Here is a 72,089-nt window from a genome sequence, read left to right on the forward strand (position 1 = left end):
ATGCAAAATCACCCTCCCTCATCAAATAATGCTGGAAAAATAATTTTCCTCCACAAATAATACTACTCTATTTGTAGTGATTTTTTGTACTCTGAGAAATGGTCACACATATAGGCTGATTCCACATGGGCCAAAAACAGCAGTGTGAAAACGATGTGAAAACAGAATAAACCCTTTTACACCGTTTTAAACCCTTTTGCACCATTTTCACACTGTTTTCACACTGCTGTTTTTGGCCCATGCGGAATCAGCCATAGTTCTGTAGCCCTGATTTGTTCAGTACTTCACATTCCTTCATCATCGTGTAATCTTCTTGAATGGTTGTCTAGTATTATTGTGGAGTCTACAAGTTGGCTCCGTGATCCCTGATTGGCTGAACATCTCCTGTGACTAGTCCAGGAAATAGTGTGCCCTCATTTTCAATGACAGCATAATATAGATATATTTGACTGAGGTATGTTGATGTTGAACCATTCACTCTGTGCTCACTGACTGGTTAAGATCACCCTTATGAATGATCCAGGAAGCACAAGGAAGAAGCAGCCAAACAGGGGGAAATGTTAATGGAGGAGCAAAAACTTGAAGAAACAGTAACATAGAATAAATTCAATAACATGGTGCCTATTTGATCCATTACAGAACTTTGGAGAAACATTTCTGTCCTACTGAAATGCTATTAACAGTCTTAAAACCAAAAATGGAAGCCATCGGCTGCAACCCTAAAGGAAACATGGGCCCCTTCCACATACGCAAAATAATGCATTTTCAAACCATTTTCACAACTGTTTGCAAGTGGATTTTGCTATTTCACACAGCTTCAAAGAGCACTGAAAACTGTTTGAAAGTGCATTATTCTGCATCTGCGGAATGAGCCATAGTGAAAATCAGGTGATGCCTGAATTCAGACATCCACGCTTGCTGCATGATCTGTGTGATGCTGAACTTCTCTGGTTGAGGAACTGGATTATTTATTTATTTATTTATTTATTTATTTATTTATTTATTTATTTATTTATTTATTGTTGCATTTTTATACCGCCCTCCCCCGGAGGGCTCAGGGCGGTGTACAACACTAACCAACAAACAATAAAACAAGATAAAAATAAATTAAGATTTAAAATGCAGCATTCCATATCAAACCTTATTTAAATTTTTTTAAAAATAGATGGCATCCGACTATTTAAAACCTCCTCTTAAGAGAGGGACAGTGGGTCTAGGATGTTTCTCAGCATGTTTGTTTCGGGCACCCACATCAGCGGCTGGTTTTCTCAGCATGTTTGTTTCGGGCACCCACATCAGCGGCTGGTCTCCCCAAAGGCCCGGTGGAAAAGCTCAGTCTTACAGGCCCTGCGGAACTCATTGAGGTCCCGCAGGGCCCGGACAGCTGGAGGGAGAGCATTCCACCAGGCAGGGGCCAGGGCCGTAAAAGCCCTGGCCCTGGTGGAGGCCAGCCGCATCATAGAGGGGGCGGGGATCACCAGCAGATTGGCCTCCGCAGAACGCAGAGACCGGCGTGGGACATATTATACTCACATTTGGAATTAATACTACCAATGATCCCCATATTTCATCAGCTTACCTCTAGAGAAACACTACCATTCTGGAAAATATAAATATGGATTTTTGCACCCAGTTTTGAGAAGTTCCTTTACATTCCCCCTCTGCAAAATGCTTTTCATCTGTTTTATACCCTTTATTTTTTCCCTTTTTTTCCTTTTGGGTTGTGATGTTACATAAAGCTGTTCTTACAGCCATCAAAAATTACCATACTTCATTCAATTATGCATTGCCATCCTGTTTTAATTAACATATATCCTTTTAGAACTCGGTGATAAAGTCTGATGAGATGTAATTACAAATGCATCAGTATATTTCATTTTTGCAAGATGTAAATCATTTCAAACCAACTCAGTATCTTACCCATCTAGTCGAAGAATTTGGCTGGAAATGAACGGTGAACTTTTTACTCCCCAGCTCTGCAAATAAATTTGAATATCCTCTTTTTCAGATGATGCAAGAATAGGGCCAAGTGAATATGAACCGGTTCGTGCCTTGGTCAGCCTGTAAATGTTTGGTTTTTTGAAAACGAGTTGAAATCAGTTCGGAAAATATTTCATCCAGTTGAAGTGAAGGTGTAAGATGTTGAAAATACAGGAAACATTGTGCAGATCTTCTTCTGGGTTCTGCTTAAAGGTTCCCAGGTCCCCTCCCCTCTTCTGGGCCACCAGCAGGGGTGGGAAGGACAGTATTGCAGATTCAGGCTGGTCAATTCTTAGACATTTGGGGATGGAGCCTGGGGAGGAATGAGACCTCAGTGGGGTACAATGTCACAGAGTCCACCCCGAAAGCATCCATTTTCTCCAGTAGTCTGGAGATGAACTTTATTTCCAAAGGATCCCCAGGTGCTACCTGGAAGCTGGCATCCCTAGTACTGGGTGCGAGCTTGATATCTTTCCAGTCTTAAAACTGACATTCATTAATTCAGGTTATTTGTATACCCAATTTCTTCCCAAGCATCTCAGGATCCCAGTCTCAAAACTGACACTACTTCATTCAGGTTATTTATATACCCAGTTTCTTCCCAAGCATCTCAAGGTGGCCTACTGACACAGAATTGGATCCTAAGAAGCACAAGCATCGCTACACTTGTAGGAGGAATATTTCCTGCTTCGTACATTCTACTACAATAGTCTCCAGATAGAAAGCCTTAGCAGACCAGGTGCTCGGGAGCAGCAGCAGCAGCAGGCCATTGCTTTCACATCCTGCATGTGAGCTCCCCAAGGCACCTGGTGGGCCACTGCGAGCAGCAGAGTGCTGGACTAGATGGACTCTGGTCTGATCCAGCAGGCTCGTTCTTAAGTTCTTATGTTCTTAACCTCTAGCAGGAAAATTAGATTATCAGAATCCATTCCAGCATAAAACAGACATCATTTCATCCCTTAATGACTAGCGATGTTGACTCTGATTCTCATATAGATTTGCCAAATGGGGCCTGAAGATCTCCAGAAATTACAAGATCGCCAGTGAGTGGTTCTTCTGGGGAAAATGGCTGCTTTGAGGGGTGGTATTTATGGTATTATACTATGCTGGGGTCCTTCCCTTCCTCCTCCTCAAATCTATAGGAACTTCCCAATCCAGAACTGGCAACCATACTCCCAAAACATGGAATACATTGTATTCGGCTTTAAGATGCCACCTGACTCCTATTTTATAGTGTACTGTTTTTCTCATGCCACCCAAAGATTTATTCCTGAGGGCTGGAGGCCTTTGGGAAATTTTGGACAGGGAACAAGGGGTTGCATCTGAAATGGGAAACTTCTGAAAACTGGATACCCTCTTTCACAAGACAAAGCGCTTCCTACTCATGTAAGGATGCCTTCAAGTCTAGCCCATTGATACTAGTGACCTGAATGTAAATTCAGCCATTAATCTTGCCTTTCCACTGTCCATTTTAGGATTTTTTTTAAAGTGGCAGATGTAATTGAATTTGTTTCTCCTTGTGCCTATTATTGTTTTTTTTAAGTACAAAGAAGGTTAAAGGGACCAAGCACTAGCACCGCAACTAGCAAGTCAGCACTGCACACTGTCAGCTTTCACCCCAAATTAATCATTCAGCAGAAGGTCCAGGAGAGAGGGAAAGCATGCATTTGAAATGAATATAATTTGGTGAGGCCACTTCCAAAGCCAGCTGATCACTCCATAAATGTCACCCTAATCAATTCCGTTTTATGAAGCTGTCCTGTCCCCCTGCACACTATTACCATCTCTAGTCTTTGTGTGATTCTCTGGGGAGGAGTGACCCTGAAAAACGTTAGGCCCAGCCCTCCAAGTGTCTCTACGCAGAAAGAACCAATGGGTTTTTTTAAGAGGCGCTGAGTAATTTAATTCATAATGCCTAGAAGAATGCCTAGTCAGTCAATTCAGCTGGAGTTAGAAACAGCAGGCCGCAGCCACATGTAGAATCCCCACCAACCAGCCTTCCCACACAAAACCCCATTTAGGCATCCCTGATTCAGGCTGAGGCTGTGTGGTTCAGTAGCAGAGCATCTGGTTGGCATGCAGAAGGTCCTGGGTTCAATCCCCAGCATCTCCAGTTAAAAAGATTAGGTAACACGTGATATAAAAGACCTCGCCCTGAGACCCTGCCAGTCTAAATAGACAATATTTAGACCCTGCCAGTCTAAATAGACAATACTGACTTTGTTGAACCAAGCTTCATTCCAAGACAGCTTCATGTGTTTGTATAACTGACATACTAATTTGCACCACCACCTTCTTGTTTTTCTGGGGAGATTCTTGTGGATATCTGCTCTCAGGTGCATTTATGCATATGCATATCTCATATGCAAAACCATCAGATTGTCCCATTTAGGATTTCCTTTTCAGTTTTTCCCCATTGATGGGGGTCGCATGCATACTAAATTGATTACTATGGGACCCAGGTGTTAGTGAATGTGAGATCCCATGAGAGACCTCTCTGATATATTTTAGATTCAAATAATATTTTTGTATTGAGGTTTTTAATTGTCTACTGCTGTTTTATCTATTGGTTTTCCTTGTAAACTGCCCTGGATCTTTCAGGGAAGGGTGGTGGAAAAAAATTGAGTAAACAAACAAACAAACCTCTAGTTTGATCAAGGTTCTATAGTTTGATTGGCAGCAGTAGTGGTCAAGTGCCCCATCAAAGTATTGAACTGTGCTGAGTGTCATACATATGGGGATAGTGCTCCTTTGTATTTTTCAACCTACAGACTGAGCGATTGCCTACTTGGGCTGAACAGAATACAGTCAAACATCCCACAAGGCTTTAGGATTTGCTCTGTGCCATCTCTAAACCCCTGTGCTGTGCTGTTCATGCACAAACCAGAAAAGGGGAAAATAACAAACTTTACCCTAAACCAAGGAGCAAAAGGTCAGGGACTCACTAGGGCCACTAGATAAGAAACTGTTGTATAACAAAAATACAAATTCAAAAAAGATCACATAGGAGAAGACTCACAACAGCCTGCTTTCTGTGCATAAAACCCTCAGTGGCAAAACACAATGGAATCCTATATCACACTTTATGAACTAAAATCAGACTCGTTTTGGCCCACTGGCTTTTCTCAATGGTCAAAAGAGATGGTACAATGTATTCACTACCCGACTCTAAATACAAATAAAAGATTTAGATGACTAAGATCAAATATCTCTAAACAAAAACAAACAAGAGAAAGAACAGCAAGATAGCCAGTTACAAATGTAGCATAAATTAATGAATGCAGTTTCAAAGGTAAAGGCTTATTTAAGAACGGTATAAAATTGGTACCCAGGCCTTCAACATAAAGTCATTGTCATTCAAAGAGATATCATGCAGTATTCCAATCAGGCCAAATTCCTCAGAGAAGAAAATATTAATATATTTTAATTTTTACATCAAACCTTAGAATAATTTTATTTTTTTCTTCTCTGAGGAATTCTGCCCAAGTCTGATATAAAACAATTTAATGAGATATTTGATCTTAGATCTTCAGAACATAAGAATATAAGAAAGAGCCTGCTGGATCAGACCAGTGTCCATCTAGTCCAGCACTCTGCTACTCGCAGCGGCCCACCAGGTGCCTTTGGGAGCTCACATGCCGGATGTGAAAGCAAGGGCCTTCTGCTGCTACTGCTACAGTCTTAAGAGTGTGATGTAGGATTCCTTTGTAGGATTCCTTTTGTCATTGTAATTTCAGGAGCATAAAGCAGGCTATTGTGGGCCTTCTACTATGAGGTGATGTTCTTAATTTGTATTTTTGTTATACAACAATTTCTTATCTAGTGGCCCGGGTCTGTTGTGCTCATGTCCACAAATGCCTGTGCTCATGTCCACTGTGCCATGCCACAGGTTGGCTGTCCATTATGTACTATGTATGAGTTCAACATTGCAGTTGTAAGCAACATCTTTCTTTGCCCAGTCAACAGACTTAGGCCCAGTGGTGGGACTCAGCAGGTTCTCACCACTTCGACAGAACCGGTTGTTAAAATGGTGCTTGTAAACAACCAGTTGTTAAATTATTTGAATCCCACCACTGGAACCGGTTGTTAAATTATTCGAATCCTGCTTAGGCCCCTTCCACATGGGCCAATAAACCAGGACTAGGGATGGGAAAAAAACATTGGGAGGGGGACTTCACATGGCTCCGACCCCTAAAGCAAGGCTGCCCCATGTTAACCCCCCTGAAATGGGTTATTTGAGAATCATACTATCTGCAATTCTTTAGTTTTAATATGGGTTGCAGCCGCTCACAAGCAAACAGCTGCCCAGGAAGTGCTTTACTTGGGTGTGCTTCCCTTTTTTAAAAGTCCCATCTCTCATTTGCATAGCCACACAGGGGCACAGGCAGAGGTGGGATCCAACCAGTTCTCACCACTTCTCTAGAAGTGGTCACTAATTTTTTCTGAGTGTCGAGAAGGGGTTACTAAAGCAACCTCCCTGCCCAATAGGGCCTGGAGCTGTGTGTGTGTGGTGCCGCCACTGTTTGAATCCCACCACCATCGGAACCTGTTATTAAAAATTTTTGATCCCACCACTGGGCACAGGGATGTCAACATGGCTTTGGAGGTCCATGCCTGCCTGCCCATGTGGCTGCGCAGGAGAGGGAGGTAAGTAGGAAAAACCAATCGTGCCTCTGTGCAAAGGTGCGACAGCAACCCACGTTGCTTTCATGGGCTCCATTCACTGCCTGCACGGAGGCATGTGAACGGCTAAACAGGAGAGAGGGGTTTCTTTATCCTGAGTGCAACCTGCTCTTCCTGTGTTGTGCGGAAGGAGCCTTAGAAGGGTGTGACTCCACATAGGATCCTGCTGCCATTTTTACTTCTTGTTTGTACAAGTCCAGGCCAAGTCCCCACATTTCTACTTCAGTTTTCTAATTTGTAAAATGGGAGCAACATGGCACATATACCATTAAAAGCTATAAAGCAGTCAGCAAACGTTCAAAAAAGAGTAAATTATTAGTAATCTTGTTGATTGCATGCTAGTTTCTTGAAGATACTTAAACATAAGACTATAGCAAATTCATCCTGCCTCCTGTCGTAGTTTCGCAACCTTGCAATAAACACACTGCTGACCTCAAATGAAAATCATAAAATGTTTTTTTCCAGAAGCCCAAAGGTTACAAAAAAAAATTACACTAACATATATTAATTTTTATTATGTAACAGCAACATAATAAATAAATTTATGGATTCATATGGCCTTTACAAAGAGACAGAAAAGATATTGCACCAAATTCAGGTACCGGCTATTTGGACTGAATATTTGCTAAACAGATGAGGTACCCCCCCCCCCCCAGCCTAAGTCAAAGCACGTCCTAAAGTCCCTTTGACTCCAACAGAAGAATTAAACATGAGTTGAAATCCCTCCTGCTGCCCTCCGTTTGGGCATTAAATGCTTCACTTTGGCTGGACTGTGCCCACAATATCTATCATCATTATATACATTTGTGCAGTTAAGGCAAAACCAGATGACACCTCAAACATAACAGAAGGCTTGAGAAACGGACATAATTAAAAAGAGGGAGCGCTTCCGCCTCCGACTAATGAATTTGCTGTGCCTAAGGGATGGTTCCCTTTGGTTTTTAATAAAGCGGTTATTATCAATCATGTTAATTAAAGGTGAAGAGCAAGTGTAAAATTTCCTACAGAGCAAGACTGTTTTGCGGAGGTTTGCCAAAATGATCCCATTTAACCCGGGTAAGCAATTTATTTTTTTTAAAGCAGGATAATCTCTTCTCGTTACCAGAAAATACTTTCAGTAGAATATAAATCCCCTCCATGTGCAAATAGCATCCAACTGTGACTTATTCACTTTCAGTAGGGTGGTCTTCTTGCAGATTATTTGAAGGAAAACATCTAAGTGAACCATCCAGACCATTATACAAAGAGAAGCAGTGAAGTCAATTGCTTATCAATAACCATTATCTATTCTTTTTCCCAACTGAACGGAATGGATTTATGTTAATTTTTTTTTTAGAGCGCAAGAGGAACAAAGGCATAACTCGTATATCAATGAACAGTTCTTTGGCAGTTATGTATTAATCTTGATTGAAGACTGAACTCAAAGATTCCGAAATCATAGACCTGGTTGCCAGTCTTTTAAAAAATATAATGGGGGTGGGGAGAAAGAACACCATAATTATCCACTTCCCCCACAAATCCAGTAGGACCAGGAAAGGGGCTCGGAATAAATCTTGCGGGCTGCTGTATTCTGTAACATTAAGCATAGATATTTATTGTCTGCTTCCAGTCTTGATCCAAATGCACCGTATTCAAACACGTAAAATTTTCAGTGAAACCTCAGAGCAGTTCCGAGAGGCCAAATGCCGTAAATTGAATCCATATTCACCCATGAGAAAACGAGAAAGAAAACATCAATCCCAAAGATGAGGAGATGATCTTCAAAGAACAGAAGCAATGAGCGATCCACACCTGGATGAATGTCACAGGGAAATTGATCTTACAGGGGGAAGACCAGGAAGCCGGAAAATGTTGAATACTGCCATCCACCAACCAGATTACCTTTCTCCAGTTTCAGGTAAACCTTATCTTCCTTGTCTAGATACAGTAGAACTCCGTTTGTCGCAGCTTCACGCGTGACATCTTTGTCCCCAGCAAATGCAGAAATGACTGGTTTCCCATTTAGCATCAAGTTCACCTGCAAGAATAAAAACACTGAGGAAGCTCAAGTGACCAGTGACCCATCTGACTTTAATTAATTCCATGCAAAGGACCATTAGAAGCCACATATAGCCTGCAGACTGCAAACCGACTTTTCAACATCCCTTCAAAAATAGCACTAATATATAATTAACTAGTTTGCATGTGGGAGGAAGAGACAATGCAAAATATATTAGTGATGATAGGTCTACATTGGGCTTGTACTTGTGATAAGAGGCTGTCTCCCAATTCAGCTGTTTTCATTGTGGATGGATTGGCTCTGCCCTCAATTCGACTTCACTCATCCTCCAATTTAACTTATAGCATTTCTTTTGGAGGACCAGCGTGGTATCCTGGTTAACAGGGTTGGACTCTAATCCAATTCCCCATTCTACCACATGGCTGGCAGACAAGGACCTAGGTAAGGGTGGGGGTTCCTGGGTTTCAACCCCCCCCCCCATTACATATCCAAAGCTCCGCCCGGCCGTTTGTGGGGTTTTTTTGTATTTTTAAGTGTTTCATTCCCTACTCCTCTCATTTGAGAGCATGAAGCAAGAGTGCTTTGGCCCTGTTGCCTGGGCACCTGACACAATTTTCTCTCCTTCCCACAATGCCCATAACACTTTAGAAAGCATTGCCTGAAAGGATGGCAAGGCAACGCTCGTTTGCAGCTGCAAAAATATTCTCAAAGCACCCATTTTGTCCTGCTCCCTTTTGCTCCAACGTTACCAAATTTATCTGCCTGGTGCTTGCTCAAGGCTACAAGCATTCTATTGCATGCACAAAGATCTAAAAGGTAAAGCTAATGCCCTGTGCAAGCAATGAGACTGGGTCATTACTGACCCCTGGGATGACCTCACATCATGATGTTTACTAGGCAGCCTAGGTTGATGGGGTGGTTTGCCATTGGCTTCCTCAGTTGTCTACACTTGGCAAATTCAGGTAAACATCTAAGTCAGTCAAGAAAGAAGAAAACGTCATGGGAAAAAATCCTAAACTTTTTTAGATATAGCAACCAGGGTTTGTTTAGGTCATTTCATTTTCCCCTGAATTCTCTTCCATACTTTGTTTCTTCTTTTTCTCCTCCTGGCACCCCCATATCCTCTGCCTTTCCTCCTCTCTCTTTCCAACTCATGTATCAACCTTTCCTTTATCTGATCCCACAGACTTCACTTTCGTAGGCTCCAGATCTCCAGAACTTTGTTATTGAGAGGGCTAGAGAAAAGGAAAAACAACAAGCAAACAAAAAAAATCATGCATGCTACTGAAAAAAGCTTGTTTCCTACTTGCTCTCATCAAGCCTACAGAGTTGGTGCCCTGGCCTGGATGTTTCCAGGCTAACCTGACCTTGTCTGAACTTAAAAAATAAGCAAGGTCAGTATTTGGATGGCAGACACCCAAAGAAATTCAGGGTTGCTACTCAGAAGCAGACAATGGCAAACCACATCTGTTCATCTCCTGCTTTGCAAACTCTACTATGTTGACTGCAAATTGATGGTATGTTCACCACTGTGTAGTTAATTCCAGCATTTTATCCAAGCACTGCCCTTATTGAGGACTAGAAGACTAAGTAGTTCCAAAACTCTCAGTCATAAAAAGTATAGGGGAAAAGAACCCTAACATAATGCCAACAGTATTTGTAGAGTATGAACCTTTTTATGTCTGAAAATATGATGTAGCCACACTCTTTCACTATTTCCTCTTTTCCCTCCCTGAAAGCCCCCTTAGACTCTGCTCTTTTCCTGCCTCCTTTTCCCCTTTCCTCCCACCACCATCTTAAGGTTTCCATCTTCAGGTTTCCATTCTTCCCTCTACCTAGCAGCCTGTCTCTGGAAAATTCTGGCCAAGCTGTGCAGTGCTAGCTGCTGGTCAGGTCCCAGATATGTGGCTCTGGCAAACAAGGTTTTGCCAGGCTAGCAATACAGCAGGAACACACAATGAAACTTCACTTTCCTTCATATTCCCCATTTTTCTTTCTTCCTGGCATTCCCCATAACTTCATCTTTGCCTGTTTCCTTCTGTCCTTCCTACCCACCAACTAACCTATCTTTTTATCTGTCCCCTTCACCTGTATTATTTATTTTTATTTATTTTATTTTATTTATTTTATTTCAAAGGGGTAGCCCCCATCTCCTGTTAGCTCCCATTGGAAACAATGGGGGATAAGACACCCCCTTAGGGGGTTCATAACTTTGCCCCCCTAAACTAAACTTCACCAAACTTGGATGATATCATCAAGACAGTCTCCGGACAATATCCTGAAATTTTGGTGCCGCTAGCTTTAAAAATGCACCCCCTGCCGGGCAAAATGTGAAAAGACACCCCAAAATACAAAAAAAATCAAACGGACCCGAATTTTTTGGATATACCCGAATATTCCGGTTTATCCGAATATGTTATTTATCTTATTCGGGCATACAGATAATTTTATGCCCAAATAAATCTGAATCCGAATTTTACCGAATTTCTAGGGTATTTAGGGTATTTCACATCAGTGTCCACTCACGCTGCCTCCACTACTGTCCCCCCACCCTACCCCTGTGGATTGAGCTATGAGTAAGGCAAGCATGTGTGCAAAATGCAAACACTGCAACAAAGAATTGCAAAGCCTAGTGGTTCAAATGAAAATTGCAATAATACATTACAGAGGCGCCATAAAATTAATCTCCCACTAAACTAAGGGGATTGAATTAAAGAAAAAGAGGGGGGAAGGGGAAGGGGAAGGGAGAGAAGAAGAGGCAAGAAAAAAGGAAATGGAGGAAGGAGAGAAAGGGAGCCCAGCTGTGATGGAATACTGCCTTTCACCATAGACCTGGCAGAACAGTTCTGTCTGAACCATGATGGGTTCTTCAAGGCCTGGGTCTTACTTAAGAGAATGTCCCACCAAGCTGGGGTGAGGATTGAAAAGGCTCTGTCCCTGATCAAGGACAGCCAGCTTTCCATTGGGCCATATTTCAATCTCGTCTGATGGAATAGTGATTGAAATTGTGATTTCAATCAATTTGATTTCAATCAAATCCACACTGCTCCATTGTGATAAAGAGTTCTGGAGAACTCACAAACCTACAAAAATTGCTATTTTGAATGGTCCTGATAAAAGTTACTGACATGGTTTTAGTTTATGGAGTTTGCTTTGGACTGATGCAACCCCTATTGAAGACTTTGGACTGATGCAACCCCTATTGAAGACTAAAAAGAAGAAACTCCATGCCTAAAACTCACATAATGCTGAAGATGTAGCATTAACACCCCCCAAAAAACCTAGCTGAGATCTTGAGATACAGGGGAAAAATCAAGCAAAGTAGGAAATCCTCTAATAGCTGATGACTTCAGTTGCTTTTTACTTGCCTGGATAAATGAACATTTGGGTCCATGAATAAGCTTAGAAGCATTTTACTCAGTGTTGGACAGCTCCCAACATCTTTCAGAAGAATAAATGTGTATCCTTTCAGGACACTGAGTCATGGAAAGAGTAACAAAGGAGGTGATTCTCATCTTAATCCTATACAGTCCGGAAGATCCTGAACAAGATGCAAGCATTGCTGAGCAGCTTAGAATCAGCAAAGAGAGCCCTACCACCAAGTCTAATGTATTATGTAAATGGAAAGTTGCCCAGAAAGTCCAACAGAGTTATATTTTATTTCTAAAGAGGAGCCCCCTGCTGCCCAGTATGAAAAAAATTAGAAAGAAGTGGAGTTCAAAACTCCTTTTAGGAGCTTGGAAGTTATTTAAAAAGGCAGAATAGTAGCTCAAACAAAACCTATGTCTCGTATTAGAAATGTCACAAAAGGTTCCAAAAAGACACCAGTGTGGTTACTCAGAAAAGAAAGCTGTAACTACTTAGTGAGAAAAGTAGAAGTCTTACCTGGTGATGCAAATGAAAAGCACAAAACTCTGGCAAGCCAAATGTCAAAGCTATAGGGAGCTAAGCCAAGAAGGAATCAGAGAAGCAAATGGCTAAACCAGTGGTTCTCAACCTTCCTAATGCCGCGACTCTTCAATACAGTTCCTCATGTTGTGGTGACCCCCAACCCTAACATTTATCCATTTTACAGATGGAGAACACTGATGCAGAGAGTCTTAGGCAACCCCTGTGAAAGGGTCGTTCGACCCCCAAAGGGGTCCCGACCCCCAGGTTGAGAACCACTGGACTAAACAGAGTGAAACTAACAGTGCAATCCTACGAGCAGTGACTCAAGCCACTGACTTGAATGACCTTAAAATGAAGTCACTCCAGACAGGATTGTGCTGAGGCCTATCCATACTACATTAAGTGCATCTGAAACTGGAAACTGACCAGATGGGGGCAGTAGGGAGAACACAAATGACAACAATGGGGATGCTGAATGCTGAGAAATTGTAGAACAGTGTGGTGTGTGTTAGAATATTTGGCATCTCTTGTAAGTAATTGCAGGAGCAAGACAGTTGCACCATTTGGTTACTGTTTGTTGATGCAGGGCAGCTAGGCAGTTAATTAGTTGGTCGAGGGTGATTATTATTGTAGATTTCACAGCTGCCAGATCGTTAGCTGGTTGTTGGCCTTCATTACAATTCAAGCCTCACATCGTCCTCCTCCTCCTCCTCCTCCTCCTCCTCCTCATCATCATCATCATTAATACATTAGACTTATAAACCCTCCTCTGGAGGGCTCAGAGCGGTGGACAAAAAAAAAAGGTAAAGTTTCCCCTTCAGTCGTGTCTGACCCCGGGGTACCACTGCAAGCAGTGATTTCATAGGCAAGCCTCTTTTGTGGGGTAGTTTACCATTGCTTTCCCCGGTTATTCTTTACCCCCTAGCTATGTGCTAGGTACTCATTTACCGACCAAGAAATGGATGGATGGCTGAGTTGACCATGAGCCAGCTGCCAGGATATCTGACCCACAGGGGGCTCGAACTCCTGACCGTGTGAGTGGCAGTGCAAGCACTTAACCACTATGCCACGCGGCTCCTTGGACAACAAAAGTATACAATAATTGAATGATATAATATACAACTATTAAAACCAATCAAGATAAAACTGTCCTCAAAAATATTATAAAATATGAGCATTTGTACAGTGAATGGCGCAAAACCCTTCCCCCACCCCCCGCCTCCATGCCCACAAGAGGCCTAGATGGAAATGGGATATACAATTTCAACCTGGCTGGCCAAACACCTAGTGGAACAGGTCCATTTTACAGACCTGCCAAAACTTCAGGGTCCTGATCTCTTTAGGGAATCTGTTCCACCAGGTCGGAGCCAGGGCCGTAAAAGCCCTGGCCCTCATAGAGGCCAGCCAGGTGTCTCTCGGGCCAGTAACCTCCAATAGGTTCTCCTCCGAGGAGTGGAGGGACCTAGTGGGGCAATACGGGTAGACGCAGTGCAGTTTTTCCATGCTCCTGACCCCTCCTTCCTTTTTCCTCCACTCTTCTTCTTACTTCTTTTACTCTCCTCCTTATGCTGCTGTGCTGTTGTATTTTTTTCCCTTGTTTGCTTATTGTGTAAGCTTCTCTGCTTGCCAGTGCTTTTTAGCACATGACTATTTTGTCTTCCTTTTTTTTGTATAGATATTTTGTAGCCTGACTTGTTATACTTATAACTTTATTAAAGGATAACTCCTTTTTATAACTCTGCCGCATTGTTTTTTCTCTGCTAAAGAACTGGGTAGTTTCAGTTCTTCTATTAGTGTGGTAGTTACAGAGCTGTTACTAGGATTTACGAGCTCTGGATTCAAATCCCTATTCTGTCATGAAGCCTACTGAGTGACCCTGGGCCATTCACTGTCTCTCATCCTAACATATCCCACAGGGTTGCTGCAAGGATAAGACAAAAGAGGGAAGAATAACAGAAGCTGTTTGGGATGCAGATTTGGGGAGGGGGAAAACTGGGGTACAAATGAAATGAGTGAGCAAGTGAGCAAGCAGAAGAAGAGGAGCTTGGATTTATACTTTCTGTCCTGTAAGGAGACTCAAGGCAGCTTATAAATGCCTTTCTTTTCCTCTCCCTAAAACAGACACCTTGTGGGGTGAGAGAGTTCTGAGAGAGTTCTGAACAAACTGTGACTAGTCCAAGGTCACCAAGCAGGAATTTAGGAGTGGGAAGCAAATCTGGTTCACCAGATAAGAGTTCGCTGCTCACGGAGAAAAGTGAGGAATCAAGCCCAGTTCTCCAGATCAGAGTCCACCTGCTCTTAACCACTACACCACACTGGCTCTCAAGTGAGACAGTGAGTCATGAGCTAACTGGAGGAAATGCCAGTTGAAAATGTACTAAAGTGATGTGAATTCTTTAAATCACTGATGTTGTAAGAATGAGCTCACATGAACTGTATTGAAGCTTGAAAAGTTTAATACTTTCAGTTTCAGGAGATTTCTAAAAATCTAAATGAAAAAGCTCTCAATTTTCACTCCTTTGTACTTGTGTATGTATTTAAATATATAATTCCCAGTTATTATCCTCATCCTTCAAGACCGTATCACCTCATAGGTCCCTACACGGCCTCTCCGTTCAGCTGAGGCCAATCTACTGGTGGTCCCTGGCCCCTCAATGATGCGGCTGGCCTCCACACGGGCCAGGGCCTTTACGGCTCTGGCCCCGGCCTGGTGGAACACTCTTCCTCCAGCTGTCCAGGCCCTGCGGTATCTTAGCGAGTTCCGCAGGGCCTGTAAGACGGAGTTGTTCCGCCGGGCCTTTGGAGAGACCAGCCGCTGAAGGTGCCCCCCCCCCACTTTGGCCCTTACATCCAGGCCCTTTTCATCCCATGGGACTCGCCATCTCTCCCTTTTAGGGAGGATTTTGAAAATGGGGTTTTAGCGGACACCTCTACTATTATTTTTATTGCTGTTTTTAAAGGTTTTAGAAATGATATTTATAATTGTATCAAGATTTTATGTTGTACACCGCCCAGAGCCCCTTGGGGATGGGGCGGTATAAAAATCTAATTAATAAATAAAAATAAATAACCAAGCACTGTTCTGAGGTATAGGTGGACTTTGTTCCATTCCCAAGGCAATCAGAAACTATGTTCTGCAAAATAATGTCACACATGTTATCCTGGGAATGTGAACCTTCTGACCTCTCCTTTTAGTAACTCCCCTCCTACTCCTTCTTTGCAACTCGGAGTATAAATCTTTCCCTCAAAAAAGGAAGATGGATTTTTTTAATGTGGAACTAACAAATGAAAATCAGGAAGCTGAGGCTAGGATCAAGTTCACAACAAGGGACCTAGGATATATAACTTGCTCATGGGTGACCTGGGAAGTGACCCAATTTATAGCGAGAACAACAGATTACTTAGTAAAATGCCATTTCAGTCTAATGGTGAAAACATCCAAAAGGTAGCTGGAGATTCAAAACTAAAAATGATCTAATAGAATCGAAATTGAAATCATTGTCCTATGAACTGGAAATAGCAGGTCCTGAAACAAAACATTATTAACTGAAATAACACTAAATGAAAAACTCTGGATGTCTGCTGATGGACATCTTTGTGGTGGTTTCTTAATAGCTGTCTGTGGTCGCATGGTGATTGGGTTGAGTGAATAATGATGTTACTAAAAGATGTTACAGTTTGCACATGCACTTGCATTTCTGTGTTTGGAAGGAGGAAATCATAAGAATAAACAAGGAAATAAGGTAATGACCTACAATGAAACACAGATGATACTACACAGTAAATCCAGGGACAGACCTGACCTGAACATTTAACAGAATGAGTTCGAAAGAACTGCTGAAGAATTTTTTTAAATTACTTCTCAGATTTAACTTCCACCTAATAAAGCGAGAACAGAAAGCAAGGGGTAGGGGCTAAAACCTTGACAGCTCAATCCAGAACTGAGACGAACAGGGACAGTGCTGCTGCCGCGCCATTCTGCCCACTTGTGGTGCTTCTCCGCCGGCTGCTCTGATGGTGAATGGGGGCCAAAAGGGACTTGGAGGATGACTAAGGTAGCTGGGAGCAGTGGGCAGCACACGTGCAAAGTCAGGTATCACAGCCAAGCATCGCAGGGTGCCGCAGTAGCTGGGCACCCACAGTTTTGTCCCTCCACTGGCATATGTGCCCCAGAGAGGACGTTTACACTGGTGAAAGTCTGTACCCATGTAGAGGGGGACACCCCCCTCACCAGATTGTGCTGCCCATCTTATATGATAGTTTTCTAATTGTTGGGCATATTTTGTATGGGGAAAACATTCAAAATTACTCTAGAGTAGTCCACTTTACTCTCCTTAGTATCCCTGTCTGATTTACACTGAAATTCTGATTTTCAGACTTGTCACTAGAGATACAAAAGCCCAGAGTGGGGGTAGAAAGAAATTTTAAAGGGTTTTTTTCCCCATTTTTACGCCCAAGACCGTTTGTTTTTTTGCTTTTCTAATGGAAACACTAGAAATTTGGGGAAATACTGAAAAAGCTCATCTGATATTTCCTCTTCAGAATGAATGAAATGCTTTTTAAATCCAAGATCCATTTCTGTACCTCGAGGCATATCTCATCTTCATGAAGGGAGCCCGCAGGGCTCTCATTTCCAACTGGTGGATTTTCTTCAGATCATATACATCTTTCACTTTTCAACTGTTTATTTCCTTCTGTGATCTTCTGGACCTGATTTGGGATGGAACTTTTGACCTCTTCCTCAACCCACTGTGATGCACATACCTCACAGATAAAAAGTAGCTCATTACCCTAACTTGCAGAAAGAGGTAGGACAGAAACTACACTAAAGTCTCAGAGAAAAGCTTTCAAAGTTTCAGGGAGAACTGAGTTGTCTCTAACCAGGTAGGGAAAATTAAAGTACATTGTTACTTGAAACAGTGGGGGTCTGTCCCTTTTAGAGTGGGGAATTAGCTAGAGCAGATTCTTGGCTTAGCAAAAGGTTGGGCAAGCTCAGGGTCTTTGCTACCTATGTATACTCAGATCAGCTTTTGCAAGAAATTCCTCAGGAGAGCAAAATGAAATTTAACAAATTCATTTAGGGATAATGGGGTACACAAGCACATAATAGTCAAATCAGCAGAACACACACACGGTCCTAGGATATAAGCAATGTTGAGGGGATAGCAGAGGAATTGGGGGAAATCTTACAGGTGATACTGTACCAGATCCTGCAGTGGCTTTGGGTCTGTGAAGCAGAGTCCAGTGACTTGCATTGGGCTCCAAGGAAGCAGGGTAGAAAGCAGGTGGCACACAGCAACAACTGAACTCCAAGGCAGGCTCAGAAGTACTGGGCACTGGTTGCTGGGAGAGGGGGCTTCTTAAAGGGAAAAAGAGACCTTCAATGTTATGCAGAGTGACCTGTATTTTCCCAGGACAAAGAGGATTGCTGCCTTTCCAGAGACAGACATCAAACTTAATGGTTAAGTCGTTAAGTTAATGGTTTAGGCATTATCTTGATGAGCCGAGCTTGGGAATGCCTGAAGATAGGAGGAAACTGATGAAAATACAGTTTCTATAAGAATATCAATGTAAATGAGGTGGTTGTAAGAGAGATTAGTCATTGGAAGAAGTTCTTGGGTTAATACAACACTTGGCAGGAATACTTGAGGCAAACACTTTAACAAGTCCTTTGCCTCTGCAGGGGTATATAGTCCAAGACTAGAGTTGGGAATGCTCTCCAAAGCAGGGTTATTGTGCTTTCTTAATTCCTTCAGGAAGGGTGTTTGACAGGTATTTTGCAAGGGGAAGGCAAGTCCAGATAAGGTTGTACTGTGTCCTTGTGGATACACTAGCCAATGCAAAGAATGGGTTCCCCATTTGGCACAGCAGTGGTAGGCACCCCAAGGGTTGACAGGATCGGTAGAGACACCATTGTCATAAAAACAGAGTTCTCCCAATCCTGCATGGGTCACTCTGGTAACATGTGCTAAAATGCCATGGGATGCATCAGCTTACAGCTTTCTCTCAGATATTGGGGATATTTACAGTTTTGCATGTAACAAACGAAGGCGTTTATAACTTTAAAATTCCATAAAGATGTCACATATTGCAATTTTATATAAGTTATAAATGATGCATTTTTGTTAGTAAAATTAGTAGTAAAAATTAGTTCAGTTTTGATAGGATGGTAAGTATTGTATATATTTTTCTTTTCCACAAAACTCTCTTTTTTCAGTCTACACGCATGCGCACGCACACAAGCACACGCATGCACGCACGCGCACACACCCCCCCCCCCTGGAAAACAGTTTTTCCCTCACATGGCTTCAAAATTTCCAGAAATATTACATCTACCTGTCAAGTCAAAACAAAACAATTGGGTTGTTGTGGAGCCAGTTGTATGGGTTTAGCTTTTCCCGACGCTGTTTGGCTGGCATCTTCAGAGGATCCTCTGAAGATGCCAGCCACAGATGCAGGTGAAACGTCAGGAGAGAATGCTGCTAGAACACGGCCATACAGCCCGGAAACCACACAGCACCCAAGTGATTCCGGCCGTGAAAGCCTTCGACAATACATAAAACAAAAAACCTTGCATGGAAGGGATGGGCTCCAGATTTATGTTAGTGTACCAGCAGTATGTGGAAACCATTTTTCTTGGCTTCCTTCTTCCCCAGTAGTAGGGGAAGGGGAAGTAGTAGGGGAAGGGGAAACTGCTATCACCCTAATTTTTCCTTCATCCATGCAATGTTCCATGCAATGTAATAATTGTGGAAGTGGAAGGGACAAAAAATCACTTCCATCAAGTTTCTACACTGATGTAACTTCAGATTCAACCCGAGGCATTTCCTCCCTTTAGACTCTGGTAGGAGTCAATCAAGTAGCAATCCTGCTACTTAGAAGTTGGCAAACGTGTGTGTGGGGTGTGTGTGTGTGTGTGGGTGTGGGTTCAGGTTTATTAGATCCAGATTTTTTTTTAAAAAAGCCAATTCTATATACCAGCTTTTTGGGAGGGAGGGGTTGAACATTTTGGGGTTTTTAAACTGAAAACAAAACTGGAACCTGAAAAATACACCTGCCTCTACACTCTGTGTGGATCTGAGAGGCAGCAGGCTGATCAGAGCTGAACCCATGCTGCCATCTGCCTCTGAGAGCCGTGTGGAGTCCAGAGACAGGCACAGAGTTGAACACTGGAGCCACCAGGCAGAGGCCGCTTCTAATGCATGCTTGGCCGGACCAGGTCCCATTTTTAAGCTGTGGGCTCTGCCTCAAAAGTCTGCAGTTTAAACTGGGACCTGATCAGCCTGATTGCATTAAACTGTAGACTTGATCTGGCGGTGTCTAGCAATGAACTGTGGGCTCTGCCTTTTTGGAGGCAGCAGGCACAGTTCAACACTGGACCAGGCCAGGCTGCAGATAAATGAGGGAGAGAAGAGAGGGGTTTGTTTTCTTTCTTTCTTTCTTTCTTTCTTTCTTTCTTTCTTTCTTTCTTTCTTTCTTTCTTTCTTTCTTTCTTTCTTTCTTTCTTTCTTGGCAATCAGACTGAATGGGTCCTAAAATTGGCATTTGGGAGGATCCTATTTTTTTTGCTCCTCTTATTGACACCTGTTGTGGGGGGTGAAAACCCTCCCCCTGTATACTGATAAGGTATTTTTTTCAGCAGGGGGAAGTATTTGAATTTACCACATGCTTATCCCTACTGCTGCTTATAAAATATGAGAACTCCAGTGGATTAAAAATGAAGCCCCCGACTGTTAAGAATCAAAGAAGAAGGTTGACACAGCACTAAACTGAAACCAGCAGATGGTGGCACATTGCGCAGACATTTTCTTCTCTTGGGACATGAGCGCCTTTCCTAGTGAATCAACTGGAGGGGGATTTCATATATCCTAGTCCACATGTCACCTTACTTCCTTTGGCAATCCCATGCTGCAAAATTGCCTTCTCTGATACTTATTTTAGTCTGCTTACAGCTACCCTCAGTTGCTGTTTCGGCATAATGAGGGTTTTTTTTAAAAAAAAGAAAGCCTTCTGTTTCCTAGAAACAATGTGATTCATATAGCCCATCAGAGTTGGCTTTGTAACAATCCCTTGAGGGCAAACTAAGCACATTAGCCAAGCCTTCATTCTGGATAATTCAGCTTGTCTGCAGTGACATCATTACCAAGCCAAATCTGATTGGGTACATTAGTGACATCACACCAAACTTCAGAAAACTTTGAAAAATTCAGCACGGCTCAACTTTCAAATGAGAGAGAGAGAGAGAGAGAGAGAGAGAGAGAGGGAGAGAGAGAGAGAGAGAGAGAGAGAGAGAGAGAGAGAGAGAGAGGAGGACTATTACCTGGGAGTCTGAGTTGAAACCCTTATTCTGCCCTGAAGCTCATTTTGTGACTTTGGGCTGGGCATTCTTTCTCAAGGGTTGCTGTGAAGAAAAAATGGAGGACGGAAGAACCATGTATGGCATTCTGTGTTTCTTGGGCCCCTTCCGCACACGCAAAATAATGCGTTTTCAAACCGCTTTCACAACTGTTCGCAAGTGGATTTTGCTATTCCGCAAAGGTTCAAAGAGCACTGAAAGCGGTTTGAAAGTGCATTATTCTGCATGTGCGGAATGAGCCATGGAGAAATAGTATGATAGGCATGGCCAGAGTTCATAAGCTCAAGTATATGGTCCATAAGCCCTGATATACATAGCCTAGGCTAGCCTGGTCTTGTCAGATCTGAACAGGATTGGGCCTGCTTATTATTTGAATGGGAGACCACCAAGGAAATCCAGGGTTACTACACAGATGGGAAAAAGGGCAAACTATCTCGAAATATGTCTTACCTTAAAAACCCTATGGGATCACCCAAAGTCAACTGTGACTTGACTGCAAAAACAAGCAAACAAATAAAAGAACTATTGCTCAGCTATGACCATTCTCCTTAAACAACAGGAAAGATCATTTTATGCCTACTTATCAACATATGATACTATCTTATCATGAGCTGAACCACTGGTCAACATAGCCCCCCGTTTCCTGCCCTGATTGGCAACTGCTCTGTATTCTCTAAAGTTGAGAATGGCCTCACATAACCCCTGCTGCTGAGATCCTCTAAATAAAGAAGCATTGATTGAACTTGAAACCAGAAGTCAGAGGGCAGATGATACATCAAACCAGGTACTTCTTTTCCCCGGTGTCTCAGAACTGTATCATTTTGCATTCCATCACGTGGCATCTCCATAATGAACTCTGCACACCTAACGGCATTATAGCAGCATCTATTGACAGAATGCCAACCTTTTTTTCGCAGCACAAGATGACCTTAAAAAAAACAGCCAGTCCTTCATTCACTCTTGGGGGTGGGGAGGACGAAACAGCCTCAGGTCTGTGAAACAAGACTCCTTTTTATTGGGAAAAGCAACCGCAGGTGAAAGAAGAGATCAGTCATATGAGAAAGAATCTGCAGAAAAAGAGCTATTTCCCGAGGGTTTTGGAAAACAAAATTTAAAACTCATCAAAGATCTGTGTTGGGTTGTGGGGGGAAGGAGGGGGAAATAAATCCATGGTGATCCATTAGAGCATGCTGAGTAGAAATTTCTTCAGTTGTGTAAAATCACCTTTCAAGTGTAAAAATGACCGTGACTTGAACATTTGCCGTTATTTGCAGATCGAGCTATTGAAGTGCGTGACACAACAATAATAAAGTGGTGTCAAGCTGCAATTGACCTATGATTGCCCCTTATGGGATTTTGAAGGCAAGAGACATTATAAGGTGGTTTGCCATGGCCTGTCTCTGCATAGCAGCCCTTGTCTTCCTTGATGGTCTCTCATCCAAGTACTAACAATGGCTGACCCTGCTCAGTTTCCAAGGCTAGTTTGTGCTACTTGGGTTGCTGCATGAGACAGCTCCCTTCTCAATTCATCTTGCAAAGCTTTCTACATGAATTCCCTACCATTGGGGCCAAGAAGAGCACTTTTCCCTGCAACAGCGGTTGTGGGGACACTGGTCATCTTTAAGTTTTTCCTATGATGAATTTTAAATGCAGATTTCTCCCCTCAGCAAACGCTCATTTGGAGGAAGAAGAGACCCACTTTTCTGCCTACGTTTAACGGACCTCTCTGCATTTGTGAGATATTACACAGAGTTCCATGTGACTGTCCAGCGTGGTGTAATGGTTAAGAGCAGGTGGATTCTAATCTGGAGAACCGGGTTTTATTCCCCACTCCTCCACCTGAGTGGCAGAGGCTTATCTGGTGAACCAGATGTGTTTCCTCACCCCTACATTCCTGCTGGGCTAGCTTGGGCTAGTCATGGTTTTTCAGAACACTCTTAGCCCCACCTACCTCACAAGGTGTCTGTTGTGGGGAGAGGAAGGGCTTGTAAGCAGTGGTGGGATTCAGCAGGTTTGCACCACTTCGGCAGAACCGGTTGTTAAAATGGTGCTTTTAAACAACCAGTTGTTATATCATTTGAATCCCACCACTGGAACCGGTTGTTAAATTATTTGAATCCCACCACTGCTTATAAGCCATCTTGAGTCTCCTTACAGGAGGCAAAGGTGGGGTATAAATCTAAACTCTTCTTCCAAACTATCTTCTTCCTCCACTTCATTAAAAAAAACAGTCTGAGCAGAAGAAAATGGATGAAGAGAAACTGTTCTTCCCTTTTCTCATGATCTTTTTCTTTTTTTCCACATCAAAAACTGCCCTGCCCAACCTGCTTTTCTCCTCAGAGAAGCAAAGAGGACTGTCGCTCAGTAGCAGAGCATCTGTTTTGCATGCAGAAGGTTCCACGCTTGATCCCTGACATATCTGCTTGAGAGAATAAAGTAACAGGTGCTATGGAAGGCTTTTGCCTGACACCCTGGCGAGCTGCAGAATTATCTGAATAGACAAATAAATGGTCCAATGCAGTACAAGGCTGCTTCATCACTATAAGCGAATGGAACTCCATGTCTTTTGTGGTATGGGTGGGAAACCTCCAGGTGAAACCCTCGAAGCGCAGGAGCCTTCCTGACCTCCTCAGGCAGGCCATTCCACAAGGTGGACCAGGAGCACCTTTCGGAACAGCTGTCTGAGGCGGTTAGAATGACTCTCACGCTGGCAGCTGGAATGACACACCCATGCTGCCCTGTGACCCCCAAGGGTCAGAGGGCAGCATGGGCATGTCTTCCCAGCTGCCCGGAGCTGCAGAGGAATGCAAGGTAAGTCCCTCGTAGACACCCTGGGCGGCTCTGTGTGGAGCCACCCCTGCGGGCAGCAGCGTTGTCGGGACTGCCCGCATGGGACCATGCGAATGGTCTCGAAGCTCCACTGGCTTCATCAAAGCCGGTGGGAAGCCGCTGCCTCTGGCTGTGTGGAAACAGCCTATGAATCAATGTCCTCCAAAACATCCAGTTTTAACAGCCTTGCTCAGGTCTTGTAGTTTGAGGCCCATTGCCTCCTTTATCGAGTCAATCCATCGCATGTTGGGTCTTTTCCTGCGGCCTTCAACCTTCCCCTTCATTTTAGCCTTTTCCAGGGACTCTGGTCTTTTCATTATGTCACTAATATATAACAGCACCAGTTTAGTCAGTTTAACCACTAGGACTAGGGGCAGCTCAGGCTTGATTTGATCTGGAACCCACTTATTTTCATTTGTATGTTTGTTTGTTCATTTGGGGAGGGGTAATCTACAGTATCCATAGCACTTTTCCAACACTAAATTTCAAAGGATTCTACTTTCTTCCTGTCAGCTTTCTTCATTGCCCAGCCTTCACACCCATACATATTGAGGGCATTTTAATAAAGGGATTAAGTCTATCATCAAATAAAACAGGCCAGAAGGGTGCCTTTATAATGAAATAGGATCACGGTCTACTCAGTGATTATTTTAGCTATCATCTTGCTTCTCTTCCATTGTCTTTTCCCTTTGTGATTACATGATGCCTTGCCTAAGAGGTCTGCTGTTTGCTCTGTCCTCTCATTCTGTAAACCCAGTCTGATTGCACTGTTCATTGTATGGCTTACAGTCTATGATTGCACTTTTAAAAAATGCTCTCGTCTGCCTTGAATCTCAGTGAGGAAGATGGGCTATAAATTGAAGAAGAATCAAATATAGTTGTTGGTATCAGGATGGCTTTGAGAAGGCAAACGGGAGGGTGTTAATATCTCTTCGGTGACACACAGTCATGCTTGCATCCTTGAAGGCTGCTTTTCATTACTTATACATCCCAAGCCACTAGAAGGAAAGGAATTCTATGGCACAGCCCAATTTCAAGCTATGGAAAGGTGGCATTCCTTAGAGGAAAGGTGGCATTCCTTAGAGAATCCGCTCTCTGTCAACCTGGTAATGTCTCAATATGGCTAAGGAGAATGCCGAAGTCCCATCATATGACTTTAGTAGAGTAGTGTGGGGCTGAACTACAGGGAAATACAGATCACACTGTTGTGCTCATATCTAAGCTGTGCCAACAATATTCATTGCAAGTGCATGACATCTACCTCATTTTCCCCATCCAAACTAAAACAAGAGGCTTTACCACTATAACAATATTCAGAACGGTCAGGGACATGAGTAGTAGATGCTTGTCTTTGTCTGAAGACTGCCACTCTTAGATCCTTAGTAGCACAGAGTCTTTCCTTACTTGATTTTAGCATCCAAGATGGGAAAGGGTCCAGAGCATTGTTTTCAAGGGGAAATTTCGCTAAACTTGAGCTTATTCACAATATGCGTTGTCCCTCTGCACCCTTTACATTCTTCACAGTACCTTCCCCACTCTCTGGCTCATTCCGCACATGCAGAATAATGCACTTTCAAACTGCTTTCAGTGCTCTTTGAAGCTGTGCGGAATAGCAAGATCCACTTGCAAACAGTTGTGAAAGTGGTTTGAAAATGCATTGTTTTGCATGTGCGGAAGGGGCCTCTGACTGGAAATAAAGACTCAGATCCCCATTCCTACTCATACCAGACCAAGCTTTGACTTTTGAAAGGTTATATCCTGATTATCTTGCTGGTCTCTAAGGTGTTGCTCAATGTGAATCTAACAGTCTTACAATGTGTGGTTGTCCTCACAAGACTGTTTTTATCATGTGAATATGAAGACAAGAAATGTCTTCAAGTCAGGACAGGCCAGTATTACCAGGCCCCTTGTAATACAACATCCATTATAGCCTAAGCCTCTTATAATACAACATCCATTGTAAGACAAGAAATGTCTTATAATGGATGTTGTATTATAAGAGGCTTAGGCTATAATGGATGTTGTATTATAAGAGGCCTGGTAATACTGGCCTGTCCTGACTTGGATAGCCCAAATGAGGCTGATCTCATCAGATCTCAAAAGCTAAGCAGGGTCAGCCTAAGTTAGTACTTGGATGCAGTGGTGTAGCGCCCAGAGGACAGGGAGTGGGACACCCTGGGTGGAGCAGAAGCGGAGATGTGGCCGGGCCATCAGGGCGGGGGCATTCTGGGGTGGGGCAGGGGTGGGCTGCACGCTGCAGGGGAACAGGGCAAGCGCATGCCCTGGGCACAGTTTCCCCTCGCTCTGCCTTTGTTTGGAAGGAAGACCACCAAAGAAGACTAGGGTCACTATGCAGAGGAAGGCAATGGCAAACCACCTCTGTGGTCAGTTCCCTTGAAAACCCTACTGGGTCACTATAAGCCATCTGCCACATGACAACACTTCACACACACACACACACACACACACACACAAGATAGGTCCACATAAGAAGGCTAAGGTATGCAATATCAAGGGGTTTTTTTTAAAAAAATCATTTTCTTCCTCAAAGAAGTGCAGGGTGGCATGCATATTTATATATCAAGCTCCATTTTATTCTTATAATAACCCTGTGAGATGGGTTGGGCTGAGAGTCAGCAACTTCCCAAAGATCACCCTGTGAGTAACATAGCAGAGTGAGCATTTGAACATGAGTATCCTAGGTGTTATTCCAGCAGTCTGATACATCACAATAGTGCAGAACTTGAAGAGCCCAGGTCATCTAGACCTTACAGACCAGTTATCTGTTGCTGTCGTTACAAGTTGGTGATGTGAGAGGACCTGATTGGTTTAAACACCTTTTTTTAAAAATCTGTTCCCAACTCAATTCTCCTCTTCCAGAATATTATAAGCTCTTAGGTAGTTGAGCAGGCAGATTTTAACCCCTCTCTCTGGATTTTTCCCTTCTTCAGCTGACTCTCAATTGATCTCAACATCTTAACAAATACTCTGTCATCCCACAGATTGCTTAGTCATCATTTTTCTGCTTAGAAAAAAAGAAAATCTAGAACTAGTGTTTGTCTCCTGTAAGTCCCCTTGGGCCTCCACCTGATCTCTAGGGCTTTTCTTCTGCCCTTCATGATAGCCATTCAGCTATGAATTTTGTTGGTAGAGGGAAATAACAACATCAACAAGGTTGCCTCTTGTTGACCTCCTTCACATGGAATCAAAGAGTTAAAAGAGACCACAAGGGCCATCAAGTCCAATCCCCTGCCATGCAAGAATACACATTCAAAGCACCCCTGACAGATGGCCATCCAGTCTCTGTTTAAGAACCTCCAAAGAAGAAGACTCCACCACACTCCATATCCCACTGTCAAACAGCCCTTACCCACAGGAAGTTCTTCCTTATGTTTAGGTGGAACCTCTTTTCCTGTACTTTGAATCCCTTTGGATGGAAACAGGCTCCCTAGTTTATCATGAAGCTGCAAGAGACATTTGGAATAGCACTGGAAGAAAACTGACTGAACGTGCTATAGAGTCCACTGGTGTCCTATGAAGCAACAGTAGCACCAGCAAAGAACGACTACTTTTCTGCTATCCTAGGATCTGCTAGTTCACAACCATCCCAGTTGTTTAAGGCATCTCAGCATCTGCTGACTCCTAAATCTGAACCATAATTGACTCAGGAACAAAAATGTGTTGAGATAGTTTTGCCATATATTTTGCTAATAAAATATTGCAGATAGAAGAAGAATTGGTTTTTCTATGCCCCTTTTCTCCACTGAAGAGAGTCTCAAAGTGACTTACAATGACCTTTTCTCCCCCTCAACAGGCACCAAGTGAGGTAGGTGGGTCTGAGAGAGTTCTGAGATAACAGCGACTAGCCCAAGGCCAGCCAGCAGACTTCATGTGGAGTGTGGAATTGAACCCAGTTCTTCAGATTAGAATCTACCACTCATGGAGGACTGGCAGATCAAATCTAATTCTTGAGATTAGAGTCTGCCATTCTTAACCACTGCACTATGACGTCTCTCGAGAGTTTGTCTGTAACATAGGTCAATCAGAAGAAATGTATAATATATCATCAGGTTTGTTTATGGACTATTGTGACCAAATTACCATAAAGGATGTGCCCTGGATCCTTTCCTGTCCTGCTAAAATCAAGTAAGGACAACATCTATGACCCTCTGGCCTCCATCATACATAGTCAAAGTTAGGCCATTTCCGCACGGCCCCCCAGGCACCTCCACGCCGGCAAGAATTCTGCCGGCGTGGAGGCGGCTGATGCGCAGACGCCAGTCGCGGGCAGCCTCAGGAAAAGGCCGGCCGGATGAAGCGGCTCGCATGGAGATACCTTGCCATTCTCTGTGCCACTCACCTTGTCCCGTCATGCCTGCTGGCCCTCCGACCTCCAGGGCCGGAGCTGCCCTCCGACCTGGGGTGGGAGGGGCCAGCAGGCCGGCGACGGGACAAGGTGAGTGGCACAGAGAAGGGGGCAGAGGCGGCTCCATGCGGTTCGCACTGCGCCGCCGGGAACACGCTGTTGCGGCAAAAACAACCCTTTAAAGGGTTGTTTTTTAGGGCGGCCTGACGCCGCCCTGGGGGAGGGGGAGCGAAGTCAGGTCGGTGCTGCTGCATTGCAGCAGTGCCGCCTGTGCGAATGGCTCCCTGGGGGTGGCGTTTTTGCCGTCCTCAGGGCGCCATTAAAAGGCCGTGCGGAAACGGCCAGATATTCTCTTAAACCCACTGATTTCAGTGGGTTAAACATGAGTCCAAATCATTCCTATTGGAGTCAGCAGAACTTCAGAAGCACATAACTATGGCTGGATCATGTTCCTAAGCACTTATTACAAACTTCTAACAGTTGTCAGAGAGATTCACAGAAGGCTGCACGAAACTAGAAAGCAAGATTTCTTTTTTGTTTGCATGGCCTTTAGAAATGCTATTAAACAGTTATTTCAAAAATAGACTCTGCGCTTTCTTATTAAGATAATTCTTAATATACTTAACAAGATTCCTAAAGATCCCAAACCATTTCGCCTAAAGTGTTTCTATATTTTTTTAAAAATCTGTTTTAGACATCATCCACTTCTTGTTATAAGACTGTGAAAAAAGAAGCAACAAAATAGCAACATTGCCGTGGGTTTTTGAATCGACATACCTGGATTGTTTGGCTCTGATAGACTTTAATTACATGAAAATTAAAACTGTAAATTCCTTTTCTTGGTGCTACGAAGACAGACTCCAACGTAAAGAAATTCCCCACATTTACTAGGATCTGCAAATTAAAACAAAAACAAGAATTACTGTAAGCACTCAGTGTGCTGGAAAAGAATATAATTAATTTGCAGGAGATGCAAGATTCATTGCCACGGCTATTCTCGGCTAAATCTGAGCTGGCTCCTTATTTCATTTCGGTATTTGTTTATGCTAATATATTGCACATAAAATTATTATTATTTGCTTACACAGAGAAGATTTATTTTCAGCAAGACATAACTTCCCAGAAATTGCTTTCCAACACTGAAATTCTATGCAGATTTACTTTGGAGAGAGTGCCAGTTGGACTTATGTCTGAGTAGGCATCCTGGGATCAAGTTTCAAATGCTTAGCAAGTGCTCCTAGGTAATAACCCTCCTGATTGTTTTAAAACTGTGTGGAGTCCTATAGAGGCCTGTGTATTTTGTATGCATTTCCATCACCACGATTCAAGTTCTCTGAGGATGTAAGAGCCACCCAAGCAGCCAGCAGAATGCCAAGGAAGTATATTGAACTCCAACAGCTGCATTGGGAGCTCATCGACAGTACAAAGGTATGAGGTTACAACAGTATTACAGGGATGTGATGCAATATGGCTGACATTTCAGCGAGGAGATACGCTAGCTAGTGCCCAGTGCATATATTTAAAACTGGGCCTTGAAATGTCTCAAAACAGTGATCTCAAATTAGGGTTGCTGTGTCCCTTGTGGCTGCTGGAAGGGATGGAGAGTTAGTTGCAAGATCCAGGTTAGAAAGCTCTTGGAGGTGTGGAGATGGAGCCTAGGGAGGCCAAGAAACTCAGTGGGTACAACGTCATTGATTCCACCCTCTAACTGATCCATTTTCTCCAGGGAAACTGATCTCTGTAGTCTGGAGATGAGGGGTCATTCTAAGGCCATTTCCGCACTGGCCAAAAAAACCCAGTAAAGCGATGGTGAAAACAGCGTTATGGGCGGGGAGTTCGTATGGCCACCATTTCAGAAATGACACTGCAGTGATGCAGCAACACTCCAGTGGCCCCACAGTGGTATAGTTGAAAATCACTCAACAAGTGAGTCTTTTCAAAAACAGCGCTCTGCAGCCAGCATCATACGTAGTGCCTGCCAGGAATCGGTCCATAGAGCCCGCCCCGCATAATGGCGGCCGGCACTGGCCAATCCTGGTGCCAAACGCCCATGACGTCTACTCTGGGGAAAAAGGACGCTGCTTGCAAAGTGCAGCTGTGCAAAGCACCACGGTTCAACTACCTGTCCATGGAGCGCCCGCCTATGCAAACGCACCATTGCTGCAGCATTGCCAATAATACCGACGGCACAATGCTGTAATTGGCGGTGCAGAAATGGCCGAGAAGAACCCCAGGTCCTACCTGGAGGCTGGCATCCCTATGTTAATCATTCCCTAGCTGCAGAGATTTCTTGATCTCAGGAGTACATGGATACACTTCTGATGGTCCTAAGACTATAAGAAGAGCCCTGCTGGATCAGACGGACTGTTCTGGATCAGACCAGCGGTCCATCTAGTCCAGCATCATATTTCACACAATAGCCAACCATTTTCCCTGGAGGCCCATCATCCAGGGTGCAGAAGCCAAAGTCTTCCCTAGTGTTGACTCCTAGTACTGAATTTCAAAGGTTTACTTCATCTAAATGTGGAGACTCCCTTTAATCACAAAAACAACTCGCCATTAATGGAACTCTCCTTCATGAATCTGATTCCCTTGTGAACCCATATTGTGTTCATGATCATCACTCCCCTGCTGGCAGTGAATTTCACAATTTGATTACTCATGGAGTAAAGAAATATGTCCCAAATGTATTGCCGATCAACCTCATTGGGTGCACCTGAGTTCCAGTGTGGTGTAGTGGTTAAGCATGGCAAACTCTAATCTAGTTTTCCCCACTCCTCCGCATGAGCGACAGACTCTAGTGAGCTGGGCTTGTTTTCCCACTCCTCCACATGAAGCCTGGTGATGGGTGACCTTGAGGTTGTCACAGTTCTCTCAGAACTCTCTCAGGCCCTTTCTGCATAAGCCAATAAACGCGGGTGAAGGGCGGGATAAAACCTGCGTTGGGCAGGAACTTCACACAGTTTCCTCCCCTAACACGGGTCTAACTTGCCCCTAACCTTGCACTGTTGGCCTCAGGGCAGGTTTTTTGACATTCATATTTTTGGCGATTCTTTTATGTTAAGGCAGCTGTGCTTCGCAGGGAAGCAGGGACCAAAACGGCACACACCTCCATGCGAAGGCGTGCACTCCTTCACATGGCTGGCTGTCCATGGGGCAGCCAGTCATGCGAACGACCCAGGGCAAGGACAGGTTCGTGCAACCTGCCTCTCACCCGGGTTTATTGGCCTGTGTGGAAAGGGCCTCAGCCCCACCCACCCACCTGTTGTGTGTAGAAGAAGGGAAAGAAGTTTGTAAGCTGCTTTGAGACTTCTTGTGGTTGAGAAAAATTGAATATAAATCCACACTCTTCTTCTTCTATTATGAGGAAGGACGAAACAGCTTCTTCTTTCTACTGTATCTATCCCATGTTATGATAAATGCTGAATCTGTAGTCAGGCACAGGCCTGTACATATACCTACTATGAAGCATCGGTGCATTGATTCTCACACTCTTTTCATGTCTTTTTAAAAAATCCTATATGAGTGTTTTTGTGTCTGCAAATATTGATATTCATAGCAAGTAACACATTGGGTGATATCGTACGTCTGCTGGCAGACAGTCATAGGTACATGCCTTATCAAATATATGTTCCTACAATGGAAGCTGCCTGAGTTGGCACTGATTTCCCTATGATGTCCCAGAATCAGTGGTTTTGTGAGGGCGCAGGAGTTCTGATGCTTACTCCAAGTTCTCTGACCTCAAAGAGGTTTTCCATTTGCTTTCTGGAGAGAGTCAATATGGGCGGAGAAAGGGAGATACACATGAAATCTCCACACACTGAAGTTCGTACATCATGAACTGGCAGGTGCATCATGAACATGCTGGACCATGCATGGAATTCTGGATTAAGATAAATGATTGCCACTTAGAGGACCGTGGCATGGATCAACTAGAAGACTTCTGCATACTCTATGGTCCTTGCACAAATGGAAGTGCGAAAAACCTCACATTTACCTTTTCCACTAAGATAAACATAGCATATCCTGAACTGAATTTTTGTGTGTGAAATATGTTGTACTAGATCTTGCACAAGCAAAAGTATGCTGTTTACATTTCTGCTTATACATCAATATACTCTGTTTCACATAAGGATGATAGTAGATTGTATCAGAGGTGGGATCCAATTAGTTCTCACCACTTCGCTAGAAGTGGTTACTCATTTTTTTCTGAGTGCCGAGAAGGGGTTACTAAAGCAACCTCCCTGCCCAATAGGGACTGAAGGTGCGTGTGTGCGGTGGCGCCACTGTTTGAATCCCACCACCATCGAAACCTGTTATTAAAATTTTTGGATCCCACCACTGGATTGTATATTACTCCACCACAGAGCAAAGCATGCCGGACCTACTTTGTTTCAGAATGCTCCACCTGGATCTTAGTGCTTACCTAGCCTTGTTGCCCCCCGCTTTTTGAAACTAAAAATGCATTTTAACATAAACACTCTTGTATCAAAGTACCATGTTCAATAAGGCACAAAACAATGGTTTTGACAAAGGCAATGAGTAAAAATGAATAATTCTTATATTCATTTAGGACTATATTCTAATGTGGAAGCATACAACGTTCTCAATCGTTACACCTCAATTGACTGAACTATCATCTTTCTGTGGAACAGAGTATAGATCTAAACCTGGGAGCGCAGGTTAAGAACCTCTAGAGTCTCTTGCTGATACGTATGTTGGTTTTTTCATAAATACAAAAAAATACAAAACAAATGTCTACCTGCCACCTTGGGTGAAACTGGTAACAGATAAGTGCAGTTCAGTGAAGGGTAACATTTAATTAATGTACATGATTACTCAATGTTAAATGAGATATTTTTCAAAATTGGCCCCATATGCTGGATCATACCAAAGGTCTAGCTAGTCCATCATGCTGTCTCCCACAGTGACCAAGCAGATACACCTTGGAAGCATAAAACCAGGAAGCATAAAACCAGGATAATATCTCATCCCTTGTAATTGAAGAGATATAATGCTTCTGTATATGGAGGTTCCATTTCAACATAATGGCTAATGCACACTGATAGGTCTATCCTTCATGGATGTGTCAAATTCCCCTTTCAACCAAGTAAACGAGTGAGAGTTAATTTGTCCATGGCTAGGAACACCACGCATTTATCCTTTGGCCTGTGAGTTGATACTTCCCTGGCTGTTACCTTGGAAATCTATACTGTTGGGATTCTTGCTAGAAGGTTATCCTTCCCATGTTCTTAAACCAGAGGTTTTCAATTTTTTTATTGGAAGAGGAGCCCGTTTCTATACAAAACAAGAGACTCTATACAAAACACGATACATATCAGCAAGAGACTCTAGAGGCAGCAAGAGACTCTAGAGGCTCTTAGTCTGCGCTCCCAGGTTTAGATCTATACTCTGTTCCACAGAAAGGTGATCGTTCAGTCAGTTGAGGTGTAACAATTGAGAAAGTTGTATGCTTCCGTATTAGAATATAGTCCTAAATGAATATAAGAATTATTCATTTTTACTCATTGCCTTTCTCAAAACCATTGTGTTGTGCCCTATTGAACATGGTACTTTGATACAAGAGTATTTGCCGGTATGTAAAAATGTATTTTTACTTTCAAATGAATGGAGGGAACAGGGCTAGGTAGGCACTAGGACCCAGGTGGAGCATTCTACAACACAGCAGGTCTGGCATGCTTTGTCCTGTGGTGGAGTAATATACAATCTACTATCATCCTTATGTGGAACATTTCTATACATTCTTTTCTGCATCCACTTACAATGTACGCTCACACTACCTTTCCTCCTCCCTGACACAGAATCACATATCATTTTACACTGAGTTCATATTTACATGGAGCAACGACCTGTGTTTCAGGAACATTTTGCAAATACAACTGCAATGTGCTTTCACAAATTACAACTGTAATTTGCTTTCTCATAATCTCCTCTCATCCAGTTCACTCTATACAGAGCTGGGACTCTTACTACTGCTACATTTTGTGTTGCGTCTCTTCATCCTGGCACCAACTGGCCATGGTTTGTAACACTCTTTCCACCTTCTGACCAGGCTGTAGAGGTTGATGGATTTCCATTCTTACTTGTATGTGACGAAGTGAACTTTGACTCTTGAAAGCTTATATGCCCTGAACATTTTTGGGAGTCTTTAACGTGCTACCAGACTTGAAATGTCATTCTTCTACAGCTATAAGTGCCGTGATCTCATCAGATCTCAGGAGCTAAGCAGGGTCAACCCTAGTTAGTACTTGGATGGGAGACCACCAAGGAATACCAGAGTTGTGATGTGGAGGCAGGCAATGGCAAACCACCTTTGAACATCTCTTGCTTCAAAAACCCAACTGGGTTGCCATAAGTTGTCATTTGACAGTATTTTACAGAGAGAGAGAGAGCTAAAGGGACTTTTATTCATTTCCATAGCACATGCGAACAAAAATAAACACACTGAATCAGGCCATTGGCCCATTAAAGTCAAAATTGTAATCAGACTGGCCAAGGCTGTCCAGTATCTCAGGTGAAGGTCTTTTGTATCACCTACCATCTGATCTTTTTAGCTGGGGATGTCAGAGATTGAACCTGTGACCTTTTGCATGCCAAGCCGATGCACTAAGCCACACTGCCTCCCCAGGATTTTTGTTCCTATTTTCACAGTTAGTGGTCAAGAACCTACACAGTCAAGTTGCTTTGTCATTAGGACAGGGGAGTCTCACTAGGGTATTTTGGCATTACTTCTATAGGCCAAAGTTCAAGCACAGACAGGTTAGTCCAAAGTTCAAGCACAGACTTGTTTAGATTAGGTCAAAATATTCAAATGCTTTGAAAATTGAGTCTTCTGTTCAGAGATAACTTCCAATTCTTCAAGCAACCTATTTATCTATTATATTAACATATGGCAGTCTATGTCTTTCTCGGAGTACATTCTCACACAACTGCCACTCAAAAAGCCATCACTTAATCCAGGTTGTTTCGTTTTGTCACGATTAAATAGTATCTGTATCAATGATACCATTCAGAATTTCGGGATCAAGTTGGACCTGGAACACCTGTGAACATTTCACTCATAGTTATTATGATTCAGGCCTTTCAAAGTTGAGGCAAGTGTGATCACTGACTTCATGGGCATCAGGATATTGCTCTTACACTATAAACAGTTATCAGCTAAATGCACTTCAAGGGAGCACAGCACAATCAACGCTTAGCCATTCAATTCTCAAAACGTTCTCAGTCCAGTCAGAGAAATTAAGGTTTGACTGGCTGCTTTCTGATGAGAACCCTCAACTCACAAGCTAAGTAGCAAAGTTCTGTCTACGAGCTTACAAAGTCTGCAGCATACAAGTCCTCAAAGAAGCGTACGGAAGCGCTGCTTTCAAGTGTCTTTTTCTCTCTTGAGGGGAGAGTGTTTTTAATTCTATAACGTTGCTATTCTTTCTGCCTATGGGTACAGCTCCTCTAGTGTGCTATTTCTTTGTTTTCTGGTTAAAGATTGTAACAAGAAATAATAATTATTATTATTATTATCTGCTAAATAAATATCTGCCTTTGGTTTTGTGACAATTTCATGGTGCAAACCTCGCCCTCGGTTTTTCAATCTCACATGTTTATAAGGGAACCACAATGTTATCTCTCTCTACCACTCAACTGCACATCATCAGCATTATTTCTAAGTAAACACATGTGTCAAAAAAGAGCTGGACTTTGCAAAAAAAAGAGAAGAAAAGAAATAAAGTGAAGGCATGACATGACCAGCGTGCACATAGACAGCATGCACAGAGGATCGATGTGCAGTACCATAGGCCTCAAGGCCACTCACTCTCGCAACCTATCTGTCTCATAGTTTTCTTAGGAGGATAAAAATGAAGGCAGGGAAATCATATAGCCCTGATCATCCTGAAGAAAGTGTGGTAAAAATGCATGAATAGATTCACTCTAATTTTTTTTTAATGAAAGTTTCACTACTTCACCAGTCTAATTGAAAGTAAAGACCATTGTATTCAATTGTGTGTACTCATGAGCAAGGGTGCATAGGATTCAAGACCATTAGCCCAATGAAGTCAAGGGGCTTAGAAGGGTGCAGCTCTGCTTGCTTTGGCCTGGATGCCCCAGGCTAGCCTGATCTCATCAGATCTCAGAAGCTAAGCAGGGTCACCACTGGTTAGAACTTGGATGGGAGACCACCATGGAAGTTCAGGGTCACTACCTAGAGGCAGGCAATGACAAATCACTTCTGATTGTCTTTTGTCTTGAAAACCCTAAGGAGTCGCAATAAAATAGCTACAACCTGGCAGCATTTTTTTAGGATTCTATTATCGGTGTCTTAATGTGGAAACTAAATAAAGAAGCAATGAACATGATCCCATCCATCAAGTTAAAACATATTTAGGCAGTGGTGGTTTCCATAAGAAAGCATTTTTCAAAATCCATTTTTCCCAAGAAGCTCATGTTGTAAATTGCCATCCCAAGCACAGTCACACCTCTCTAATTCACTGGTCTCACAAGGGTTTGTTTTTAGAATTAGGTTATAAACTTCGTCCCAAAATGAAATGAAGTCTAAGTATACATACATGAACTTGTTCACATTTCCTTCTTTCATTCCCTTGGCTGTCTACTCCAGCTTATATTGTAAGCATTTCAGGGGAACTTCCACATGCAAAGCATATGGAATAAATAATAATCACTTATTTTAGCCACTCAAGAGCAGGTGATTGGGACAAATATGATCAAGACCAGAATCCCAAAATCCTCAGACGATGTGAAGTGTAGATTGTGCAAGGAAGCTGATGAATGAAAGGCCAACAACCAGCTAAAGAAATGGTAGCTGTGACATCAGACAAAATTAAAATAATAACAACAACTATTGCTGCTGCTGCTGCTACTATACGATGCACACATACACTTCATTTAGCTCATATGAGTTTTTCTCAGAATGAGTGAGGAAGGCCTTTGCTTTGCAAGTTGCTACCAGTGTGCATAGAACAATGTTGGCCCACCTTTTGGGCTCGGCGTGTCACAAATTCAGAAAATGCCTAACTTGACTCTGCTGATACGTAGCCCCAACTCCACCCTCAACTCCCCAAACAAAAGAGAAACTATTAATTATCTATCCATTTATTATTTTAAAAATATAGTCCAATCGTGTGGTGCTCTGTATCATATTAGGAAATGTTAAATAATTACAAGAATGACTCAAATAGGGAGAACAGTTGTTGGATGTTGGTGAACGCTGGCATGTCATCCAAAATGTCATGTTGTGTCACCTTTGACACACATGTCGTAAGTTTGTCATCAACTTTGATTTAAAATTAATACAACTTTCTTCCCAATCAACCTGTTTTTGGAGCTGAGTAGATCGACTTCCCTTGCCATGGCAATTGGGAGGGGGGGGGGGAGGGAAAAGAATAATAAATACCTTTACATATAGAAAGTACAATGGGCAACATATGTTGGCTTTTTCTCCAATAATGGAATTGGAATGAGTGTAAATGAAATATGAGTTTAGGTGAGTGGGTCATTTCTCATAGTCAAGCAGGAACTCAAGAACATGCCAGGAAGATGAGTAATTAATTATACAATACTTAGGTAACACAAATGGGGGGGGGTGCTTAAAATTCAAAGCTCATCACCTGGACCAGGTCCAAAAAAGAATCTTATGCCTTGCCTCCTCCTCCTTCTCCATCAAGACAGGCAGCTGTCTGATACTTGGCCTGTCTCTAAGCTTCTTACATATCTACCTGTCTTCTGGTCCCTTGAAAAGGTTAATGACACTGTAGCTGAGTACGGTGCAGAATTCCGAGACCTTTTTTGTAGTCATGGGAGAAGCTGAAGATCCATCATTCTTCCTGAGAATATGCTCAGGAAGAGAAACTTTGGAGGCTTAATTAGACCACTGAGCTAATATTTGCCAAGGCATGCTCCTCCACCTGCTATTGTACATAATGAGCCAAGGATGAGCCAAGAAATAGCTGATAGCGGAATATTAGAGAACTCCCAAGAAGAGGCAAACATTTCAAGGTGCAGCTGATATAACATAATTGCAACTCCCCCTCCCCTTTTTCTCTTCTGTGTATGAGTCTGATTCAGCCAAAATCAAGACACTTTAAACTGCATTATTTTCAGTGGGGGAGCACATATTTATTTATTTATTTTATTTATACTTTGGGCTTCTAGACCGCCCCATCCCCGAGGGGCTCTGGGCGGTGTACAGCAGATAATAAATACAATTTTAAAACATCATAAATAGGCTAAAACTTATAAACGTATTTGGCTCTCCCTCAGAAGTAAATGGATTTTGAAGTGTTTCAAAGTATAACACTCCTGTGGGTCACAGGATAAATTATGTTTTGTGTGAGAAGTGACAAACTGGCATCCGACTTTTTTACACTGGAGAGAGAATGAATAAATATATCTCTTTAGTCAAGACTGGTCCTGTAGTTGATTTTTTTAATTGTTTTTTTTAAATGTTAACTGGGGGAAAAGGGAAAGGGTGTGTGGCAAGCCTTTCCAATGGTGTTAGATTCTGCAGAGATTCAAGTCAGGTGCAGTGAGTCTTACAAAAGACTGCCTGTGCATTTCTTGCAGGGTTACCTGACTCTGACTGCAAACATCTGCTTCCAGTCCAGAGGACTGTATACAGCGCAGTTGCCTCAGAAGAAACATTCTGTCGGTTGCAAGATGCATCCAAACTCCATTTACAGATTCTGACACCTTACAAAGTGATCAAAGGTTGGCGCCGCTGGAAGACTTGGGCGCAAATCAAACAGAAATTTTCCAAGGAATCTTTGGACTCTGCCTTCATATCACCACTCTTAGAACCTTACAAAAAAGCATTCTTCCCCCATATAGTTTCCTCAAATCATACAAATTGTAAAACTGTTGGCTGGAATATACTTAGAAGTAAGCCTCACTGAAGTCTGTCTAATTCACTTCCAAGAAAATATACACATTATCTGGCTTCCAGAGTACAGGGAGAAACAGTGTGACCTCTGTATTTTGCCTTTCTTTTAGACAACTTCCAATTACTTTAAAATTGGCTGTGTGAAGGACTGGACTGGTCTTCATTTATTACCCTTATCATGTACAGAGAATATTTTTTAAAAAATCATTGGAATTTGAGCCTTTAAGTGACAACTACTTCTGACTGTGGATGTTTAACTGTAGATACTAATATAATGCAGTGGAAGCCCTTAGTACATACTGGAATATAAATCCAAATCAATAAATCATAAAGGTAGTTAAATTTTCAGTTCAAGACAACCCTATTCCAACCTTATGATTAATTCAACCAATGGACTTTTAATGTATAAAGGCATCCTGGCTCGGTACAGGGAAATGGTTATAACTTCATTAGAGGGGTGGGGGAGAGAGCTATTGGCTGCAGAAGGAGAGAAGGAGCAGATCGCCCCTGAGTTTCCCCCATCCCTTTGTTAGTTTCAGCCCAGCCTTTCCCATGGAGCATTATGAAGAGTTCACAGATCGACTCCCACCTGTTGATCGACTCACCACCTCTTCTCTCTATACTGATCTCCTCTCAGTTTAGCGAGGAAATGCCGTCCCCTCCCTACCACCCCCTCTATCCTCGTCCCATTCTCAAGAGACGCAAGACTGAAAAAAACAAAGTCGAAATTGGGTTCCAAAACTTAAATAGCCAGCAAAAACGACAAGAAGGTCCCCCTCCATCCTCCCCTCTTGTGACAACTACCCCTATTTCTTTCTTGCCGGGTTTTCTCTTTACCTGATCGAAGTAGATGATCCGGGTCTTGTTGCTCATCTCGGAAGGTTCGTGGTTGGTACTCCTGACAGCCGAGAACGCGACCTTAGAATTAGCCGCCCGCACGGAGATCCCCAGAGGAGACGACGACGAGCCTTTGGCATCAGTGGCCGGGTTGGAGTCGCAAACGACCAAACATTTCCCTTCCAGCACGATGGGCTCCGTGTCGTTCTGCGCCCGGACGGGGAAAGCGGGCAGAGCCAAAGCCAAGAGGACGGTCGGCACCATGGACAGCGCCCTGCTTGAAGCGCCCATGTTCAGCACCGAGGGGCGGACAGCGAAGCCTGGCTCGGAGCGCGCCCCAACAACGCCTCTTCCCTTCCACACTTGCACAACACCACAAAGCCAGCGAGAGCAGCCGTGGCAGCAGCGGGGAGACGAGGGGGGGGGGGGGATCTTCTCCTTTTTTTTGTACAAAAAAAAAAGAAACCACACACTATCTCACACACACACCGCTACCAGCGCATCCGCTTCCCCTGCGCGCTTCCAGCAGTTCCAAGAAAAAGTCCGCTCTCCCCCTTGGTTCTTCTCCTCTGTTGCCGGGGGTCCTTTCGGGGGAGCTTGGAAAACACCCTCCCAACACACTTCCCAGGCGAAACCGGCGCTTCCCAGCGCCCCGTCCTTTGCCGTCCAGCCCCCCCTCCGCATCCAGGAGGAGAAGAGAGGGGGAAGCCCTAAGGTGAATTATTGATGGAACAGAGAGAGAGAGAGATCAGGAAAAAATCAAAACGTTTGACGTAGCCATGCTTCTTCCCATCACGACTCTTTGCCGTCCGTGTCCTGCGGTAATGTACCAGACGCACCCGGCTAGGGAGGGCAGGCGCTCGTCCTCCGAACTGGCTCCCAGGCTCTGGCTGAGCTCATTTGCCAGGATCTTTCGCGGAACCGGAGTCCCCCCACCCCACCCGCTCTTTGCCACAACTCTCCCCCCCCCCCCAGCGTCACAGCATACAGAAGCACGCCCAGCCCTCTCCGTGCACAGCCCGTCGCTTTCCCAGTTGCGCGCGGACAAGAGCCCTTCGGGGGATTACTTCCCCACGTCCCGGGCATAACTTTTGAACGGGAGGCGGGGATCAGGAAATAGGATCGCTTGCCCCAAGGAAATATTTCTATGCTTTGAATAACTGCACGAGATAGATTTGCGTGGCGTGTGTGTTTAAGTATTGACCCAAAGACCAATGCAATCATTAAGGGAATAGAACAGTCAAGGCTTTTAACTCTTTCAAGACTGTAAAATAATGTACAGAACGCAAGAGTTGCAAACCAGGATATTCTGTTGTACATAAACGTGTCTGAAATCTCTCTCTCTCTCTCTCTCTCTCTCTCTCTCTCTCTCTCTCTCTCTCTCTCTCTCTCTCTCTCTCTCTCTCTCTCTCTCTCTCAGTGCCCACTGCACAGGAAAGCTAGGTGCAACAACCCAGAGGTAGCCAGCTCCAAGCGGAAATGTCAGACAGATAGGCTCCAACTGCTCCCCCCCCCCCTCCACAACTTCAAGATGGGCTTGGTCAGGCTTTGCTCCATAGTGCTGACTAGTGGCTCCTTTGGAAATACTAGGTAATATCTCCATTCTTTTCCTTATTACCTGGTCTGCAAGAGTAAGCCATCAAATGGGGGGGAGGGGAATTATGTTTCCTTCTACCTCTGTTACTGTTCTTCCGATGCACTACTCCTTCACTCATTAACATACATCAAATACATAGGGGGGGGGGGTGCTAAAGACACAGAAAAAAAGGTTACCTTTTGTAATGTGAACTTTTGTGATACAATTAAGAACATCACAAGTCCAGAAGAAACAGACCCACTGAGGTGAAGCAAAGGCTGAAGAATCCCAAACCAACTAGATATTCCCAGATTGCCCCTGTTTTAAAGTGCTACAAAACTCCTGTTTTTGCTGCAACCATCTAACACAGCTACTGCTCTGGACTGAATAAAGTCACTTTAATCCCTGGACAGAATGGGGCTGGTGCAGAGGAGAGAGATGAGGGTGATCAGGGGCCTGGAGACCGAACCCTCTGAGGAAAGGCGGAGGGACTTGGGAGTGTTCAATCTTAAAAAGAAGAGGTTTGAGGGGAGGTACATGATTGCTCTTTTTAAATATCTGAAAAGATGTCACTTCGTGGAGAGCAGAGAGTTGTTCCTGCTGACAGCAGAAGATAATGAATATAACTTATAGGAGGAAAGGCACTGGCTGGACATTAGGAAGAAGATTACAGTAAGTTCAGCAGTGGAATTGGCCTGCTAGGACCCTCACTGGTAGTCTTCAAGCAGTGTTAGGAACACTCTAGGCTCGTGGTGGCGAACCTTTGGCACTCCAGATGTTAGGGACTACAATTCCCATCAGCCCCTGCCAGCATGACCAATTGGCCATGCTGGCAGGGGCTGATGGGAATTGTAGTTCATAACATCTGGAGTGCCAAAGGTTCGCCACCACTGTGGCTGATCCTGAATTAAGCAGGAAGTTGGACTAGATAGCCTGTTTGGTCCCTTCGAACTCTGTGATTCTGTGATTCTGTGTCAGTTTAAGACTTTCAGATGTGAAGTAATTCATGATTAGTGACTGATGATTAAGAATAACGTTCAGTAGACCTTTATCTATCAAGTCATGCTTGCTCTGGTGGTTACAATGCAGTGCATGGATACTGGATACCTGATTTCATATTGATAGTCACTGATATTGATAGTCACTTAATAGCTTGGGTAAAATTATTGTGGAAATAGCTATTAACTTAGGACAAGGTGAGAATGCAAGTGATTTGTATAAGAATATGGAAGACATTTGTGCCATAAGGCTGAGGGGAGGGGAGGACCGTAATAAGTCCTATTCTAACTCTTCACTGAGAGGCAATAATGAAGCTTTCCTGGGCTTATATGCTGCTGGCTTGGCTGTTAACAGGGTAACAGGGATCATAGTTTGCTTCCTGATTGTAGAAATACACATCATAGGGTCATGATTCTTTCTGATCTTCTTTATAAAAAATATTTGGACCATTAACAACAGCAATCTGGTTGTGGATGATGATGATGAAGGAAAAAGAAGATGAGTTGTTCAGATTTATACCCGACTTGTTTCAACCCTCAGATGTCTCCAAGTGGCTTACAAATTCCTTCCCTTCCTCTCCTCAAAACAGACACCGTGTGAAGTAGATGGGGCTGAAAGAGTTCTGAGAGACCTGTGACTAGGCCAAGGTCACCCAGCAGGCTTCATGTGGAAGAGTGGAAAATCAAACCTGGTTCTCCAGATCAGAGCCCACTGCTCTTAACCACTACACCATGCTGGTTCTCCTGATTTATTCCAATGATCCTAATTTATTCCAACCTTCAAGAGGGAAAGGTTTGGATTAATGAACTGGCCCTACTCTTGAGTGTTTCAGACCTCTGTCAGTGATGGTATACTTTGTATTTTTAATGCTTTTACTTTATGGTGTGTACTTCATGAAGCGGAACCATTTAGGAAGGCCTTGTGGCTGAAATGTGTCAGGTTTTATTGGAATTAAAAAACTATTTGTATTATATTAACATTCTGCTGGTTTATGTCATGTAACCATTGGTATTTATACTGTTATTCAGGCCATTTATCAGTGTTATTTGGGTACTTGGCTGGTAACATCCCGCATAGATAAGGAGCGCTAGAGCTCTCCAGTTTGGAACCTAGTCTGGGATATCTAGATGGTTTGGGATTCTTCAAACAGCATTTGAACCAAATAGGTTTATTTTCTCCAGACTTGTGACACTCCTGATTCCATCACAATCCAATTCCCCATACATCCCAACCCAGTATTAGCACGGTTTCTTGCACTGGCCTGGCCATGAGGCTTAACTTCCCAGTAACTTTTGTCAGGACCTTGACTTCACTTGATCTCATTTTTACTTTCATAAATCTTTCCTGGTTACCAAGTGAATTTTTCTTCCAAGTTGATCTAGGGTGTGTATTTGGAAGAAGGGGTACGTGAGCAGAGAATGACCAAGTAATTCGCCTAATGACAATACCATAACATTTAAAATAAAAACAGTTCCATCTGTGGATTACCTATAGCATCTACAAATTAGTCATTTGTATTGCTTTTTTGTGTATAATACTGTATATAGTAGATACACCAAACAACTTAAGCATGTGACAGAACACTCTGGATATGGTCTGAAGTGGAGTTACATGGATCCTGTTGACTGCATTGAAATTTGGGACTTTTGGGCAAACAGTTTTCAAAACATGGAACTGTTTATATATGATACCAGCAGCAAGAATATTATACGCACAAAAATGGAAAACTTCATCTATACCTATAACAAGAATGGCTTGTGAAATTGGTAGAGTTGGCAGAGATGGCTAAACTTACTCCTTTGATCAGAGAAAATAACTTATTTAAATTCTTGGAAAATTGAAAATCCCTGACAGACCTTTTGCTTAAAACAAGAAAAAAGAATTGATGATTTGTGGATTTGAGGAATAGAAGAATAAGAAAAAAAAGATATAATAAAGTGTGAAGCTCATTAATAATAGTAATTAGGAATTAACTTTATAATTGTAACTAGTGAGCAAGTAGTAATCTTGTAAATGAGTTTATACACAGTGCAGATGAAATCAGTAGCCTTCTTCCACCCTGTATGTCTTTTGTAGATTTTTTTCTCTTTTTGTTTCTATGTATTTAAAGTCTTAATAATAAAAAAGTTCAACAAAAAATGATGCTGCTTTGCTGGTTGGAAGTGACAGAGGTGTAGCTTTAATAGCCTACCTCTGATGATGAGGAATGAAGTGGAACGTAGTCCACAAAAGTTTATGTCATGTGAAATCTGGTAGCCATTAAAGAATCATAAGACCCTTTTTCAACAACATACTTTGGGAACTGTAAGACATTTACGAAGTGCAGCTTCTGCTAGATTATAGTGACATGACCCAGATTCTAATAATCCTTGTGAGACACTATACTACTCTCAGTGAAATTCAAAATATTTCTTCACCATTTTCCAAGTCACAGAACTGTCTTTTTAAAAAAAGGTATATAGATCTTGTTTGAACAGTATCTCATACAGAGGTGTAGCTCCAAGGGAGAAGGGGGTGCACGACGTACTGGGGCATGCACTCCTGTGGGGGCATGGCGGGGGCGTGGCGTGGCGGGGGCATTCCAGGGGCGGGATGGAGGCAGATGGGGTGGGGCAGGGGTGGAAGGGGGCATGGCAGGGGCAGAGGAGGCAACAGTGCACCGGGCGCTTTCCCCCCTTGCTATGCCTCTGATCTCATATATAATGTAAATCCAAAAACAGACTACTAATACACTAGGAATTTAAGATTAAGCTTGTGGGGTGATGCCAACTGAACAATTTATTCAGTTATTTGGAACTATAACCAGTTTTTGTCCATTCATTGTGAACTCAATATGGTTTATAGGATCAAAAAGCCCCATCTATATCTAAAACAAAAACCCCACACAGTTCCACAAAGCACAAGTGCCCAAAGGACAAAACTACCGGCTACGAACAGTCTAACCCAGAGGTGTCAACATTTGTTACAAAGGTCAGACATAACCAGGCTGTGCCTTGGTGAAGATCTGCAGCTCAGGCCAGGTAAACCCTCTTAAAGGGGTGATTTCAGACCCCAGGGTCATATGTTTGACAGCCCTTGTCTGACCCATAGGAAGGAGAATGGTAGATTGGTAGACCATATGGTAGATTGGGGTTCTGTGTGGTTTCCAGGCTATATGGCCGTGTTCTAACAGCATTCTCTCCTGACGTTTCACCTGCATCTGTGGCTGGCATCTTCAGAGGATCTGATAGTAGGAAAGGAAAGCAAGTGGAGTATATATACCTGTGAGTATATACCCACCCCATCTGTGAGTAACAATGAAGATAGCAAGGTCAATAGGTGAGGGCATCTGAATAGAAGTAGCCTGGCCTTTGTTCCCTTTGTTTATTGTCTACAGGCATCCTGTGTTTGTGTGGAGCTGATTAGTCACTGTCTTGACTCTAGTGTTTTTCAACACTGGCAGCCAAGTTCTGTTCATTTTCATGGCTTCTTCCTTTCTGTTGAAATTGTCCATGTGCTGTTGGGTTTCAATGGCTTCTCTGTGTAGTCTGACGTATTCGACAATACAAATGGTAGGTTCTCTCTCTTTGATGGAACTGGTCTCTCCATGACTGGGCAGCCATCTCTTAGAAGCAGATTCTCTTTAGCTTCCAGTAGCTGGACAACAGCTGGTAACAGGCACCTGACCCCTTCATGGTAGCAGTCTTGCCCCAAGCAGATAGACAAAACCCTTCCTATTTTTGGTTTCAATAAAGACCATCATTGGGAGGTTTATACCAATATGGGAGGCTATCTGAATGGAAAACTCTTTCCCCCGGTCTTTTGCAATTTGTGAGCCTCCACAGTATTGCATTTCTTTCCATTCCTGTGATGTGAGAGCTAATTGTATGCCAAGAAAATGGGGAAAATGGACTGCTGCTGATCCATTTGTGTCACACACTGGGGCTTTTCTAATGGCCGGGTAAGTCACAAAGCATCCAGACAGTGATGAACACCTCCAGATTAATACAGGCAGAGGGGTACAAAAGATTCAAGAATGCTCATAGCAGTCCCCTCTTACAAGCAAAGCAGCTCACACGTAAATCATTGTGCAGAGGATGGGACTGAGCTGTGCGTGCCTTCAGTTAACAGCAAATAGATCAGAGTAGAGTATAACATGATTGCTTTGAACGATTCAGTTGTTTCAGATCTTTGCCTGCTCCTTTTGTTTCATATTCAGATCTGAAAGCTTGGAATCCCTAAAATAGTTGAGGTTTTACACTTCAAGCTGTCCCCAGTAAAATAAAATCTTTTTATTCTCAGAAAAATAAATGCTTAATACCAGAGGCGTAGCTGGGCCAGAGTGCGCCCAGTGTACACTCTGTGTTTTCCGCCACTCCCCCCTGTGGCGCCCCCCGCAGTGCCCCCCCCACTTACCTTTGTCAATCAGTGCAGGCTGGAGAAGCGGCCTGTTCCCTTCAGGCTGAAAACAGCCTTGTGGGAACTGCATTTGCCATGAGACTGGGGCTCACAAGGTCTCCTGGGAAGTGTAGTTCCCTTTAGGCCATTTTCAGTCTGAAGGGAACAGGCCGCTTCTCCAACCTGCACTGATTGACGAAGGTAATTATGAGGGGGAGGGGGTGCTGCGAGGTGCAGGGGGCAATTTTCCTGGGGAGGCAGGCACACGCCCAGTGCAATGCGCACCCCCGGTCCCCTGGTAGCTCTGCCTCTGCTTAATGCAAATGGCAGTGGTGGTGCAATGGCAGAACATGGGCTGGATTTGATACTCCAAAGAGCTTTACCAGCACTATTCTTTTATTAATTTAGACTGTAAGAAGAGCCTTGCTTGATCAGACTATGGTCCACCTAGTCTAGCATTTTGTCTTACTCAGTAGCCAACCAATACTTCTGGAGGTCCAACAGCTGGGCAAAGAGGCTGAGGTCTTCCCTCGATGTTGCTTCCTGGCGCTGAAATTCAGAAACTGACTGCCTCTGAATGTGGAAATTCCTTTTCGTCAACATAGTCAGTAGCCACTGATAGGCCTACCCACAATGAATCTGTCTAATCCCTTTCTAAAGCTGGCTATTCCTGTGGCCATCACTACATCCTCTGGCAGTCAATTACACACATTAATCACTTGGGTCAAGAGAAACATCCCTTTATCAGTCTTGAATCAACTGCAATCAGCTTTGTTGGGTGCTCTCAAGCTCTAGTATTTTGAGAAGAGAGAGGAAAAGTTTTCTTTGTCATCCCTCTCCACCCTGTATATAATTCTACAGATCCCTGTGATGTTCCCTCTTTGTCATCTCTGTCTAAACTGAGAAGTCCCATACTCTTCCGCCTTTCCTCATAGGGAAAGTGCTCCTGTCTCCTAACCATCTTGGTTGCCCCCTTCTGTAATTTTTTGAATTGTGCAATGTTCTTTTTGAGATACGATGGGCATAACTGCACACAGTGTTCCAAATGAGGCCGCAACATAGATCTGGGAGCAACAGGGTCAAACCCTAGAGTCCCTGGCAGTAGATCACCCCCAGGCAGACAGAACAAACCTCATTCAGACTTACATTTGAAGTTAGATTATTTAGGGTTAGAAATGTGTGAATGAATCCATTTGAGCCTATAATTATCTATAGATCTAACTGAAAAGCCTGGTCCCCATCTTTGGATATCTAAATCCAGAGTTGTCAACCAGGGCTGATGCTCCCAAACAATTCCCATTATAAAGATGGATGAAACTTGGCATGACCTGGGCATCATTGACTGTGCTGAAAACAATGGATTCAAAATGAGCAATTTTTAAAGTGACCATTTCTGAACAGGTCCAGATAGAGTTGCTAGTTACCAGGTGATACTGGACATTGTCCCATGTTTGTCTGTAGCCTTCTTGCAGCTTTCCTATGGACAGTGGGGTGCTGTGTGGTTTCCGGGCTGTATGGCCATGTTCTAGCAGCATTCTCTCCTGACGTTTTGCCTGCATCTGTGGCTGGCATCTTCAGAGGATCTATGCTCCTCCCCTTAACGTGCGTCACTCGCGAACAGGCTAGGTAAGGCTCAGCCACCCGTCCGGCCACGGGGCACGCATGCTCACCTCTCAGGAGCTCACCATGTGCTATGCCCTCTGTCACAATTATGGCCTAGTTTATTCTAGAGCCGTGATTTATCTGTGGCCTACCAGACCATGGCCACACCGCCTGGAAAACCCACACCAGCCAATTGATTCCAGCTGTGAAAGCCTTGTCTGTGGTTGGTTTTTATGGGTCTATAATTACATGCTGGGCTGGGGCTTTTTTAATTAATGTCTTTTTAATGCTTTTTGATTACCTGCAACAGTGGGTTTGAATTATAGGCAGAAAGGTACCGGCTGAATATCAGACAAAAATACATAATTCAGCAAGGGCAACAGAAACCTAGGGAGGTGATAAGCTCCCCCTCATTGGCAGTCTGCAAAGTGGCTTGACAAATACTTCTCAGTGGTGCTTTAGGCTGATCCTGCATTGAGCGTGGTGTCAGAAGAGATGGCCGGCACGGCCTCATTCAATGCTATGACTTCATTATTTTATGATGCTATTCTTTTTATTTTGCAAGCCAGCTCAGTCAGGTTCCTAGAGAGGCAGCATAATTATGTTCTAAGTAAATAAAAATAATAATGGCAGCCCCTCAAGAAGAGTGGCCCGTCATACAGCGCAGCCTTTAAAATATGCAAGTTGGTCAACCTTTGCTGCCACATCGTACAGAGTTTTATTCAATTGCAGACTTCATCACTGGTAATTGGAATAACCCACTTTATAAGCTGCAGGAAAGGTTGAGACGAGGCTGTTTCAATAGCCTTGGTTTACTAAAGTCTAATCACTTTATACAATCTTTACTTTCCACTTTCTGTGCATGGTAAAAATTGTGAGATCATTAATAGCTTAGGTACCAGATTACTTTTTCCCCCTTTCCCAAGATACAAATTAGGAGGCTCCATTTCACAGTTCCTGTTTTCAGGTTCAATTCTTCCCTTCCCCAGGTAAGTACCTTATTAACCCAAATCAGGCAAGCATTCCCACTCCAGAGAAAAAAGAGCGACTGAGATGAACAGCCATAAATTTAAGTCTTGTTTTAAGAACAACACCCAATTGTCTTCGTGGAATTTAAATGCACCTTCAAAGCTGTAATTAATCATGCAAATGATTACCTAAATGCATCAAGGCACTACATTAGCCAATGATTTTCCTGCATTGTACCAACAACCACACCACATCTTTCCGTTTCTATCTCTATTTCATGCAGAGATGCTATGATCACTGAAGCACGTCAATTTGGAATGTGGAGATATGATTTCACAACTGATAAGCAAATGGGTGGTGGAATATAAAGGGCCACTCATACATTTAGGGATGCAATGAATTGCACCGTTAACCACGTTGAGCGTTGAACTGACCATGTTTGACTGTGTTGAACAGGCATGAGTGGGTCATCAAATTTGTTCACTTTGGCACAGCCTGAGCCCCTGCTTCAGAGGTGGGATCCAGCAGGTTCTCACAGGTTCCTGAGAGTAGGTTACTAATTATTTGTGTGTGCTGAGTGGGGGTTACTAATTGGTGATTTTGCCACGTGATTTTTGCCTTAGTTACGCCCCTCCTCTCAGAACTTGAAGCAGTCTAGCAGGAGGTGCACCAGCGTGCATGGCAGCCTGCGCCTGCGTGCATTCGTTTCCCGCCCAAGGACCGGCGCAGTGGCTGCATCCTTGCCACAGCCCTGCCCAGGAATGCCCCGCCCCCGGAATGCCCAGCCACACCCCCGCCATGCCCCGCCCAGCCTCATTGGCACTACGCCACAGTTTGAATCCCACCACCATGGGAACCTGTTACTAAAATTTTTGGATCTCACCACTGCCCTGCTTCATGCAACTAGTGTGATCATGATGTGGGGGTTTCACACAGATTAGCACATGCGTAATGCCCTGGGTGTAAGGAATTCCATAGAAGCAGAAATAAAAGGCTCTTTGGTGTAAAAGACCGTTTATTCAGACATCTTAGAAAGCTCATGTACACGCAGTGGCAGGAATAAGATCTCCCGCCAGAAACACAGGTTATAACTCTGTCCATCCCATCCCCCCTCCCGGATTCCCATGGGAACGGAGGTCTCATCTCCCTCGCCCAGAGATAAGGTCTCCATGAGGAGAAGCTGGCCCATCGCCGGGCTGTGGAGATGTAGTCAAGGCCAGGCTGACTGCCCCTCTCATCAACACCATTGAATCCTTTACACTCTGCCTCCCTTAAAAGACCCCTCCCCTCCAGGTTTGTCGCGGAGAAAGCGCGGTGGAAAGCAGAAATAAGAGGCGGGGAAGCGTCAATATTTTTCCGGAATAAACCCATTGATTATACCCAGAGGGAATACCCCACCCAAGAGACTAAATATTGTAAGTGTTTGCGATTAAAAGCGAGGAGTCCAGGATAAAGCGTCAATGGTGGTTAATGCTTGTGGCCATCAATAATAGTCGAATTGGGGGGGTCTCTCCGGCGGAGTTAGGTGCCAGGCATCGGAAGCGGGAGCCTCCTTGAGTAAACTGGAATGGGAAGACAGGATAGATATGTTACTAAGAAGAGTTAGGCAAATCCAATCGGGCAGTGACATCCTTAATCACTTTTAGTAATCACCGAAAAGGTCCCGCGCAGATCTTTTACAGCCTAGTTTAGAAAATTCTATGCACGTCTCTGAGATTTTGGTGAACAAAATACACCCGAAGCCCTGCAGCAGAGGAAATCCGAGCGGTGCTTATCCGCTTACAGCTTTTGCAGGAGTCTTTAGCCTGTTGTAAGGCCCAGTCTGGACCCGTTTTCCACCCTCGACCCAGAGATGAAATCCATTGTTGAAACTCTGGAGGATCCAATGCTTCCGCAGGAATTAGTTTAGCGACAGCTTGGCGGGGAAAGGAGGCGACCCGGACACGAATTTGAAGGGGTCTTTTTTGTACTGCTATGAACGCGCATTGTTATAGAAGTACTCTGCAAAGCGAGTGCTTTCGCACCAATTGTCTTGGCGGTAGTTGGTGTAACAAAGCGTAGAAAAATACTGCTCTAGGGTTCTGTTCGTTCTCTCCAGACTCACCGTCACTTTGAAGCGTGGTAGAAGCGGCAACCCGCCCGAAGCGGCCCCTAACAACCCTAGAAAAGCTTTCCAGAACTTTGAAGTGAATGGTGGGGGCCGCGGTCCGGAGACCACTTATACTTGGTGAGGAGTGCAGGCGGTAAAACATCTTCTGAATGAACAGGCCTTCGCAACTTAGGAGCGGAGGGGATGGAAAGCACATGGAATAAAATGGGCTTGTTTTAGAAAATAAGTCCACCACCACCCACAAGAACCGTGTTGCCATGACTTTCTGGCAAATCTGCTTAATAAAATCCATGGAGATGACTTCCCAGGGGCGGGAGGCCACCGGGAGAGGTTTCAACAGACCATGGGGCTTTCCCGGAACGGTCTTGGCTTCTGCACAAACAGAGCAACCTTTAATATCGCGTCTCAATGTCCTTGCGCGCCAGCGCCACAAGGTAATGGCCCGGGCCAAATGCAGAGTTTTTAGAAAGCCAAAATGTCCAGCCGAGCGGGCATCATGGCAGGCCTCGAGAACCTGCTTGCGGAGGGGGGGAGACGCGTACCAACAATCCCCGCGCCGTAAACGCCATGCGTCTCCAAACGCATGGTGGGAGTGCGCCTTCCTCCGGCGAATTTCAGCGTAACCCATACTCCTCAAGTTCCATTAGGAAAGAAGGAGAACCAGGCTGGGAATGGGGCGGAGAAAGGAGAAGTGGATGTCTGAGATCGGGTGACCAGCCAGCCCTAGTTGGGAGGGGGAGAGAACGATGTGCGGAATATGCCGTAAGCTGGCTCCACCCCCCTCCCCGGGTAAACGCGAGAGCGCATCCAGCCAGTTTATTGGTTTTTCCGAGGAAAAAATGGACCCGTGAAAAGAAAAAGCGAGAAAAGAAATCGGCCCAACGAACGCCAGCGGACATCTTGAGGGGGGGGTGGAGAGGGCGGCCAAAGTTCTTGTGATCCAGAGCCAAACTTGAAAGGGGTGTTTAGCCCCCTCCAGCCGAATGGCGCCAAGTGGAGAGTGCTACTTTAATGGCCGCAGTTTCTTCTATCCCCTACAGTCCAGTTGAGTTCTGCGGAGAATTTCTTTTGATAAATAAGCACCGCGGAACCAGCCTATCATCTTCTATTTCTCTGCAACAGGGCTGCCCCAAAGCTTTGTCGAGGCATCGTGAACCTAAAGCGGGACATCTGGGTCAGGGTGCTTTAGAGGATGGGTTGATTGGTAAAAGCAGACTTTAAAAGGCTGGAAGGCTGTCTGACATTCTTCAGGACCAGGAAAGGGGCCCGGGCTTGGCCCGGACAGTGGATGCTACCCTTAGTGCCAATTAGTAAGAGGTCTGGTGAGGAGGGAGAGTCAGTTCAGCGAATTGGGGTATAAAGTCACGATAGAAATTAGCAAAACCTAGAAAAGATTGGAGTTCTTTTACGGTTGGTAGGGAACGAGCGAACCATTGGAGGACGGCATCCAATCTTGGCAGGATCCATTTTTAGGCCCTCGGGCGAGATCCGATAACCCAAAATAGTCAATAGAGGTTTGGTGGAAGCAGCGCCTTGGAAAAGTTTGGCAAAGAGGGAGTTGTTGAGCAAAGCGTTTCAATACTTCCCGAACCAATAGCCGTAACTCATGCTCCTCCATGGTTTTGTGAATAGGAGAATTAAAAAAAGCGTCATCTAAGTACACCACTACTCCGCTGGCACAATAAATCATGGAGAACCTTGCGTTGATAGAGGGCCATATAAAGCTCCGGGGGGGCCCCACTTAACCCGAATGGCATTATTAAGTATTCAAACTGTCCAAACTTTGTGTTAAATGCAGTCAAGTGTTCATAGCCCTGAGCAATTCGGACCCTGTAGTAAGCTTCTCTCAAAGTCCAACTTAGTAAAGATCGTCCCTTTGCCCAATCGTCCTAAAAGGTCATTGATCCAAAGGCAAAAGGGTATTTATTGGACAGAGGAGACTGCATTGAGACCTCGGTAATCTGTGCAGAGCGTAAGTAAAGACCCATCTTTCTTTTACAAACAATACAGGAGCAGCATGTGTATTGTGTTTGAGTGGCCGCTTACGCGTATGAACCCAGCTGGCGAGGTTCTTGTCTAAGAAACCGCGAAGTTCCTTCTCTCCTCATTGAGGACTCTATCGTTAGATTCTACCTTTGGGCAGATTAAGCCCTGGCTGTATTCACGATTTTGCAGTCAGTGTCTCTATGGGGTGGCAACTGTTGATCGCATTCTTGCTCCTGAAATACTCTACCGGCCCAGAAATCTTGAAATGCGGCCGGGGGGATGCCGGTAGAATCGGGGAGCAATAAGCTGATGAAGCGAGTGTCAGGAGAAGTCGAGTTTTCCCCCCAATTCATGTGTTCCCTTGCCCAGGAAGGGTCAGTGAATTCCAAGATCGCTTTCTTTCCAAAGGAATTTTGGTTCCATGCAAGCCCAACAACCATGGCATGCCCCAGAACTATGGAGTGTTTTGGCCACTGAAGCCAGAATAAGAAACGCTAATTTTCTCCCAATGGTGCGCAGTGGAGGAGGGAGCAGGTTGTGTTTTGAACTGGGCGGTCCTTGGCTCGAAGGACTGCCCGTCCATTTGGGTGAATGGTATGGAAAGGCTTAGCCAGGGGACTTGGTCTAGACCCTAGCTCCTCCGCCACCTGGGGCCGCATTAAGCAATGGGAGCAGCCAGAATCCACAAGGGCTGAGGCTATAATCTGCGAGTATGCTTAAGCGGGAGTTGGCCAGAAATGCTTGGATTGTAATGGTGGGCGCTGCCTTCACTCACGCAGCGTCTGGAGTCGAACCCATGTCCATGGGGGCTGAAAGAAAAGGCAAACAGCTGCTTCCCTCCTCCGGGTGACGCCTAACCCGATGACTGCCTTAAGAGCTGAAGCCCGTTGGGGGCGGCCCTGAGACCCCTGGCGTGGTGGCTTGGCAGATGATAGAAGATGCTTAGCGGCGGAAGCGGTTTGGCTTCTGTTTTTTCGGGCAGTTGGCGGCTAGATGACCTGGACTACTCCGCGAAGTAAAGACACAATCCCAGTCGGCGGCGGTAACCGGAGGTAATGAGATCTCGTGTTAGGGGCGGCTGGAAGCTTGGCCCAGTGGACACAGTAGCGGTAGGCTTCGGAAAGCGGTGAAGGCGGCCTCCAGCAGGCGTACTCCTAAAGCGAGACGCCACCTGGGGATCCCAATTCAATCCAATCGAGCAATAGATGCGAGGAGGACCCGAATTAAAGAAACACCTGCGTTTCACGCAGCTTGCCGTTGACAGCATCATCAAAGAAGTGAGCATTTCATGCGCTCCAGGCCCACTCAGGAGGGATTCGAGGCAGCAGCCGCCACCGCGAAGTCCGCGGGCAAATTCTGCAAGCGGCGGTTGCCTTGCTGAATAGTTTTTGATGGTGCGGATAGCTTGCCATTTTCGCACCGGATCTTGGAAGCTGAGCCCTTGGAAGAGCTTGGAGGAATCGCGGGTACCGTCGCGAGTATCGTTCATCTTGCAGGTTCAAAAGAGTCACAAACCAGTCAGCTGCTGCCCCATCCAGGACTGAGCCCGATGTCCACGTATTATTTTCGGCGCTCAGACCGAGGGTATAAATCGAATCATAGTCCTCCATGTGGGCATCGAGGGATTGCAAAGATGAAGTAAGGAAGTTTGGAAGCCAGGTCCCGTACACATCAAAGCGGGCAGAGTATTGGAGGTCTGTAGTAACCCCTCTCCACGGCCCTTGGCGCAAGCCGCCAAACTTGGCTGGCCCGGTTCGCGCAAGTTGAAGCCCGGGTTGAGGCAGCGGTTCGCAGGGGGGGCCGGAATCCGGGATGAAGTGAGATTATCAGCGCCCGGTGCTAAAGCGGCTGGTGTTCCGGTGGGAGCGGTCCTTGGAAGGTGGCTGGACCCAGCTTGGCGATAAAGCCCCTCTGGCGCCCGGCTGTACCCGGTGACCAGGCGTAGACTCCAACTTGGGTTGTCCTGTCTGCTGCTTCTTCAGTTCCCTCTCCAAGGCAGCCAGCTCTCTCTCCTTGCGAGTCAATGGGCCATCACAGATGGCGCATGCAAAGCTGCTTTCTCTCGAATTCCAATTTACGGCCAGTTAGTCCCGTTGGAGGGAACAGCTGCAGTAAGTTCACTTTGTGTAATGCGCCATAAAGGCCTGAACACTTTAGCGTTGGCGCTGTAAGTTCAGTTTGGAGTGTTCAGGACTTTATCATGGAACTGATAGATTCTCGCGCATATTGCAAAAGTTGGAGGCGCATCTTTAGCTTACGGTCCAATTCGAGTTCCCGGACTTCTTTTCGCGCCTGCTGCTCCATCGGTCTCTCTGCAGGTTTTCCGCTTCTTGCTGCAGCTGTTCCCGTTCCTCTTCCCATAGCTGGCGTTCCACGGGCCCATGCTTCTTGGGCATCTACTTGCCCAGTCGGTGAGCCCCACTTCCTCATCCCAGCTCTCTTTGATGGGAGAGGAACAGGGCAGATCCGGCTGAGGAGTGCGAACTTTCTCCGGACTCCTCGTGCGTCTGGGCCATGCGAAGACATCGTGCCACCGGTGGCGCTCCGCAGGGCATCTCACGATCCGTCTGCAGCAGCTGGTCCGGGATCCAGAAGTCCCGATCGGAAGAGCGATACCGGATACCCTCCCCAATCCCTGGTATAGTCCCAGTGTGTCACCGGTGAAGTCTTCGGACGGGCCCCAGTGCTATGCCGCGGTGGGTCTTTGGGAGCATCACCAAAATCACTGAGTCAGGAATGCGATTCAATGGACTCCTGGGTTGCCGCATGAAAGGTGGTCAGGCCCGCGTCTCCTCCGTGACAGAGATTGCATCTGAGGTTTGTAATCCCATCACGAAAGCGGGTAAGATATATCCGATCCACAGGCGCGATTTCGATCCATAGACAGGCAAGCCCCAAAGCGACTCATGTAAGTCCCCATGAAGGTCGTCTTCCGTCCCTCGTTCCAACGAGGTAAAAGGAAAGGCTTCGTGCTGATACGAGGGCGGGAAAAGGAGTCACCAGCCCGAGACCCGTTCTCCGCCGGATTTCCTCCAGAATGTCCAGAAGGGGAAAGGTCGAGAGACCCTCTTTGGAGGCTACCGCACCTTCCACAGAAACATCCAACCTCTCCATGCCCGAGACACCAGAGGATCCCACTGCACTAGGAATATAAGATGAATTAAGGAGTTCCTGCCACAATGTAAGGAATTCCATAGAAGCAGAAATAAAAGGCTCTTTTGGTTGTAAAGACCGTTTATTCAGACATCTTAGAAAGCTCATGTACACGCAGTGGCAGGAATAAGATCTCCCGCCAGAAACACAGGTTATAACTCTGTCCATCCCATCCCCCCTCCCGGATTCCCATGGGAACGGAGGTCTCATCTCCCTCGCAGAGATAAGGTCTCCGCCGGAGAAGCTGGCCCATCGCCCGGGCTGTGGAATGTAGTCAAGGCCAGGCGGCTGCCCCTCTCATCAACACCATTGAATCCTTTACACTGGGTCATGCAACATCTTGCAGCACACTTAGACAGTTTTTTGGACAAAAAAGGTTCAAGGCATTGTATGTACAAGATCATGAGTCAAGGTGGTTAGTTGTATATTGCTTGTACAGTGAAGGGAAGTGTAGAAGGCACCTGTTTTTCAGCTAGACAAAGAAGGTTATCAGCACAGACCTATGTAGAGGGCATGTACAAAGGCCCCGCCAGGCCAGGCCCTGCCCAGAGGCTCCTCCTCCTGTTGCCTGTCCAGAGCAGGAGAGGCAGTGGTTGCCCAGCCTGAAAGCTGAGAGATGCCTGTGACAGCAGGGGCTCCTGGCAGGGTGGTGGCAGCACGTTGGGTATGGAAGGGCTTTGGGCAGTTGCCATAGCAAGCCATACTGCTGCCACCACCTTGGGGTCTGAGCAGTGGTGGGATCCAAAAATTTTAGTAACAGGTTCCCATGATGGTGGGATTCAGACAGTGGCGTAGCACCAATGGGGATGAGCGGGGCATGATGGGGGCGTGGCCGGGCATTCCGGGGGTGGGGCATTAATAATTTATCTGTTACTGTAAAAAACTCTTACTGTAAAAAAAATTCCTAATTTCCAGCTGGTATCTTTCTGTCCATAATTTAAACTCATTATAGCAAGTCCTATTGTCTACTGCCAACAGAAACAACTACTTCTCTAATTGACTGCCTGTCAAATACTTAATACTTTCAAATACTTAATTTTGTTTCTAGAAATCAAAAGAAGGATACTTTCCTTAAACAAGGAACTTTACCATATTTCTAAAACATGTTTTTAAAACATCCCAACAGGGAGAATTATCCAGTTTTCTACCTTCGCTAACCAGCCACATAGGAAACAACAGGACTTTATGATTTTTGGACCTAATGGAATTTCTAATGGAAAAGCAGACCCAATTAGTAACCCCCTCTCAGCACACACAAATAATTATTAACCCACTCTCGGGAACTGGTGAGAACCTCCTGGATCCCACCTCTGGGTCTGAGACACAGTGGCTGCCCTGTGCTACAGCCTGGCCTATAGCTGCCAGGTATGAGGGAGGCAGATGGCTCAAATGCTGTCCCAGGAGGCCTACCACCATGGCAGCACCATTGCCACCAGCCCTGGCCGCTGGAGCCATCACCAGATTGCCAACCACCTTGGATGGTTCTTGGACCATGGAAGGAAGTGGAACATTGAGTAGATCCTGGCAGCCAAAGGGAAGACAGTGAAAGGAATCATTGCTGGTGATGCCTTGAAACTTGGACTCTGTCAAATCACCAAGCCAGACCCCAGAAGATGATAGAAAAGAATTTGGGGGGCCTGGAAATAATCCAGCATGATCATGGATTCTTTTCTTCATACAGGGCAACCTGTTTTTGCAAACTGAAGAGACAGTTTGAGGAAACCTTTTGAGTTCCAGTCTTTCAACTGTCTCCTGATAAGTGCCCCTTTTTTGGGGGGCGGGGAGAGATATGAATGGATTCAGACTGGAGTAACTCTCCTTAGGATTGCACTGTATGGCCATTTATGTACTTACTGATTTTGGTGTGGTTTTGTGCTTTGAGTGGAGTTTTCCTGTGGTTTTCCATTCAAAAGGAAGTCTGCTGTGAAGTGTCTCCAGCTATGGTGATCTGATCCACCATTTTGCCTGCCCATTGGTTCCTTGCCTTTCTGTGCAATTTCCCACTCCTGTCTTTTTTTGTGGGGTGGGAGGCATCTTTGGTCTAGTGATAATTCAATAGATTATGTCGATTTCACTGGCCTATTGAATTATCAATAGACCTGCAGTGTGAAAATAAAAAGAACATTGTGGCAGAAAAGCTGTGAAGTGAGTTGGGAAAGGTGGGGAGGAGCAAGAAAACCCAAAGAGAGACTGTCTCTTTCACTTTCCCTGTGAAGGCTGGTGAAAAGTTACACTTTACCCACTTTTGGAAACTCCAGGGATTCTCTGTTCTGCTGCACAGTGAGTTTGGGAGCAGGGAAAATATGTGTGCAACTGAGAATCTGGCCTGAAGGGAATGTACACCCACTACAGAGCAGTCCACAAGTGCACAAATGGTCTATCTTACACAGTATATGTGGATAGGACTATTGAATCATGCACCAGCAGCGGTGAAATGAGAAATGGTTTATTCATGATTTCATTTCATTTTTTTACATCCTGTCTTTCTCCCCTGTAAAGATCTAAAGTGGCTTGCATCATTCTCCTCTCCTCCATTTTATTGTCACAACAACCCTGTGAGGTAGGTTAAGTTGAAAGCATGTGACTGGCCAAGGTCATCTCGCCAGCTTCCACAGCAAAGCAGGGATTTGAGCCTGAGTCTCCCAGAATCTGATCTGATCCTCTAACCACTAGGTCACACTTTCAATGTGTCTGCAGCAGTTTAGAAAACCTCTCTTTTGCTTTGCAGCCTGTTCCTTTCAATTTAGTTTAGTTTTACTAGTTTTATGTCCTGCTCTCCCCACAAGTGGGCTCAGCATGGCTAACAGTCTTATAAAACACAATCATATATTTCAGTCTTACAAAACTTAGATCATTTAAATATCTGCTAAACATATTTACAGCATTCCATTAATAAGACGGCACCTTGGGTGGAATGAATAGCAGGTCTCCTCTTAGATGGCAGAGCAGAGAAAAGGACAAAGGGAAGGGAAGGGAAAGGAAGGGAAGGGGAAAGAGGCTCTTCCATCTACCCTTTCATTTACTCTGCGATGACTCAGCACAGACACTTCAGCCTGATACTGAGTCATACCATTGGGTCATCTAGCTCAGTATAAGTCTGCAACTGGCGGTTTCTCTCCAAGGTCTCAGTCAAGTAACAGGAGTATGGATTTATACCCCTCCTTTCTCTCCTGTAAGGAGACTCAAAGTGGCTTACAAGCTCCTTTCCCTTCCTCTCCTCACAACAGACACCTTGTGAGGTGGGTGGGACTAAGAGAGTCCCGAAGATCTGTGACTAGCCCAAGGTCACCCAGCCGGAATGTAGGAGTGTGGAAACACATCTGAGCCCTTCGGGGGAGGGCGGTATAAAAGTAGAATAATAAAAATAAATAAATAAATAAATAAATAAATAAATAAATAAATAAATAAGCCTCTGCCACTCAGGTGGAGGAGTGAGGAATCTAACTTGGTTCTCCAGATTAGAATCCACCTGCTCTTAACCACGACACCATGCTGGCTAAGAGTCTTCTGCATCTCACATGGTTCAACCAAAGATGACAGGGATTGAATTTGTGGGTCTCGTGCATTGAAAACATCCTCTCTACCACTGAGTCACAATATACCCCTTCTGGCAACTATTACTTTTTACAAATAGCACACATGTTACCTGAGCGAGAGCCAGAGAAGAAGAAATGTGTTTGTTGCCGGGTCTCCAGGCAGATAAACAAAATATCTTTTGTCAGTGTATATGAAGGTTTTATTCCTGCCCAATATTCTCAAGAGAAAGAGTAGCAGAGGCCAACCAACTCCAAATAAATGAAATATTTGTTTACTAGCACTCAGTCTCCGACATAACTAGAGGAGACCAAAATTGCAAACCTTTAAAACCATAAATACACATAAAACCAAGAATAAAATCACCCTCTCCCTCCCAATGAACACAAAGACAAAACAGAGAACAGGGAAAGGGTGTCAGGAAGGGGGATAACTACCACATTCACGATGAGTGAAAAGCTGAGGATTGTGGAGAGTTCATGCAGCAGAAGACCATGGGGCAATGTATGCATTTCCTCAACCTCTAGATACAATCTCCTTAACAATCACACTCTCTCTCCCAATGAACACAAAGACAAAACAGAGAACAGGGCGAGGATGTCAGGAAGGGGGATAACTACCACATTCACGATGAGTGAAAAGCTGAGGATTGTGGAGAGTCCATGCAGCAGAAGACCCTGGGGCAATGTATCAAGGGGGGAAAGGGGGAGCCTGTGAAGTAGAACAGTAGCCAATCAGAACGGAGTGGCAAAGAGGCACAGGATGATTTTGCCCTCCGAGCTGGGATCAAGCTGGTTGCAGTGGGGAACAACAATTGCTTCGATCTAGGTTAGTACCCTTCTCAGGGAACTGGGTCGAACCTATTTTACTCATGTGTGGAATCGGCCTATGAATGGCTTTAAAGGGGAGTTGCGCAGGGAGTAAGGCAACATTACAAGGTCAAAAAATGAGGGAGGGGGGCTGGGAGAAGCTGGTATAGCTTAAGCAGAAGAGAGGCACAGGACAGACAAGGCACTTGTCTGTCCTTATAAGGCCACAGCCCTGCCCCCTCCATCTACATCACATGCTTGCGCCGGCAGCAGAATGGCCCCGCCTGCAGGGCTGGATGCCAGCACCAAGCCTGCCCCTCTCTCTGCCCGTTTCCAGGCAGCAATGGAGGCCAAGGTAATTCTCAGCCCTGCTTTCCACAAGCAAAAGTGCCTCTGCTGAAAATCTGTCTCTGGTTGTCTTTCTTCTGCAGTAGAGGTTGAGAAAGAGAGAGAGTAGTGCTGGAGAAGAAGATCTTAACTAGTGGACTAAACAGTATTGGAAGAGATGATTCTCCAGGTACCCTGGATAGAAGCTGGAAAGGGCCTGTAGAACCAATGTTCTGAACTGTTCCCAGAAACTTAAGGGCAATAAGTATAGACCTCCCAGTCCAGGGATGATATGAACCCTGTTTACACGCCCTCTGAATAAGAATCAGACCAGCAATACTATTTTGACCCATTAGGGTCTCCATTGACAGAGCTGACAGACGCTCCCTGCTGCTTATCAGGATAGATAATTGTGAAATTGTCTTGATAACTGGCTTGCAAAAACCTAATGAATTCATAGCCAGAGGTTGAGTTCCCTGTCAAGAGAAGAACTTAATATGTTTTCAATAAAGATCTGTTCTGGGTGAGAAAAGCCTGCCACCTGTGAAATGGCTGTCCAAGGCAATCTCATTCAAAACTAAGAACTGAATAATGCAATTTAATCTTCTCTTAATTATATTCCAGTTTTGGCTGAGAAATATATATATATATATCCCACGAAACAGTAAAGGTAATTTAAAAGCCAAAGACCAGCTTGTTTAAAAAGAAAAAAAGGAATTGACAGGATGACATGAGGCAAGGTGGAATAAGGGGCACAGAATCTCTAATAAATTCTAGGACACTAAAAACGTAAGAGCAAAATTGTACAAGTGAGTCCATTTCAGACTAGAGAGAGATAATTTATCTTGTGCTAACTTGATTTAATTTTCAGGCGCTCTCTTATATACATACCTCCCTGTAAAAAGTAAAGTTTCCCCTTCAGTCGTATCCGACCCTGGGGTACCACTGCAAGCAGTGATTTCATAGGCAAGCCATTTTTGTGGGGTAGTTTGCCATTGCTTTCCCCAGCTATTCTTTACTCCCTAGCTATATGCTAGGTCAGTGGTGGCGAACCTTTGGCACTCCAGATGTTATGGACTACAATTCCCATCAGCCCCTGCCAGAATCGGCCATTCTGGCAGGGGCTGATGGGAATTGTAGTCCATAACATCTGGAGTGCCAAAGGTTCGCCACCACAGTGCTAGGTACTCATTTACCAACCAAGGAATGGATGGATGGCTGAGTTGACCATGAGCCAGCTGCCAGGATATCTGACCCACAGGGGGCTTGAACACCTGACCGTGTGAGTGGCAGTGCAAGCACTTAACCACTACACAACACGGCTCAGTCTACCTCCCTGCAAATCAGAAATAGGAATAACTGTGGCTTAATGGTAGAGTATCTGCTTGACCTGCAGAATGTCCTAAATTCAATCTCCACCATCTCCAGTTATGGAGCAGGTAGAAAGGTGATGTAAAAGACTAAAACCTGCCTGAAACCATGGAGGGCCACCCGTCTGAACAAATGACACTGACTTTGATAGATTTTGCAGGAGTGTTGGGCAACTTCATGTGTCCGTATGCCAGCAGCCCTAACTTTGACCCAGCCATTTCCAAAGAGTATCCATAAAGAAGACAGCTGCAGTATTAAGAAACAGTCATATTCCTTTTGTCATAGGTTCTGACTCACTCACTCACGCACAACACACAACACTGTCGGCCAAGCCCACAAGGCAGAACTATTTATACCCACCTTATTCCAGACTCATTATATCGTGACAAAATGGGACCCAAAGTTCAAGCATCGCAAGGGACAGGCAAATGCGAAGCAAAGCTCACATAAATTCAGCAGCCTATCCGATAAATACCAGATCCATTTTCTCTGGGGTGCTTCAAGTGGGAGAGCAATCAAGCGTTCCCTGTACAACTCTAAGCTGAATTGCACATTTCTAAATCCATTGAAGTTGATGGGCTTAGAAGAGTGTTGATTGTGCTTAGGAATGTCCTGCCAGTCTCTTGTCTGGCAACAGATTGGTCACAGGGGACTTCTGCTCATCTGACGTTGCTCCCAGACACAGCTGTGGTATCAACCAGGGAAATCCTATGTGCTTCAGCAGCCATCTGCATGCTTAGATACCCATGCATCAAATACTTTTGTTGTTGTCATTGTTGTTCACGTCAGGCCCCAATTACAGGTCATCAACCCTCCAGTTTTTACCTGCAGCGTCAGTGTTCCTCCTTCTCAGGGGAAGGAATCAAATCTCAGGTGTGCCAGAGTGAAGGAGGCAGACTCCTTTCTGCTTAGCTTGGAAAGCGTTGCTGTGTTTTGTTCCTCCCTATCCCTACGCCAGTTTCTACCTTAAGACAAGTTATAAACCAAGATTCTTGCTCTGAAAGGTCAAGTACGATCTCTCCAGGTTCCACCACAAAACTGCCAGGTGCTATCCTTCAGCCTCTAGGGCAGGAGTTGCCAACACACTGACACCTTTCCTGGTACCTCCAAGTGTTTTTAGAAAGTGGGCGAGATCAGGAGGGGCTTTTGACCAACTAGGCTTCTGATAGGCTGTGCAGATTTTCTAATACATTACTCCAGCAGTGTTTGACAGCACAGCTAAAGGGTCTTCACTGTGTGATGGAAAGTAAACAAGGGTCCTTTTCACACAAATCTCATAAATGTAAGGAATTCCATAGAGCAGAAATAAAAGGCTTTTTTGGTTGAAAGACCGTTTATTCAGACATCTTAGAAAGCTCACGTACACGATGTGACAGGAATGAAGTCTCCCGCCAGAACCACAGGTTATAAGCTTCTCTGTCCCATCCCCCTCCCGGTTTCCCCAGTCCCATTCTCATGGGAACGGCATTCTCATCTCTTTCTGTGAGATAAGGCCTCTACCAGAGTAATAGCTGCCGCTTCTGGCCCATCGCCCGAGTCCTGGAATTCAGTCAAGGCCAAGCAGCTGTGCTGAGAATCAACACCATTGAAACCTTTACACTCTGCCTCCCCTAAGAAAAACTTCTCCCCCCCTGGTTTGTGCGGGAAGGTACGATGGAAAGCAGAAATAAGGGAGGGGGCGTCAATATTTTCTGAATACACCCATTGATTATACCCAGAGGAATACCCCACAGAAACCACAGTATTACATAGCGATTCTGCGATTAAGCGAGAGTCAGGATAAAGCGTCAATTTCATAATGCTTCATGTAGCCATCAATTATGAGTCGTGAGGGGTATCTCCGGATCGTGCCGAAAACATCGAGGCCAGGAGCCTCCTTGAGCAAAGCTGGAATGAAAGACAGGATGGATATTACTTAAAAAATTGAGCAAATCGTAACCCGGGCAGTAACATCATTAATCACTTTAAAGTAATTCCTAAAAGGGTCCCACGAACTTTTGCCCAGTTTTGAGAATTTATGTATACGTCTCTGAGGGTTTTACGTGAACAAATAGACCCAAGCCCCAACATAAAGGAAAGTCAGAGCGATGTTTATCCGCCTGGAACTTTTGGGAATCTTGGCTTGTTGCAAAGCAGTCTGAACCGATTTTTTCCACCCCTCAGCCAGAGATGAAATCCATTGCTGGAATTCTGGAGGATGCAAGCCTCAGCAATGGTAGTTGGGGCAATGGCGGAAAGCTGACCGAACCAGACACAATTTCGAAGGGGGTTTTTTGCGTGCTGCTATGAGCCCGGCATTGTTGTAGGAAGCATATTCTGCAAGCGAGGAATTAAATCGCACCAGTTGTCTTGAGTGATAGATTGGTGTAACAATGTAAAATACTGTTCGAGGAGTTCTGTTACGTTCTCTCCGACTCACCGTCACTTTGAAGAGCGTGGTAGAGGCAACCGCCTTGGTGGCCCCAACTAGCCCAGGAAAGCTTTCCAAAATTTTGAAATGAATTGAGGCCAGCGGTCCGGACACCACCTTGAGGGGAAAAGAGTAGCAGAGCGATATATATGTTGAATGAACAATCGCGCCAATTTAGGAGGCTGGGAGGGAGATGGAGAGAGGTGCAGGAGATGAGAAATAGGCTTGTTTGGAGAATGGAGTCCACCACCACCCACAAGACTGTGTTTCCCTTGGCTCTCTGGTAAATCCGTAATAAAATCCATTGAGATAACTTCCCAGGGACGAGGAGGCAACCGGGAGAGGTTTTAACAGTCCATGGGGCTTTCAGGAATGGATTTGGCCTCTCGCACGCTGGAAACAGAGCACTTATGATATAAGCCTCAATGTCTTTGCGCATGGCAAGCCACCAGATGTGACGGCGGGCTAAATGCAGTGTCTTGAGAAATGCCGAAAATGTCCCAGCCGAAGGCGGGCATCATGACGAGGCCGAGAACGCCTGCTTCTGTGAAGGGGGAGAGCCACGTACCAACAATCCCAGCTTCCAAACACCATTCACTAAGGAGTGCAGCTGGGAGTAGCGCTTCCTCAGCCGGCGGCTCCGAAGACCCGCTCTCCTCGAGGGATTTCCCGCGCAGGAAGGGGGAGACCAGGCTGGGAAGCGAAGGCGATGGAGGAGGAGGCGGATGTCTGAGATCAGTGACGGCCAGCCCTAGTTGGGAGAGGAAGAGAACAGTGCAGGGATGTCTCGTGAAAGCAGCTCCACCCCTCCCGGGAAGGCGCGACAGCGCATCAGCCAGTAGTTATTGGTTTTTCCGGGGAAAAAAATGGACAGTGAAAGAAAAGCGAGGAAAAGAAATGCGGCCCAGCGTGGTTGTTGTTGCAGACATTCTGAGGGGGGGTGGAGAGGCTGACCAAGTTCTTGTGATCCGACCAAACCTGGAAGGGGTGTTTAGCCCCCCCCCTCAAAACCCCAGTGGCGCCAAGTGGAAAGCGCTACCTTGATGGCAGCAGTCTCTTTATCCCCTCACGGTCCAGTTGAGTTCTGAGCGGAGAATTTTTTTTGATAAATAAGCACCGCGGAACAAGCCTACCATGCTTTATTTCTCTGCAACAGAATGCGTAAGGCGCCTTGTCAGAAGCATCCGCGTGAACCACCGAAAGGAGAGGTCTGGGTCAGGGTGTTTTAAGACATGAGCTTCGGTTAGTGAAAGCCCGATTTCAAAAGCTGGAAGGCTGTTTGACATTCCTGAGAGACCATAGGGAGGAGCTCCGGGCTTGGCAGCCTATTGAAGTCTTTACCCTTAGTGCGTAAGAGGTCTGTGAGTGGAAGAGGTTAGTTCAGCAGAATTGGGGGGTATAAAATCCGCGATAAAAATTAGCAAATCCCTAGGAAGGATTGGAGCTCTTTCGGTTGGTGGGGGGCAGGCCATTTGGAGGGACTACGTCAATCTTCATATAGGATCCACATTTTTAAACCCTCAGATGAGATCCTGTAGCCTAAATAGTCTATGGAGGAAGTTGATGAAAAGCAGCACTTAGACAGTTTTGCGAAGAGGGAGTTGTTGAGTAAAAGCGTTGCAGTACTTCCCGAACCAAAGCCTCATGCTCTCCTCCATGGTTTGTGAATAGAATTAAAACATGCGTCTAGAGTTACACAACTTCTCACTTTATATGGTAAGTCATGCAAAACTTACATTGATGAGGGCCATGAATGCGCTTGGTGCCCCAGCTAACCCGAATGGCATAATTAAGAATATTCATTACTGTCCAAATTTAGTATTAAATGCTGTTAAATGTTCGTGGCCTTCTGCAATCCTGACTCTGTAGTCAGGCTTCCCTCAAATCCAACTGGTAGTAAAATTAGGTCCCTTGCCAATGCATCCTAAGAGGGTCCTTGATTAAGGGCCAAAGAGGGTATTTGTGGACATGGAAACAGCATTTTAATCCTCGGTAAATCAGTACAGAAGTCTTAAAGACCGTCCTTTTTCTTTACAAATAGGACAGGGCGTCACGAATGTTTGGTAGCCAGCCGATATGAATCCCATGAGAGCAAGGTTTTTTATCTAAGAGAACACGGAGTTCCTTCTCTTCGTTGGGAGCTCATACGATAGATTCTACCCTTGGGTAGTTGGAGCCCCGGGCTGTAATATGATTTTGCAGTCAGTGTCTCTATGGGGGGGCAATTGATCACATTCCTGTTCTTGAAACACTCTGGCTAAGTCCTGAGTAAGCCCTGGTGGAATGCCTGTAGAATTGAAAGGGTCATTGGGATGTGTACACAACCCGGAAAAGAAACCAGGGGTTTTGTGTCATTGGATGGTGGGGTTGTCCCCCAATGCATATGCTCTCTCCACCACGGGGGATCCAGTTGAATTCTAGAATCCGATTCTTTCCAAATAATATTTGGTTCACATGTAACAATAACCATGGCATGCCCAGGACAATGGAATGTTTGGCCACTGGAGCAAGTATAAAACTAATCTTCTCCCAATGGTCAGCGCAGCGAGAAGGACAGGTGCGTTTTGGTCGATGAAACCCGGGCCCTCGGCTCCGAGTGGGCTACCCGTCCCATTTGTGTGAGCGGTATGGAAGCTTCCACTAAGGAACTTCGGTCTAAACCGAGCTCTTCAGCCACTTGGGGCCGCATTAAGCAATGGGGAGCAGCCAGAATCTCACGAGGGGCTGAGGCTAGAATACGTGTATGCTTAGCAGGGTTGGCCAAGAACAGCTTGAACAGTAATGGGGAGCTGCCTTCACTCACTGCATCTGGAGTAGGATCCACATCCATGGGTGCTGATGAGAATGAGCAAACCGCCCGCCCCTTCCCCTCCTCGGGATCACCTTCGGTAACAGCTTTGAGGCCCGAGAGCCCGTTGGAGGAGGCCAGATCTCCGATGGTGGCTTGGCAGAGAGTGCGTGGGGTTCCGGAGCGGTGGACTTCTGTTTTTTCAGGCAGTTGGCAGCCAGATGGCCTGGTCCTCCGCAATAGAGGCACAATCCCCAAGCGTCGGCGGCGTTGGGAGGTGGTTTCGGTAGAGGCGGCTGGAAGCTTGGCTTGCCGGAATTTTACGCCAGAAGGTGGTAAAGGTAGTAGCGGGTTTGGTGGGCGTAGCCCTCGGGCTTAGCGAGCGTAATCTAAGCGAGCAGCTACTTGCGATCTAATTCGATCCATTCAGCGATAGTGCGCGGGATACGGATGAGAAACACCGTTTCTCGAAGTTTTGATGTCAATGGCATCAGAGAAGTATTCACATTTCATGCCGTTCAGGCCACTCAGGAGGAAGTCGAGCAGCCGCCGCGCTGAATTCCACGAAACAGAATTGACAAAAGAATGGTTGCCCTGCTGAATAGATTTTATGGGTACAGATGGCTTCATTTTTCAGCGTCCGGATCTTGGAAGGCCGGGCCCGTGAAGGCTTGAAGCGAAATGCAGCCACTGTCTGCGAGTATCATCCATGCAGCTCAACAAAGAGTCACAAACCAGTCAGCAGCCACGCCCATCCAGGACAGACCCGATGTCCCGTATTTTTTCACGTTCCAGATCGATATAAGTCGTCATACTCCTCCATATGTGCATCGAGTTGCAGGATGAAGTAGGGGAGTTTAGAAGCGGTCCGTGTCCGAAGCGAGGCAGGGATCGAGGGCCTGGTATCCCCTCTCCATGGCCCTTGGAGCCAGCTGGGAGAGACTCGCGGTTCTTGGCGGGTTGAGGCGGCGGGCGGGAAGAGCAGAATCGGTGGAGGCAACCGCGGGCCTGGCGCCACTTCAGCCCTCTTTGTGAGCTTAAGGACCTTGGGAGGCGGACAGGTGCTTGGCAGTAGCAGGACCTAGAAGCGTCGCTCCGATAGGAGAGGGCATTGGTGTTGGGCGCTTGGGTGAAGGCGTAGGGAGTACCAGCTTTCGGGGCATCCTATCCCGCTGTTTCTTCAACTCTTGTTCCAAGGAACAAGCTAATTCCCTCTCCTTAAGTCAAGAGCATCTTGATCGCGCATGCAAGGCAGCTTTTCTCGGTCCAGTTTGGCTAGCGAATTCGATCTCGTTGCATGAAAACTGCGGATTAGTTCACTTTCGCGCGTTGGGATGGCTTTGAAATGCCTTCGCGTTGACGTTCCAGAGTCCATTCTAGAGTGTTCCAGGACCTTATCATGGATCGATAAATCCTGCATATATTGCCGTTGCAGCGAGTCTTTGGCTTTCGGTCCAGTTGGAGTTGGATGTCTTTGCGCTGTTGTTCACGGTCTCTTTGCAGGTTTTCACGCTCTTTTTGCAGCTGTTCTCCATTCCTCCTCCCCATAGCTGGCGTTCCACGGAGCCCCACGCTTCTTGGGCATCGTGCGCGAGTCGGGCCACTTCCTCGTTCCAGATTTTTCTTTGGGCCGGGAGGGAAACAAATCGGATGGGAGTCAGACTTTTCTTAGTTCCTCCTCTTCGGAGAGCAGCACCTCAAGTCCACCGATGGCTCCACAGGGCGCCTCTTGTGCATCAGCTACCCCTCGTCCGGGATCTGAAGGGCCCGGTTTGGGAGCCGGCCGAAACCTCTAATTGATCAGCTAAAGTCCGGTATCAACTTCTGCGGTCTTAGGGCCGAACCCGGTGCTATGCACCACTGTGGATTCTTGGAGGGCATCAGCCGAGAAATCACGAGTCAAGGAACCGTTCAATGTCGACTCCTGGAGTTTGCCCGCATGAAAGGTGAGGTCAGACCCATCTCCTCCGAGACAAGGTTGCATCTGAGGTTTGTAATCCACTACAAAAACGGGTAGAGATCCGATCCACAGGCGCACGATCCATAGAACAGCGCCCCAAGCGACTCCATGCAACTCCGCATGATGCGTTTCAGCGTCCCTCATCCCAACGGCGAAGTAAGGGAAGACTACGTGTCGAGGCGCGAGGACGGGAGAGAGTTACCAGTGAGACCCGTTCTCCCGCTGGTTCCTCCAAGTCAGGAAAGGAAGGTTGAAGACCCTCTATGGGGGCTACGGTGCCCTTCCACAGTTTCAAGGAATATTCAACCTCTGCATGCCGGAACACAGGAGGTCCACTGATATTTAGAAGTAAAATGAAGATTGATTCCTGTCAATGCAATGTAAGGGAATTCCATAGAGCAGAAATAAAAGGCTTTTTTGGTTGAAAAGGCCGTTTATTCCAGACATCTTAGAAAGCTCGCATTACCACGGCGTGACAGGAATGAAGTCTCCCGCCAGAACCACAGGTTATAAGCTTCTCCGTCCCATCCCCCTCCCGGTTCCCCAGTCCATTTATTCTCATGGGAGCGGCATTCTCATCTCTTTCTGTGAGATAAAGGCCTCTACCAAATGTAATAGCTGCACAGCTTCTGGCCATCGCCCGAGTCCTGGAATCTCAGTCCAAGGCCCAGCTGGCTGTGCTGAAATCAACACCATTGAAACCTTTACAATAATGTTCATAAAACATTTCTAAAACGTTTTCAATTCCCCCCTTTTGTTTGCACTCACCTCCTTGAAACAATTCCTGGTTTCCATTATGTGATTTTTCCCTTTTTTAAATGTTGTGTTGAATTGATACTTTGGTGCATCACAGACTTCGTGCTGCGTTCTGTGGTCCTTGTATACACTTGATCGCTTCAAAGACTGTCCCCTCCCAAAGAAAGAAACCGGACAGTTAAATGGGGTGCTTTCGCGTGGTTTCGGGCTGTATGGCCGTGTTCTAGCAGCATTCTTCTTTGACGTTTCGCCTGCATCTGTGGCTGGCATCTTCAGAGGATCTGATAGTAGGAATACTATCCCTGATAGTAGGAATGCACTACTATCATGATCCTCTGAAAGGTGCCAACCACTAATACAGGAAAAGCGTCAGAAGAAAATGCTGCTAGAACTAGCCATACTCCCGGAAATACACACCAATGATTCCCGCCGTGAAAGCCTTCGACAAAACAGACAGTTAAATGCACCGCAAATAAACAGCCAAGGGGGGAACTGGGTGGGCTCAGCAGAAGCGGTGCCAAGGGAGGAAGTTCAGGGGAAGCAGAGAAGCACAGGAAATAGATCCCGCACAGCAACTTCGAAGGCGTTTTCAAAAGCGGCTCCAGCCAGAGGGAGAAATACGGCTTTAACAGGGGATTTACATTTAAAATGTTTTCAAGGTTCGGGAATAATGTGAAAGCTCACCCCGGAAGAAATGTTTTATTTCTTGTCTCAAAACATTTTAAATGAAAAGCCCTATGAGTAAGCAATTTAAAAAAAAATCCAAGTATGTTAATTGTAAATATCCTGTCACACATCCTGCCTATGTAAAATGTAAAGGGTTCTCTTGCTGGCATTTCGCGGTTGGCTCAACGCTCCTGCTTAGCAGAAGCCATTTTGTGGTTGTGCCTGCCACCCAGTGTCAAGAATTCCGAGAGATGCCCAAAAGCTCAAAAGGAGTTGAGGACCCCTGTCCTCGCTCTTTTGGATCTTAGTTTACCTGACCTTCAGCAAATGACAGACAGACAGACAGACCGACAGACTAACAGACAGAATAGCTGACTCCTTAAAAAAAAAAACCAGGGGTAAGGGAAATAGAAAGGGTCTTAAAATAAATAATACAATAATTAGAAATGAAAAACCCCTCATTACTTGCCTTTCCCCACAGATTAAAGCTGTGTTGCAGAGATCTGGGATTAATGAATTTTTTCCACACCACACTTAGCAGGGTTTTTTGAAAATTTAAACCACGCCAGTCCAGAAAGCACTTTCCATTCTCTCCTGGATATCAGCCTGTTCCTTTGCACTGAAGAAGAAAATCAGCTCCCAACTTTTGAAATGTTGCATTAAGAGGAGAGAATTGGCTGCAAAGGCTTACCCTTTGTGTTCTGTAGTCCTAATTTGTTTCTAAGGGTCTGAACAATTGTGCTTACTTTCGAGTAACTTGGAGCCTTACATTTTTTTCCCCTTTCCCATGTCACCACTTCCTTTCATCTCATCACATTTCTCTTCTCTGGAGTTGCAAGTTCC

The 72,089-nt window shown here is 45.1% G+C and overlaps 1 protein-coding gene across 2 annotated transcripts; it reads right to left on the minus strand.

Moving 5' to 3' along the window:
* Window positions 1-7,152: 7,152 nt before the first annotated feature.
* Window positions 7,153-40,766, minus strand: CBLN4 (cerebellin 4 precursor). Of its 2 annotated transcripts, XM_048498805.1 has the most exons (4): window positions 39,854-40,766; window positions 28,882-28,998; window positions 8,545-8,680; window positions 7,153-8,454 (listed from the first exon to the last, which is right to left on the minus strand). In XM_048498805.1, exons 1-4 carry the CDS (start codon window positions 40,142-40,144, stop codon window positions 8,312-8,314), a joined length of 687 nt encoding a protein of 228 aa, XP_048354762.1. In that variant the 5' UTR covers window positions 40,145-40,766; the 3' UTR covers window positions 7,153-8,311. The 2 variants fall into 2 exon arrangements, with proteins under 2 accessions (XP_048354762.1, XP_048354763.1); XM_048498806.1 differs by having other exon boundaries at window positions 8,320-8,680.
* Between the last annotated feature and the right edge of the window lie 31,323 nt (window positions 40,767-72,089).

Source organism: Sphaerodactylus townsendi, linkage group LG05 (genome assembly GCF_021028975.2).
Source record: "Sphaerodactylus townsendi isolate TG3544 linkage group LG05, MPM_Stown_v2.3, whole genome shotgun sequence".
Classification (NCBI taxonomy): Eukaryota; Metazoa; Chordata; class Lepidosauria; order Squamata; family Sphaerodactylidae; genus Sphaerodactylus; species Sphaerodactylus townsendi.

What these genes read in the sequence shown, in the direction of transcription:
- CBLN4 (XM_048498805.1), bottom strand. Translation starts at nt 40,144, where the DNA reads ATGGGCGCTTCAAGCAGGGCGCTGTCCATGGTGCCGACCGTCCTCTTG. An exon ending in GGATCATCTACTTCGATCAG is followed by an intron (nt 28,999 to 39,853) that starts GTAAAGAGAAAA and finishes TTTAATTTGCAG; the next exon opens with ATCCTAGTAAATGTGGGGAA. An exon ending in ATCAGAGCCAAACAATCCAG is followed by an intron (nt 8,681 to 28,881) that starts GTATGTCGATTC and finishes TTATTCTTGCAG; the next exon opens with GTGAACTTGATGCTAAATGG.